Genomic DNA, 71069 nt, shown 5'->3' on the forward strand with positions numbered 1-71069 from the left:
TGCCAAATTTCTTTGTTTTTTGACAGTCTATTGCTAATTTTCTCAATCTTTTTTTTTATTATTCTAGTTGTTATTAATTAGAGTGTTAAATTAACATTTTGTGGCTAAACATTATTTCTTGAATTGGAATGTTAGGCTTGAGTGATTGATGAAATGTTAGAACACCAAATTGGAAAATACCGGAATGGCTATCAAGGTGTGTAACAGTGTCACTATCCTTAAGGTTTTATTCACCCCCACTGATAGTGTGTAAAAGGGTTACAAGCAATAAACCTCGAAGATACAATGATCCCTAGTAATTAATTGCGTTCTGCACTAACGAAGTCAATTCACCAAGCATTCACTAATGAATAGGAAGATTATCTAGTCTTCTGTATAATTTTTTATACTAAAATGACACTAAATAAAATCTGCAGAATTTTGAAAAGAAAGTAGGAATGTTCATTTTATTGTTTCTATGTCTTTTCTATAGATGAGAGTCCTATTTATAGGCAACCGAGGCAGTTTTCCGATAGACACAATTGTGTCTATTTCAGACAAAAACAATTTCTATCTCTTTATAACAGTTAAACCAACAGATACAATTGTGTCTTGTTTTAGACAGAATCTGTTTTTATCTATTTCTAGCAATTATTATCTGTTAAAAATATATATTAAAAAATATTTCTTTTAATTTTTTTGCACATACACGTGCCAAGTGCCAAGTGCCATTATAAATAATTAAATTTTAAATTTAATTAATTTCAAGCCCACCTAGGCCTAAAAAGCCCATCCATAGTCCATTGCCTATTAAAGTCCAATTGTGATTGACTTATACTCCTTCTTATTTAAATGACTCTTTTTCTTTTTCTTTTTGCAATGTGGGACTTTGTCCCATATTCATTATTGTTGAAAATATCCAATAATCTCCCACTATTTCAAAATAATCCTTTTTTTTTATAATCTTGAAAATCGATTGTATAAATGAATGTGTCTTCCTATTGAACCTTTACATAGTGGAAACAAGTTAAAGTTAACTGAAATTGCATAATAGACTATGCTTTAAACAAGCTATTCCACACATTTAACACAATGACTTTAATACTAGTGAATACACAGTATCTAACGATGCTTTTATGGCCATGTGTCAACATCCTCTTTTCATGAATGCTGTTAAAGCCAAGCTCTTGAGCTCCTAGAAGCGGCCACACTTAAAACTCACATAGATAGACCCCATCAAGAATGCCTATATAACTAAAGCATTCTAACAAACTTTATGTTATGGGTTTATTAACAGCATATAAATTATCCTTTCCTTACCATTATGAGTACCTAACACTTTTACTTGGGATGGAATATAATATATATTATATTATAGTGCTAGCAGCCACATACAGATAATATACTTTGTCTCATTAAACTCAAGGCTTGACGTTATACCAAGTGTTGAGTCAAGTTTCCACTATGGGTGACTTTCAATTTATGAGTTTCAGCCTCATCCCCTTTGAGGTTTTATTTACAAGATCTCTAGCAGGACTATTTATTAAAGGATCCACCAAGTTTTCACTAGACCTCACAAAAGTTATATTGATCACTCCATCAAAAATTAACTATCAAACATAGCTATGTCTTAATCCAATATGTCTAGACTTTCCATTATACACTTGGCTATATGCTCTTGATAAAGTTGCTTCACTATCACAATGGATAAAAATTGGTAAAATTGATTTTGGCCATAAAGGTATATTATAGAGTAAATGTCTTAGCCATTCGACTTTTTTGGTGGCAACAGCCAATGCAATAAATTCAGCTACCATGGTAGAATCCGTTATACATGTTTGTTTATTGGACCCCCACCAAGTATGAAGATCCATCCACTTATGGAAGCATGATCTTCTAAACTTGTAATCCAACTAGGATCTGAATAACCTTTCAATATTGATGGATATCCATTATAGCAAAAACCATAGATGATTATTTTCTTTAAATACCTTAGTACTCGATTTATGGCTTGCCAATGCAAAGTACCTGGATTAATTGTATACCTACATAACTTTCCAATAGCAAACACTATATCGGGCCTTGTGCATGTAAATGCATACATTAAGCAACCAATCACTCTTGTATGTTTTAATTGATCAATAACCCTGCCAGCATAATGTATTAATTTAATTTGAGGGTCCACAAGTGTAAATGCTAGTATACAATCACTAAGTTCAAATATTTTAAGTACCTTTTCAATGTAATACGATTGTAACAAAGTTACGCTATTTTTATCTCGAAATATTTTAATTCTTAAGATGACATATGCTGCACCCATATCTTTCATTGCAAAGTTATTTGACAAAAACTTCTTTGTTTCCTTTACTTGTTCTATATCTTTGCCAAAATTTAACATGTCATCCATATATAAGCAAATTATAACACCTTTGCCATTTTAGAATTTGCTATATATGCATTTATTGGATTCATTTATGTTATAGCCATTGGCTAAAACAACTTCATCAAATTTTTTATGCTATTGGTTTTTGTGCTTGTTTAAGCCTATACAATGACTTAACAAGCTTACAAACCTTATGCTCTTGTCTCGGAACAATAAACCCTTCAAATTGTGTCATATAGACTTCTTCTTCTAATTCACCATTTAAGAATGTTGTCTTGACATCCATTTGATGAATTACCAACTTATAAATTGATGCAAGGGAACTTAGAAGTCTAATTGTATTAATTCTAGCTACTAGAGCATAAGTATCAAAGTAGTCAATCTCTTGTTTTTGTGTAAAACCTTTGGCAACTAATCTTGCTTTGAATTTGTCTATGGTTCCATTCACCTTCATTTTCCTTTTGAAAATCCATTTACAACCTATTGGTTTGAAACCTAGTGGAAGGTTAATCAAATTGAAGTATTATTTTCCATTATTGAGTTCATCTCATCATCGATTGCCTTTTTCCAAAATGCATAATCTTGAGACTTCATTGCCTCATCATATGTAATAGGGTCTAATTCCAAATTAAAACAATAAGGAATTTTATTATCAATATTTTCTCATGTTCTTTCTACAAAGAACATATAAAAGTCTGTATCAAAATCTTTTACCTTTCTAACCCTTTTGCTTTTCCTTATTTTTGGACTAGATTTATCATTATTTTCATTTTGTTCCAATGGAATGTTATTTGATTAAATTGACCGTAGCGGTTGTAGTTTTCTTGACACAAATGTGAATATATTTTCATCAAATATTGCATCTCTTGATTCAATAATAATGTTGACTGGAATTGAATCATTTAGTTCAATTACCATCAACCTAAATGCTTTACTATGTTGTGCATATCCTATGAATATGCATTCTATTCCTATTTCACCTAATTTCTTTCTTTTGGGTTTCGAAACTTTAACTACAGCTCTACAAACCCAAAGCTTTAAATAGCTAAGGTTTGGCATTTTTTTCTTTCAGTGCTCATATGGGGTTATCTTAGTTTCCCTTTTAGGAACTCTATTTAATATGTGACAAGTTGTTAATAAAGCTTCCCTCCAAAAACCTTTTCCAATACCTAAGTATAATAACATAGCATTTACCATTTTGGTCAAGACCTTATTTTTCCTTTTTGCCACACCATTATGTTGTGGTGTATAAGGTGTTGAAATATACTAGATTATTCTAATGGAGGCAAAATAACTTGGACTATAATAATCTCCACCTCTATCCAATCTTAAACACTTGATAAAATATGCAAATTGTAATTCTACTTCTGTTTTATAAACCTTAAATTTATCAAGCACTTCATATTTAGAATGCAACAAATATACATAGCAATATCTAGAGAAATCATCAATGAATGTGACAAAATATTTCTTTCCAACTAATGTAGGTGTACTATGCATATCACACACATCACTATGTATTAGTTCAAGTAATTTAGTAGTTCTTTTAACTTTAGGAAAATGATTTCTAGTTATTTTTGTTAACATGCATGTATTGCATTTATTAATGTTTTGATTAAATTCTGGAATTAAATTCATTTTATACATATCATCTAATCTTTATAATTTAAATGTCCTAATCTATAATACCATAAATAAAAAGATTCAATCATATAAATAGAAACAACAGTATTATTCTTATTATTATTAACAATATTTAGTTTGAACATTCCTTAACATATATAACCTTTCCCAACAAATAGTTTACCCTTGGACAAAATGAATTTATCTGCCTCAAGTACAAGCTTGAAACCAAACTTATTCAATAGACTTCCAGACACTAAATTTGTTCTAACTTTTGGAACATAGTAAATATCTTTCAAAGGTAGAATTTTTCCAAAAGTGAACTCAAGTTCAACAATCATTTTGCCTTTAATGGTTGTTATAGAAAAATTTCGCCATGTACAGAAAATTTCCATGGTCACTTGGAGTGAAATTCTTGAATAAATTCTTGTCATTACACACATGTTTTGTTGCTCCTGAATTAATCCACCAATCATCATTTTCTTCAACCATATTGATTTCAAAAATCATAGCTACAAAATTTTCAGAACATTTGAAGTAATTTTCTTCTTTAATAGTCGTCATTCCTTTTTAGAAAGTCCTAGTTTTTCGCAAAGAAAGCATATGCGTTTGTTCTTTCTTTTGAATTTCGGACCATTAGCAATCTACTTGACATTCGTTTTGGCAAGTTTAGTGATCTGTCCTTCCTCCATAACATGTACTTTGGCTTCACCAAAAACAACAACTTGTTCTTGTTTCTTGTATTCCTTTGTGATTCAAAGGTGATTTCCCAAAGCCTCAAGAATTATTTCTTCCTTTTTGTGTTTTAGATTTCTTTTAAAGTCTTTCCATGATGGAGGAAGTTTGTTTATGATGGAGAATACAACTATAGTTTCATCCATTTTCATCTTATATTATTTAAACTAATTAAGCATTCTTTCAATTTTTCATAGTTGTTCTACAACAGAACACTCATCGACCATTTGATAATTATTAAAGCTACTAACAAGAAATTTCTTACTTGTTGCATATTTTGTCATGTACCTGGCTTCTAGTTTGTCCTATAATTTTTTTGCAATAGTCTCGTTCTGGTATGTTTCAAATAAGCCATCAGCTAAACCATTCAAGATGTGACCTTTTCACATATAATCGACATGGTCCCATTTCTGCCTTTTTTATTGCAACAACAGACTCATTTTCGCCTTCTTCTGATTTAGGTGTAGTTAAAACATAGACAACCTTCAAGGTTGATAAGAAAAAATGCATCTTTTTTTTTCCATTTTAGAAAGTTGTCACCATCAAACCGGTCCAATTTCACAAAGTTAGAAGTCAATTCTCTTAGTGTTCCACTTGCAGTAGCCATTGTTGAAATGAGATAAAACCTTAAGATTGTTAGAACATCAAACTAGGAAATACCGGAATGGCTTCAAGGCATGTAACAAGGCTAGTGTCCTTAAGGTTTTATTCACCCTCACTAATGGTGTGCAAAAGTGTTACAGGCGATAAACCTCGAAGATAAAATGAAGCCCAATGATTGACTACATTTTACACTGACAAAGTCAATTCACTGAGCATTCACTGATGAATAGGAAGATTATCTAGTCTTTTGTATAATTTTCTATACTAAAAAGAAGAAAATCTAAAGAATTTTGGAAAGAAATGAGGAATGTTCGTTTTGTTGTTTCTGTGTCTTTTTTGTTTTAGAGAAGGGTCCTATTTAAAGGCAACCGAGGCAGTTTTCCAACAGACACAATCTTGTCTATTTAAGACAAACGGTTTCTATCTGTTTTTAACTATTAAACCAATAGACACAATCGTGTCTTGTTTCAGAAAAAATTTGTTTTTGTCTATTTCCAACAATTATTATCTGTTAAAAATATATATTAAAAATTATTTTTGATTTTTCTACAAGTGCCAAGAGCCATCATAAATAATTAAATATTAAATTTAATTAATTTCAAGCCCACCCAGGCCCTTAAAACCCATCCATGGTCTATTGTCTATTAAAGTCCTATCATAATGGACTTATACTCCCCCCCATTTAAATGACTCATTTTCCTTTTCTTTTTCTAATGTGGGAAATATCCGGCATGAAACGGGTTTACTTTTTTTTTTCTTTTTCTTTAAACATGGTCAATTTATAGGAAATGAAAATTAAATTTAATTAAAGGATTTAAGGTTTCCTTGACATTTTCAAATTTTTGTTTTTGAAAGATTCGTTTGTGTGTGTATGTGTGTATATATATATTTGAAAAAAAAGAATTCAAGCCCTACTTTTTTCGAAAGAGATATCATATACTAACTAATTAATCAAATACTCAGATGCATTCGTTTTTATATTTTATCATTTTTGAAAATTATGAAATTAGATAAGACTATGATAAATTTAATCATTGAATGTGAGCTAAGCTTGGGGGTTATCTTTTTTTTAAGGATTTTGTTTTGGGCATCCTATTGATTATTATAAACTCCCCTTTCTATCGTTTCTTCTTTAAATTTCTATCTCTATCCATGCAAAATTGTTAATGTACTTGCTAGCATTATATTGAACTTTGATGTATATATTTTGTTTAATAAATGATTTTTTAATTGGTGGATTTTATTGTTTCTATTTGATAACAGTATAATTTGACCTGAACCTTAAAGGATATTAGTTGAAACAATTTTCAAGATATTTAGTAGTTTGCTCTTATGAGAGGACTTTAACCAAAGATTTGCTTCCAATCTTTCATCCCTTTGAATTCCTTGATCTGTAACTTGAAAAAACAGTCCTGTATGCATAAGAATCTCACTTACCAGCATACTACAGAGAAGATAAAGAAAGCAAAATACCAAAAGAAAAAAGCAAAGCCTTATCAATTCTGCTCCTTATGAAAATTTTAAATCAGGAACATTTTCACTATTAGACAGCTTATGATATATGTGCTGAGTTTCACTATTAGACAGCTTACCTCAGCAACATTGTAGGCTAACCAAATACACTAACATATTTTCATTTTAGTTGGCAATCACAACAGATAACCCAACTTCTCGGAGCACATAGCAGATATATATATCAATCCTATGCTTAATATTTCAAAACTACTAATTTTGCTGTCTATTTTATGGAAAGGCAAGCAAGCATGAGAATGTTTACCATATCTGTGCAAACAATTCTCCGCATCTGATATAGCAATACCTTCTCTACTCTGTCATTATTGTTCATCGAGATAGATGGGCTCATGTATTACTGCTTTTACAACATTGATCATTTCATGTGAGCTAAAACCATCATCCTTCATGTAAAATAGATGCAAGACTTTGCTCATTTTCCAAAACAATTCCTTGCAAGCGCTTGGAACAATGCTGCCATTTTCCTGCAACACTAATCTAAGCAGTTCCCTCCTCCTGTCATGAACTAAACGCTTCATTTCTTTATTTACATCTTCAGTAACAGCACTGGTACCATGAATAATGTGCAAAGACACAGCATTCAGTTTTCCTTCCATAGATTCCCTCTGCAACATATCAGACAAGTAAATAATTCAAACTGCCGTTCCAGATGAGACTAGCAGTTATTGGTCTTGTTTTTCCTAAAAGAAGCTGTACCTTAAAGGAGTGAATATCATTGAGAAGACGCCCACAAGTGCTTACAAGCTTAAATAGAAGATTGTATTCAGGGCTTTTAACAACACCCTCCGAAAGGCTAGGCCCAACCAAATACAGGGCCGGGAGGATGATTGGTCCCAAGGCGAATGATACATAGCCATTTGTCATGTATTCATCCATGGTTGGCACCGACTTGTTCTTCAACCACTGGGCTTCCTGCAACATAGACCTAAGCAAATCCAGCCACTGCAATATAAACATCGTTCATATCAACTTTGATTGTATACAAATTTTCTTAGATACTAATAATGTCCTAGAATTTCAGATGTATTTAATATAATTTACTATTCAGGACGAGGTGTTCTGAAGAATGTGATGACAATCAGAAACGATTCTATTATTCACTGCTAATATGACGAGTAAAATAAAGATAAAATCTTACAATCTCAGTAACATGAGTCTTCACATTGCGTCCTTGCCATGCAATTGCTTTCTCCCCAATCTCAGATATTGTGCTGCAAAGTGCTAAAAATAGGATTTCAACTTGCTCAGAACAACACTGGATGCTGACATCTACATCATGCCTGTGTTTCATTTTCTTATAAGCCAAACCTAATCAAATAAATTTAAAAAAAAAAAAAAGAGGGAGAAGAGCATACTTCTCAACCAATTGGATTAAGTTTAACAGTTCATCTTCAGAACCTCCAACATCAAAGAAGTCATCCACCACAGTAGTAAGCACACCATTTTTTGCCCATGATATGCGAGCGTCAGATAGTTCAGGAGAGAATATGGTTGCAGCTGCCGAAAAGTAACAGTAAGCCAGTTTCTGCCTGGCAAACTTCAGCTTGTCCAATCTATTTTCTTGAACCCACCTGTTTCATATGAGGGATATCATGCAATAATTTCAGAAGCACTTGTTAAGGTTGCCTACCATAGTTAAGGATGAGGTAACTCCCATGACTAGGGACGATGATGGATGTATACGAGACCAATATCACATCAACACTAGAAACATGGACCACAGACAAGGTACATCTTTATGACTCAAAAGAATGAAAAATAAGAATATTGTTCCCAGCTGAGTTTACCAGCTTCTGTTTAATGATGCTTGACTATGATCTTATGCTCCAAGGGAATTCTTTTAGTGCATCATGGTTTATTTCCTTGCAAGAACATTTACCTCTCAAGTTGTTTGAGTTCTTCACGATGTATTGATTGACAGGCATTAAAGTCCTCCACTGCTAGTCTTAGGAGATCTTTGTTGCCAATACTCGAAGAACTAGCATATGAAGCATACAGAATAAGATGCTAACCAGGCATACATTAGTATATATTTAAAGAAAAACAATTAATAAAAGAAATCACTACCAAAGGAGTACCAATATGAAGTCTTAAGCATCCTTATATTATCTACAGCATAATTCTCTATGTTTCTCCTGTGTACTAAACGCTCCAAACTTGCATAGTGGGGAAATTCAAGAGCATCATTCACCTGAAAATTATAAAAGGCAGTCATTATCCAGAAAGTATTATTGAATTAAAAATGGAAAACAAATGGCTTGACAGTTTCCTTCGAAAGTATCAATTTACAGAAAAAAAAAAAAAAAAAAAAAACCTTTTGTATGATATATTTTCTAAGTTTATCTGCAGACATAGAACTGTTGGATAATTCCTGTTTCAAGAAATGACTTGTCCATGAGTTTTGTTTCTCCAGAACTTGTTCATCTGGATGTATCATCATCTGTGAAGCCCTAAATAACTCTAAGGCAGCACCCAAATCCTTTAAATATCCTCCAAGCGAATTGAAGAAATGTTCTTCAGCAAATCCAGTTAATGGTTCTACACAACAAGGTTACCCAGAAAATCATTTAACAACAAAATCCTATTTTCTAATCATCCAATTACCAAAAGAATCAACATACCTGAGCTAATATCATAACCATTGACTCGTAGTATCCGAAATGCAAGTGCACAAGTGGCTGGATCCAAGAATATCTCCTCCTCTCCCTGCAGCCAGCATCTGTTTGTTGACTAACATTATATTTTATTGACACATGATCAATGAACTTAACGAGAAGTTTTTGAGACATTCTTATGTAGAGATTGAGCATAAAATTATGTCAACATATTAAAATGAAACAGCCTTCCAAATGCATTACATGCAGTATCTATGTTTGTAATAAAACATTACCGGTATGTTTCATCCAATACACTTGTAATTTCTTTCCTGAAATGCTCACCAATTCCCAGACTTTCAATAGTCTCCACCATAGAAAGACAAGGACACAGATGGAAAGGATAAAGTGTGGGAACTGAGATGAGTAATGATAAGTTAGTAATTTTAGGATTAAATAATGTAATAAAATACATTGGAAGTTGTTAAGTAACATCAGCTTAGTAACCTGCATTCCCAAACTTCTCTAAGAGTGCATTGAGATAATAAAGACAACCAGCATTCTGAGTGTGAGCAAGAGCAGCTGCTGTTGTGGATGGTGAATTGAACAATGATCCATTCTTTTGCTGATACTTCATGACCATTCCCCAGTCTTGATGTTTGCCAATTCCTTCTGAAACATATGCTAAGTACGCTTGCATGCGCTTTGAGCTTTCTTTATGGCAACTAAATCAAGAAAATTGGAAGAGAGTTTCTTATGATAGGAAGCTTGGAAGCCGTGTCTAACAAAACCTTTTTAGTTTCTTTTCACAGTGCTTTCAAAATGAATTAGTGCATGCCATTCTTAGGATTGCAAATACTCCTAATTTCTAGAAAGCATTAAGACTAATTAAGCAATAATATGCCAACCAAAACAGGTTTGGCAAAGACAAAGGTTGGCTAAACTTGAAAGCCTAACACTCTAGTTAGCTTGGCTAATGCTCTGCCAATTATATGCTAGTTGCTGATGAGACAGAGTACAATTGTTACCAAATTTATCTATCACAATCACAAATGTCAGAAACGAAGCCCTTGTGAAAGGTAATAAAAACAAAATTATACCTTCTGAGCTCTAAATCTCTTTTATGAAACATAGCATCTACATCTGTTGATCTCAAAAGGAGGTTCAAATTCAAATCCTTAGCATATTCAATCATACCAGAAAATATGATATCAAATCCAACAGGTGTATGTTGGTTCTCATCAGAAATTGAACCAAAATGTGACTCGATAAACTGGAGGCCTGTAGAAGAAAAAAACATTTAATCCCATGCACACTGTTGGAGAAAAATGACAGATAGAACTGATGAAAAAAAAAAAAAAAAGAACCGAAGAAAATACCCTTGGTCATTTGTTCTATGCCAACACCCCATCGTCTCAGTGCAAGGACACATGCCAGTGTGGAGGAAAGGCTGTCTTTAGTTAAGAAGGGATAACGATGAGGAGGGCCCCAAGAACCATCAGAAAGTTGATTCTCCAATAACCATTGTAAGCACCCAGGAAAACAGGGATTTCCAGGGGAATTTGGAGATGGGACCATTGCAACCCAAGCAGTGTCATAAGAAGAAACAGAAAGCTCAATGTGATCAAACATCTTCTTAATCCTTTCTTTAGTACCCTCAAAGTTCTGCATAAGTAAAAGAATTATTTTTCTCAACAACAATGTCAACTCTAGTATACATTTACAATATGTAGGGATTAGGAAATAGAGAATAGCAAAAGTCTAAGTGATTGGTAAGAGGCAAGATTCTTATACCAAACCATTAGTGTGGGTGTCTGTTGTTAACTTTGCTCCACAGTCCATGGAAACTGCTCAGGTGGGGGCAAAAAAGCACACAGAGAGGTCAAAAAGGTAATCCAGAATAATCAAGATGAGTAAGATAAGAAAATAACTTAAAAAAAATTAAGGGATGAAAATATACAATGGTAGAAGTTGAGACCAGAAACAATGTGTCTGAATGCAAAAAATGGCAATTGATTTTTGCTGTCAAAGAGAGAATTTTGGATTTCATATTTCAGGTGAATCAGGCAAACATGGCAAGCATCCTTGCAAAATGAAGTCATTTTGGAATTTTCATGAGAAACACACAATTCCAAAATCCCACCAACTCCTTTTAATCAAACTTAATTAAAGACTAAATGGCGTCCTTGAAACAGGTCACAAATAAGAGTAATTTTTAACATATTAAGCTTAGTTCTTAAATCTAAATGTGACAATTGGAGCAATGTTTAACATATTATGAATAGCTTTTATATAAACAAGATTTTCTGAGATAAAGTGAGTGCAATGTGAAACTGCAAAATGCCACTAGAGTTAATCCTTGGTTAGACATCTACTTCTCCTTTATCATTCATCAAATTAATCCTGATTCCTGATTTAAACAATTTTCTGCTTTGCACGCAGAAAGGGTTATTACTTTTTGATAATGCAACAAAATTTAGAACCCTTTGCATTAGAAATTTTCATTTGTTTAACTCTAGTCTAAATCATAAAGACAACATACCAAGCATTTGCTCTAAGTTATTACATTTATCAAAAATTCTAAGCAGATAGAGAAACATGCACACATCAAATTACCCAGTGGCAGAAAGCATCCAAGGATAGGCTAACAGGAAAAGTAGAGATAGAGAGAACCTGAAATAGAAGACGTGGAGCACCTAAGGCTAAGAGTATGGGGGTGAAACAGAGACATGGTGATTTTGATACCAGCAATTGCAGAGAGATAGCCACAGCTGCACATATGAAGCATCAACAACACTGTTAAATTAAAAAATAAAAAGGGTAGAGGTTGCTTTGAAACTTGAAAGGTTCTAATACTTTACTCTTAAAGAGACCAACAGCGTGACTGTCAGCCAACAAGCTTTTGTCTGTGAACAATAACCCTTCAACAATCCCTGCTGCTATCATGTCATTTGAGATAACTTTTTGGTATTAAACGGATGAACTCTTAATTATATAATAATACGGAAACACCTTTTTAAATGGTAATAATTAAAAGTTTCCTTATAATAAATGCAGTTACCCAATTAGTGTTATAAATTTGTGGTTTATGTTGTCCTTTACACACGTCCTAATTGATTTGTTTACCGTTACTTGACTTCTTTTTCTTATGATAAATTAATAATTTTTTAAGACACTAAGTTTTACTCAAGAAATAAAACTTAGAGCTTTTCTAATTTTTTTAAGTATTAGTATTAAAAAATAACATTAATAAAAATATTAATGAAAGAGAAACAAAAGTAGACACAGAGAACATAGGATCCACTCGCAAATAATTTTAGTCAAAGTGAAAACGATAAGGCACAACAAGACAAGTGGCACTTGGTGGAATATCTTTTAAAAGCAATGCTTGCAGCAGGCCTTGGGATTCAACTAAATACTAATACGAATAGATGTCTATAGACATTAATAAAAATTATAATTAAATAATTATTTTCATTCTATTCAATATGTTACTTTTATCAAATTCAAAAATGTAAAAACAATAACTATAAATTTTTTTTAATAAATATCACTTTAAAATTAAAATTAAATATTAATTGTACATGTTACGTATTAATATATTTTGAAAAGAATCACCTACCAATTTCCAAATGTGCAATTCCCGAGAAATAAACCCTACGTCCACGTGGGCAAAGCCACTTTAAGAAGAGTGGTGTCACATGACATCACTCATCTAATAAAACTTTTTTACTTCTTATTTGTTATGAATAAATGAATGTATCCATTGAATCTCCTAGCCTATCAAGTTTCATTCATAATCAATGTATATATTTATGATGGTTCATCAATATCTACATCTATGTAACCCTATAAATAGGGCTTTATACTTGATGAAAAGACAAAAATCAATAATAATAATAAGAAATAGTGAGAAATGAACCAGAAGTTCTTATCTCATGAGAAATAAACCAAAAGTTTTTTCTTAATTTTTTTCTCAATTATTTTCTTAGTATATCTTTCTTTATATGTTATATCACGTTATCAGCATGATTCTCTAAAGGTAATGGGAAGGTATTTTTTTCAATTAGAATTTTAGTTTTTTTTTTTGTATGGTCTAATCAGCCTGAAGCTGATTACAGATTTAGAATATATCTTTGTCTCCCTAAAGTGGTGATAGACTGTCCCCCGAAGCAGTGATAGACCTCTAAGAACCCCAATATAAAGGTCTACATTTTTCTGTATGTAGTATTATGGCAAATATTAAAAAGCCCAAGTTCCACATCTTGGAAGTGAGTGGAAACAATTATCTGTCCTGGTGCCTTGATGTTGATATGCATCTTCAAGGGTAAGGTTTCTTCATGGACAGTGTGGCTATGTAGGTCTTTTCACTGCTGCACACACCATCACAAAGTTGTATGACGCTCAATGTCTTGGTCACAAGTTGTGGCTCGTGCTCACTAACACCACACATTGACCTCGAGGGTCAAGTATCACAATGTAGTTTGAAAATGAGGCAACCGTGGCATTAATGTGGTCAAGGATATCCAAACTAATAGCAAAGTCATAGTCATCAACAGGAATAACCTCAATGGATTTCTTACCTACCCACTCACCTAGTCGCACATCCATGTTGATGGCAATTCCTAGGGTGGGGACTTCCTTGCTATCCACGACCTTCATGTGCGAGGCCTTTGCCTTAGTGTCGAGCCTCAGCATCTTTGTTGTCTCAACAGAAGCAAACAAATCACTTGCCCCAATATCAACTAATGCAGTCAATTTCTTACCTTCTACCGTGATGTCTGCAAACATCAAGCCTTTTGTGTGATTCAGCTTGTGCAACTTTAGTGTTGCTAGTATCTATTGGAGTAGGATCTTAGTGAATTAATGTGATTGTGTAAAGTATGGATTTTAAAAATTTATTTTATAAAAGAAGCAAGCAATCCAATTACACAAGCAGAAACACTCATTATTATTATTGCAAGTAGTATAATCACATCCAAAGAAATAAAATAAGAATCTATTAAGTAAGAAAAACCATATCTTTATATTGAGATTCTTATTTTCGGATACCACCACACCAATGAATGATTTCTCGACCAAACAAGTTTATCATTTATTCTTCAAGAATAGTTTCAACTTGAACCTTAAGTGGACAATGTGTGGAATGCAAGACTACAAGATGGCAACCGATTTTGTTCTCTTTTCTTTGGAAAAACTTGAAGGAGAAGAGAAGAGACGGTTGAAACTTTTTTCAAGAAAAAGTACGTTCTCCTCTTTTCTTCCAATCTCTTCTCTTTTTCTTAAAACTTTTGCTTCAAATGTTTAATCAAAATGAAACACCTTTTTATCAATCTTGACCATCCATACAGAGTTATGGAAGCATCAAACATGCTCCATAATTATCAAAATAAAAATTAAAAAATAAATATTTTAATTATTTAATTATCATTTAGAGTTCTTGATAAAATAAAACTCCTTGTTGAATAATAACTCTTATTTTATTATTATTCATCTTTATTTAAAAAGAATTAATAATAAATAAAAAAGTAATAGTCAATCATGAAGTTTTCTTTTATCAACATGAATGTCTAGATTCATTTTGTAAGAATTCTCTTAAAATTATCTTAATTTAACCCAACTCCCAAGCAGCCTGCCTGTGCCTAGCCCAGACACTCAAGTCCGCTACTGTAGCACCTGTATTGCTTGAACAGCCCAAAATTACCCAAAATGTACAGTTTTTCCGCCAAAAGCTATCTTATCAGCTAATTTGGCTTTGAAGAGAATTTTTGGAGGGAAAACACACTATAAATACCTCTTGTAAATTTTATACAGCAGACAATTAATGAAATACACTCTATTTCACTCTCAAACTCCCTAGTTCTCTTTTCCACTCTTCTCATTTCAATCTTTTACTTGTGTATTTACTGGCCAAGGCCATTTTCTGCTTGTTTGTGTGCGCGTGCATTGTCCAGAGTGCTTGTGAGGGTGCTGTGAGCTTGCCAATCGAAAGCCTTGTGCTAGGCGTGTGTGCTGATTGTGCTGGATGAGTGTGCGAGGGTGCACTAGGGGTTGAGGCCTTGCGTGTGGGTTGGTAAGTTGCATTGCATCTTTGCATTATTGTGTGCTCTTGGTCCTAGTGGCCTTAAAAAATCAACTGCTAAGCATCCATAAACTGACTTGGATTCAAAGGTCGAGCTAAGAGTGAGCTCAAGGCCGTACGGTTGGGTAGTCTAGAGAACCCTCACGTGACAATGGGATGTTGATATTTGCTATTTGTATAGGATAGATGATAGCAATTCCGTTTGAAACGGAATTAAGACTGAATACCTTATGTAAGCCAATCAAACTCTATAAATCATTGCGCTTTACATTCATTCGGCCGTCCAAACAGAACATGAAACAGGGTGGACGGAATCACCCGCTAAGCTGAAAAGTAACATCCAAACCAAGCCCTCCAGGCTCCAGGATTGTTAAACATGCGGCAGCTTCAAGCCCGCCTTATCAAGTCACTCTCTTTTTCTCGCCTGCCACCGCCAGCACCCTCCTCCTCCACCTCTATCCTTCAGCGTGTTGCTTCTTCTCAACCCAAAGGTCGTTAGGTCACGCTTCTCAAATGGGTTTCTTCAGATACACAAGTCTGCGCATTGCTTTTCTATGCAAAGTTATATTTCAATTTTGCTGTAACCGCTTTCTCTGGAAATTTGGCTTCTTGTTTTAATTAAAGATGCAATCTTTTTTTAAATATTTCATAAGCTTTTTTAAATTTGGGAGAAAGAGAGGAGTAACGGCTGATTTCTACGTGTTCAAAACCGTATTGGGATGTTTAGATGTAATGTGGAAAATGACTTGCCTCGTTCATGCATCTTTGCTTTATTTTCTTAGAAATCCATCATATTGATTAGGGCCCATTGTGGGGAATGGCCATGGTTATCAACACGTCAGTTCCAACAAGACATTTCTTTCAACAAGATAGAATGGTCAGTGAGGATTGTTCAGTCAGTTCTGATTGCTTGTAAGTGATATTAAAAGCCAGAGAAACAGTAAAGCAGGTTATAAGCTCATCAAACATTCTTTTCTTTACCACTATTATAATGTTATCGCTTTCCTTCTTGATTCTTTCTAGGGTAAAATGGTGGTTAGATTAAATTGTGTCAATTTGTCATCAATAACATTTTCATCCTAAATCCATCATTTTAGGACGATGTAAGGAACTGGAAACCAAAATGGAGCAATTTAATGACAATGAAACATTTCAGGGCATGCCTCTCTAACCTTTCTCTCTTCACCATATGCCCTTAGAATTTACTCAAAGGAATGTGTTAGCTTATACGAATATTAGAAGATCATTTATGTAGTTTAAAGAGGTTAGAAGGGTTGTGGTTAGTCTATTTTCATTTTCTTGGTAATTGGGCTTTGTCCCTCCTTATATTTAAGCTTATGTAATATCAGAAAAGTTTCACGAAAGTGTTTCTGACATTCTTTAATGATGTCCAATCTGCATTAGATTCCTGTGTCATGTGCTGGATTGCTGTCTCATTGTTATGCTCTGCCTTACTTGAGAAAACTGACACATAAAGAACTCATGCTTAGGGTTAGTCGATTGATTTTAAATTACTTAATCTTATTGTAATTATTTTGGCTTTGATAGGGGTTGCAAAGGTTGTTCTGAAGAAGGGGAAGACACAACTGTTTAAAAATGGAAGCCCAATGGTTTACAGCAGAGCAGTTGATAGAATAATTGGTAGACCGCCACCTAAGACTGGAGATATTGTGCTGGTAGCTGATGGGACAGAAACACCTATTGGATGGGGCCTGTATAATTCAGTTTCTATGTTCTGCGTTCGGCTCATGCAGCTAGAAGAGGAAGCAACAAGGTAGTTATTCAAAGAAGGGCAGGGTCTTGCAGTTGGTTTAACTTACTCCACAAGGCAATTAACCTCCTTAAATTATGCCACACAGAGATCCTTCTTGTGCACTGGACATGGAGAAGCTGCTTGAAACTAGAATCAATGCAGCTATAGAGTTACGTCGAGGATTAGGTCTTCCTTCAGCCACTACGAATGCATACCGTCTTGTCAATAGTGAAGGAGACAGGTAACTGTAATCATGAATTATACTCGTTGATTCAAGATTTAGAAGGGAATGGCATTTGATCAAATGATGTTCATCACAAACAAACAGATATATGCACAAATAAGTTTTCTCTTAGTTGGATTTACAAGCTGGTTAGTTGGATAGATAGCATAGTGGGATTTTAGGGTGTTTAGGGTGGTTTCCTTTCTGAAAGTGTACAGGGAATTCGACAAGGAGAGAATTTTGTAATGGTATACCCCTGGTTGTTGGGGCATAACCTTGCAAAATTGTTGTAAGTGGTGAACTCAGGTTCTCCCTTTCTTCAATTCAAATGAAATTTCAAGAAAAAGATAGCATAGTGGGATTGGGAAACAGGTTATGGGGCTTATAAGTAAATCGATGTATTTTTTTAGACAGCTAGATTATTGATTTCTGTTTTATTAGAAAGCTATTAAAAGGGGAAATGAGATATCCCACTGGTATCAAAACTATGATGCTGCACCAATAAGAAACAAGAAACAAGAAACAGAAAAAAGAAAAAAGAAAGAAGAAAGAAGAAGAAAATTATAAAACGCATTAAATGGTCCACAGTTTGTTTCTCTGTATGTCTGAGGGCCAGCCACTATTTCTCATAATCCATTTCTGATTCCAACCAAACTGTTTCTGGATGCTTATTTTCTTATTTGCAAATTGGATGTTACTGCTTCACTGTAGATTGTCAGGATTAATTGTCGATGTCTTTGGAGATTTAGCAGTAGTAGCGTCATCTGCTGCTTGGGTTGAGAAGTACAAATCACAAGTAGAAGCATGCATCAGTAGCATTGATGAAATTAATCATATACACTGGAGACCCTCTATTGAAATTTTAAAAGAAGAAGGAATGGATGCATCAGATCTGAAAGAGTTGCATCCATCCACTTGTCCCCAAAGAACAAAGGTAGGAAGCCCTTGAAATATTGCACACTGAACATGTTGAAAGGGTTCTGATGCACATTCTTTATCCATATCAATTGAAATCTATAAAGTCTGAGCTTGAAGTTTGAGGATTATCCCTCCAGGATCGTATCTCATTTATTAAATGAAGAGAAATATTAGATTTCATTCTTTCCCAATTGATGAAATGCCATTTTGCTTGATAAGTGACTGTGATCACCCTTTTACTTGGGGTCTTTGAAATGCTTTTTACAGAATCTGCTTTATGTTTGTGACTTTTTTCTTTTATGCCATTGTTTAACATGCATCTTATGAGGTGTCATGCTACTTCTATATGGCAGGTTCTGGAAAATGGGATTTCTTATTCAATCTCATTGGAGGGTCAGAAGACAGGATTTTATGCTGATCAGCGTGAAAATCGTAAATTCTTATCAACAATTTCACATGGTCGGAAAGTTCTAGATATTTGCTGCTACAGTGGTGGTTTTGCTCTAAACGCAGCAAAAGGAGGTGCCATGAGTATTACTGGTATTTAACTGCTAAAATTTTTATTTATACTTTGCAAAATGCCTACTTGTATTGCTAATAATTTTGGCTAATATAGAGTTGTCATACATGCCTTGTGCAAATGCATATTTGTAATAACCCAAAAATTAAAGGGGCAATTACTGGCTTGTACATAATGAAACATGCATAGATTTTGAAATTAATTTGTCAAGGATTTTCTAGAAAACAGACTAATAATAGCCAAAGGTCACTTTATGTGAAAATTTGTAAAGCAGAACTATCAGAACCTTGTATTAGTGGATTCATTACAGGTGGGAATGTGATTTCTTATCCAAATTTGGTCATTTCCCTTACCTACTTCAAATTGTGTATTTTATGTTTCTTGTAATATCAGTATTTGATCATAGACCTAGCTTTTGCCTCTTTTCTTTGCCAAATAGCTGAATTTCTGAACATGTTAAAGAATGTGGCAATAAACTAGGAGTCGTGGAAGAAGATTCTTATAGCTGGTTGGGAATTAAAGTTTAGTTAAGTTGAATTGAGTTGCCTCATTCCTTATTGAGATCAAAATTTGTGGTTGAACTTTTTTATGAGGAAAGCTGGTAACTTCTTCAACTTTTGAAATTTCAGAATGAGCCAGCAGATCCCTCTTGACCTAAAGTTGTATTCAATATTAAGTATCTCCTCATAAAGCTCATTTAAGCAAGAAAACTTAAAATCTTTTTCTGAATGATTGTAGATATTTTCAGGGACTATTTATGTGATCCTGCCTTATATTCTATCAGGTGTTGACACATCATTGCCCGCATTAGAGATAGCCAGAGAAAATATTGCTCTTAACTATCTGGACCCTGAAAAGATTTCATTTTTGAGAGAAGATGCAAATGAATTTATGAAGGGTGCTCTTTCTAGAAATGAATCCTGGGATATAGTTATTATTGATCCTCCAAAATTAGCCCCAAGCAGAAAGGTATTAAACAATGTATTTAACATTTAGCACAATCTAAACTTCTCATGGGTAACTTTGGAAACTGACTTGTTCCAAGGTGAAGAAATTTTACGTGCTCTGCATCTGTATGCACATTCATGCAGACAGTCTAATTCATATGATTTGATATCATGTTAATTATCTCCTATATAGTTGTGCTACTTCTTGTTCTGGTATCGTGCAAAACTCCTTGAGTTTAGCAGCAGTTTAAAGCAGCTTAGGTGATTTGAAATGAATAAATCTTTTTTAGTTAATTTCAAGATAAACTTTGTTGTCTTTCCATGAATAAATCAATAATAATGTCCTATAGCTTCACTTCACATTCACACGAATGAACATGTTACACTTCTCATGCACCCAGATCCCGGCAATTCTCATGTATGAAAAGTATGCTGTGAGTTTACTAATGCCTTTGCCCTTGTTGCAACATACCCACTTTTATATTTATGTCTCTTAAAATCTAATAATACCCAGGTTCTCCAAAGTGCATCAGGCATGTACAGAAACTTAAACTCACTAGCAATGCAAATAACAAGAAGAGGTGGCCTTCTCATGACTTGTTCCTGTTCAGGAGCTATGACCCAAAGTGGGATGTTCTTGCGTACTCTTCAGGCAAGTATTTTCTGTAACTTGTACTGTCCCTACCAGTATAAACCATCCTAACAATGCCTCCAATAGATTATATAGAGAAATTGTTATTGAGAAAATTGGTTTGAGTTGTTACTAGTAGCATCGTTATCATGGTGCATATCGTTATCATTACACAAGAAAGTTGCATACAAATTAGTCCAATTAAGTGGCCAGTTCAAAGGAAAACCCATCATTCCAACCCAGCAGCTAAAGGCGTCGTCTTCTCTATCTCGCTAGGTAATTGTTACAAGAATAGTTAGTTGCTATGAAATTTAGCTAATATGAAAGGAATTAAGAGGAAGGGCATGAATCCTGTAGTTTTGTTCTATGAAGCATTTAAGCAAGAACTAGTTTTCATACACTTCCTTTTGTTTCAGTTGATCACCAACATAGAACCATGATCAATCAAAAAAAAGTGTTCAAATGTATAAGTTTGCTTTTGAAAACAGAGCTCTTAAATTCCAAGTTTTACTTGACCTATTTTTCTTTGAAATCAGGGTGCTGCATCGATGGCAGGGAGAAAAATCACAGTCCTAAGACAGAGTGGAGCAGCTTGTGATCATCCTATTGATCCATCCTACCCAGAGGGTGCATACCTTTCAAATATCCTGCTTCGCATACTGTGACATTACAATTTTCATAGAAATATAAAGCATTGGAGGAATCTGTTTTCTTAGCTGATGAAAATTCTTGTACTTGTATTGAGCTGTTGCTGAAATTATACATAGAATTTACTGATGCCAAGCTGTTTCACAATTCAAATTACATGGTACTATAATATTTGCCAATCCCAAATTATATATTAGCCATTTATAATATTAACACAAAATTACATCAACCATTCTGATGAGGTTTCCAGTCTTGCTTAGTGCCCTCCAGGATTTCTGTTCCATGACAAATAAGATGGGTCTCCAAGTCGCCTGAAATGGTAAGTGGTACAACACATCAGTTGCAACAAACCAATATAATAATTCATAAAAAGGTACAACCCTATGTCCAGTAAATTATATACATATAGAGATAAGTAGAGGTTTCTTCTGCAGATAACAATAGATCTAACCCCTTCACCCCACCCCACCCCCCACCCAACCCTCATCCAAGAAAAAAGGTAGCAGGCATACCATCTATAAAACTAGAATCATTAGATTGATGTAACCTACTTTCTGCAGTCACAAAGGCCAAGACACTGGTAACCAGACAGAAATCCAAGAAAAAACTGAACACTTGAGATATTCACCCCTTCACGCAACAAGGAGCCAAATTAGCCCATGCCTAAATGATTCACAACTAAATGTGGGTAGAAGTCATGGGGTTAAAAGGTAATTTTCCTTAACACCAGCTGATTTATCCTCATCTAACCTCTATGTGTAGTCTAAGACAGCAGAATGTGAAATTTTGATTTGCCTAATTAGATTTCCCCCATCACAAGTTGGTAAACATAACAGCAACCTTGCCATAGTATGTGAAAGCTTAGTTTAGATACCCTGTTTGAGGCTGTGTAGCATGAACACAATGAAAGTAATGAGAGTTTACCTTGGCTTGACCAGATACACAACAGTGAAAGACAAAGCCAAAAAGAAGCACAGCCCACCAACAGTGAGATAAGCAATGCCAAGAAAGTCGTTTTTTCCACCAAGCCAGCTAGTAGTCGAAAGAACAAGTTTCTTCTTGCCATTAAAACTATATGTGTTGTAATTGTTCTCCAACGTAACCTGTATGAGTTCATTCGGTTGGAGATCCCGTTCTATCTTCCCATACAACTTCCTAAAAGTTGGCAGAGCAGCAGTTCGCATCCAAACAATAAGATCTTCCTGCTCACTCAACTGTCATATAAATAATATGTTAGCCAGTAGTTTAATATTTAAAGGGAATTTCAAAGAGTAAACAAAGGCTCCTTCAATGAAAAAGTACAGGCTCCTAGAGATTTTAATGTTTGCAACAGAAGCCTTTTAAAGAGGGTTTCATTAACGAATGAATACATTTATTTTGAAACAATATTAATAATGCCAGAATTATTTGCTTTCCTAGTGCACACAAATGCCCAGGTGATGGAGATCATTGTATATATTTTTAGGAACACTTGCTTGAAACACAAATTCAGGAAAGAGTATCTTGGTTATTTGTGCATATATTGTAGGCCTTCATTTAATTTATTTTCACGGGCTTAATTTATAGTCTATGAAGCACATATAAATAGGTTTTTGACAAACTTTTGAGGTATCTTTTAATAATTGAGATATTGAGAATTGTGGCATACAAATATGAAAAACTGAGTCCCAACCACACCATGCCCCACCTGTCTGCTATGCATCCAGAATTCTTAAAACTAATTTGCCAATTTTGACGTTTCACAACCAAACTCAGAATAGGCATTTTGGGTGAAAGCATGACATGCAGAATATCAGAGGTGAGGGGAGAGAGGAAGACAACATGCCAAATAGAGGACCGTAAAGGAGAGAAAGAGATGCAGGAAGAGAAACAGAGAAGAGAAGGTTGACTGCCTGGGTCCCCAAACCCCCCACCCTTCCTTGGGCTCCAGCTTTGAAAGGGGCTAGATTTGGCTCATTGCGGGCGGGCCAAGAGAGAATAACATAAAAGAAAAAGGGAAAAAGAATGACACAAAAAAGATAAAAAAAAGAGACAGTAAACAAATGTTAAAAGGAATAAGGAAATATAAAAAGGAAAAAAGATAAAATTAAATGTTTAGTTAACATAAGGTAGTATAACAATATTATAGAATAACAAATTATAATGATCATTAATAATTAATTATATAAAGAAGATCAATGCTGAAATCAATTTGAAAATTTTGTATATGTTTTATTCTCATATCATAAATGCAATATACATATTACTAAATTATATGTTTAGTTTTTTAAGAAATATATTTTTTAAATTACTTGAATTGCTATTTTTTAATAATGTTAATATAAATTACATAAAATTTATAATAAAATATAAATTTTATGATTCACCAATAATTGTTTTTAAAATCGTGTCTTTATCGATTGATTTATTTCCATTCACAATGCCACCTCCAAGCAAAGTTATGTACATAGAGATAAATGAATATTTGAAACCCACATGAAAGACTGATTTAAAAATTAATGATAATGTTTCTTAAGGAAAAAATTTTGTACCCATAACAACATGCAAGGTTTCTTACTGGTCACTAGTGAGACTTGAGATCCGGGATTTTGACAATTGAAAGTTCATAGTATTTCCTGAGTGCTTGTTTTGAGACTAGGTTCTACATCACTAGTTGCCTGAGAAACTATATTGTGCAGGAAAAAAAAAAAAGAAAAACAGAAGGTAAAACTGAATAACAGATGAGAAGTGGTGAAAGCTTACAGGGACAGATGAATTAAGATGTTTGCCACCTATAAAACTTCCGTTCTGAAAATTCTTAGGAAACACATTTTTCCCAAACTTACTGTCCCTATCACTCTTCCATGAGATGCCCTTCTTGTTCACTGCCAATTGCTGGTTGTTGAGGGAGAAATTGAAGGTATCGTTAAATAAACTCCAAGCTATAAGACCACAGGGAACAATCGGCTTCCCATCAGCAGTATTATCTTCAGGCTTACAAGAATCAACATCATCCTGACTGTTATTATTTTTCAGCTGTGAATCACTTCGGCTCTTCACATACCTGAGATATGAAAAGCCATCACCAATCTTGATGCCACAAAAAACAAAATCATAAATATGTGCATTTCCATTCATATTGTCATTTCAACCATGAACCCTCCATCCATTGACAAAAATTAATCGAGAAGCATACAAAGGACATATATAGCTATGACTTGCTTAATCATTTTAGGAAATTGTAATACCATATTATAAAGCATCAATCTTTATGTTCCGTATATTCATCGTTAATGTTGGCAGATCTAAACTCCTTAATAGCAGGCAAAAAAGGGGACAAATATGATGACGCCAAAAGCAAAAGAAAAATGATCAAGAGTTTGCAACAGATCAATCCAAATATAATAAATACAGGGTTAAAGACTGAGGATTGTCATCAAACCAAACCAATGGAGAAGAGGAATAAAGCAAACATCTAAATTTAAAAACCTTGATTAAACAGCTTGAGAATATTTTCTAATAATGACTATTCTTGTGCTCCAAAGGCAATATCTTGAATACAATGGGATCTACCATTGCAGCATAATATTCTTAAAAGAATTGAGTCTAAACCAACAAGGTTTTCCCTACAGTAGCTCCTAGATCCCATTGTTACTTCAAGGATCTAAAAAATGTGAAAATAAAGGTTGAGAAAATCTAAAAAACGTTCATCTGTCAAAAATATTATTATACATTTCACCAGACAAACTACTGCTCCATATGAAGTCAATATATTTAACAGTGTCCACTAATGAAAAAGGATATCCTTTATATTATATAAAGATTGACTAGCCTGCAGTAGAGTATATGATTAAGGAGTGCAGAAGTTATGGTAAAGGTACACAAAATATACCTCCGATGATTCTGGTAAAAGTTGTCAAGCTGGTAGTACACATAGATAGGCTGCTTCATGAGCTTCTTAACCTTTTAACATAAACAAGAGAAAAGTTAGAAGATATATTCATTTTTCATCCAATTTCAGGAGTTAATTATGATCAGAGATCTCTTAATGTATTAGGATACTGAAGGCTGTGGTTGGAGGAATGGGCCCTACTGGGATATAATTTCTTTGATATGTGCCTGCTTGTGTAAATTATATAAGCACAGCAGTCAACTTGATCCCTAAAGCCATGGTTGGGGGACTAGGCCCTACATTCTTTAATCTGTGCTTGCTTGTCTATTGCGATGCCTGAGTGCAAGGTGCAAAAAAGTACTGGCCAGGTGAAGAAGTGCACTATTTTCTAAACATTATGCCTAAACAATATACTTAATTCTTCTCTTGTAAAAGAAACATGAATTATCCTTTCTTGTCAATTAAAGATACGATAATAAAATTTTTGAAAAAAAAAAAAGAGAAAAAGACGTTTAACTAAGGCATGCCTTTCTGCCTCTTGCATTTCAAGGCTTGTGCCTTGTTGCACAAGGTATGCCCCCCAGCTTGAGGTGCAAGATGTCAGCTAGATTGCATTGTGCCTCAGCATACAGACTACACTGCCTAAGCTTATACATAGGAGGGTTCAATATCAAATAAATGTAAATTTGGCAGAAGAAAAGAAAATAGCAATTCGAGAATTTTGGTTAAACCATAGGAAATAATCATAAATTAAAAGTTTTGACAACTGGAACTTAAATAGCAGAGAGTTCAGGTCCATGGTCAAATAATAAAGGGAAAAAACGAGAACAGTCTAGCAACCTCCTCATCTTTGGACCTCCCTAATTTTCGCCATCATTACACTAAAAACAACAACCAGAAATATGCACAAGAACTTACTCTCAATGTTCTGTTGCATATTTTGTCAACATCACTTTGTATGTATGTGACCTTATCATTTCTGAAACTTTCTGGTACACAAACATTTTCATAACGATCAATAATTTCAACGACCTGATAAAAAAGGAAAATAATGATTAGCCAATTTAGGAGGAAGACAAAATGAAAAATGCAAGATTTTTTCTTTCAGTGATGGAGGGCTTGATCATACATCTCGAGAGGCAAAGAGGGAAACCACTCCAATAGGAATGAAGACAATGCTAACAAGCATAAAGGCTGATATGACCTGCAAAACAAGAAAGACAAATATAACAAAAACAGTTTTCCTGAGATGCCAATGGAATTGCAAGAGGAGACATTGTCTATGCAATAGAAACTAGTAACTATTAAAAACCTACCCATCGTGGCGTTAGAATTGGCTTGCAAGCTGGAAGCTCCTGTTGGGTAAACTTAGAATCTGAGAAAAAAAAAAAAAAAAAGGGTTACCATTGTTGCTCCTTATTAGTACATCCAGAAGCAGTGAAAACAAAAGATTTGCACATAATTGTTCATCTCTGATAGCATAGCATTTAAAATTAGACGCAGAAAAAGTAATATTTGGGTGAGCAGCTAGTTTAGACTAATTATCCCCGTATATCCAATAAGCACTAATTGTAATCGTATAGATTAGATGCAACCTTGGTCACAAATAATAACAAAAAGTCCTCTGCATAACCCAGAAGATGAAACAAGGACAACAATCATGCAGCAAAAAAGGAGTCAAAATACAAGAATAGAACAGAACAATTAAAAAGTAGACGCCAAATCGCATAACAAGTCCAGAGAGGAGGGCAGACTGCATAGACCGTAACAAAATAGCGTGAATCGCTCTCAAAACAACAAATAAACTTGAAAAAGAAGGAGATTACACTTGGGACGCTTGGAGTTCCTTCTAGGAGCAGCAGAATCAGCAGATCCAGCACGCCCAGCGCTGGACGACGGCGTATTGGAATTCATCGGAGCAGGTACGTCTTTATCTTTTGCAGAGAAAACAAGTTAATAGTGTGAAAGAGAGGGGTGAAGAAGACTATGTAATAAAAGATGGCAGTTAAAGAAAATTCAAGTAGAAGACAAATTCAAAGGAAGAGCATATACTACTGTTTGTTTGGTATTTTGACTTTCCAACGGGAAGGGAAGGGAAGGGAAGAGAAAGGCAACCGAAGTTTCTTTTTCTCCCAACGCAAACGGGGTGGGGAGGGCGGCACCAAATTTGTGCGTGTCGTGTCTTAACTCTAGAAGAAGTAGGCCAGAAACTGATTTTCTTTTTTATTTTTTATTTTTTAAGACAGCTTAGTGGCACGATGGTCAAGGCGGCACGCGCTTATTGCAACATAGACCCGGTATTTCCAAGTTTGATGTCCGTGAACAGTACATACACATTCTACACACGCATCTACTTGTATTTTTAATATGCTTACCACTATTATTATTATTATTATTATTATTACAAAAATTTGATCTGACAAATTTTGCTAATTGCGATCCATCATTCATATAGACCATCAATGATGCGGCTTGTCAAAGGCTAAATTTCATAACAAGTCTCCCTTAATCACTCCACGTGAAAAAACTTGATCACTTCTTTTAACTTAAATTTCATTGCTGATGTGTTTATGTGACACTATCTGAGAGCCCCATCGAGACTCCCTTTTATATAAAGTTATAAATATGATTATCACTATTATTATTATTATGCATGTTACTTATAATTAATTTTTTTGTTAAAACATGATTCATAGTTTTGATGCATAAATATAAATTTTGGGTAAATGATGTTATGAAGGCTTACATCTTAACTGTACCATCTTTCCCTACATCTAAGTTGTGTTTGGTACATTATCACTGCAATATTTTTAAAAAATTGGAGTGTTGAAAAAATTATTATTGTGAAGGTAATTGCTAAAAAGATAACATTACAACAATTGATATATATATTGATCAAATTTTTAAAATGATTATATTATAATATTTGGTTTAGAAGCACTTGACTATGAATGTGGTTTAAATTTATAGAATTACCCTTGTATATGAAAATATAAACTTTAATGCACTTTCTTTTTAATGTAAATTTTTAAGTTTTAAACTTTATCCCTTAAAAATAAGAGGTTAAATTATGCAATTAGTTTTTATACTCCGTCAAAGTGGTTAATTTAGTCACTGTATAATAATTTGTAAAAATTGAGTTTTTATATTTTCTAAAATTGACAATGTCAATCCAATTGTTAACGATGTTAAAACTTTTCTATTATTTATGCGAATGTGCCATTTGACTGTACTGACGTGATATTTCTAACTGATGTGGTACTAAATCTGATGAAGTGGCAATGATGAAGCAACATTTCACAAGACATGGAGTGACCAAGTTGTTGACATGAATTTTATAAGAGCTAACATGGACTTGTCCAATGTGAGGTTACCATGTAGAATTTATTGCTGCAAATGAAAAATGAAAGGCCTGAACTACCCAAACATGCCCTAAACATAAGATTACCTAAACAATTTCCCTTTTGATGAATCATCCCTAATCACTACAATATAGTTTCCATTTTGATTTTTAATTTCCATTTTCCCTTTTGATTTTTCAATATGAATAGGGTTTAGGGTGATTTCATCGATCTATTTTCCATTTCATTAATTTGAGAGATAATTGAGAGTGAATCTAGAAAAGGGAAAGAATCGAAGAGAGAGAATCAAGAATAATCAAACAAAGAACCCAAAAGAAGTTGGATTTTTTTGTTCATCTCATCAAGATAGTCCAAAAACTTCTTTGTGTTTTTGTATTTGAGGTTTTCCTATTTGTGGTCCTATTAGGTAAAACAACTAGATCTAACTAGAATCCTACAACAAAAAGTTATCTACGTCACGATTTATTAAGTCACTCAAGGTTCTTCTGGTGTATTAAATGGCAACCTAGCTCACAAAGAAATTATGAATTTCTCATTTAATAGGAAGGGATATTAATTTGAAGAAAATAGTGGGATAAACTAACTATAAGATTTCAGACCTTATCTTAAATTGGTTTTAAATGCATAAATCACTTCCACATGTTCAATTTTTAAATTATCTAGTTGCTAAACATAATGAGTAGCAACTTATCTCTTTGTAGCATACTCGATACTACAACCTCACTGGGACAAACTTTTTTGATTGGTGTAGAAACTTGAGAATTGTTCTCAAGGTAAAAAAAATTGTATGTTTTGAACAACTTTGTGCAACCGGTTCTTGTTAAGGACTATGGTAATGAAGCATGAAAGGATTATCAAATTCATAAAATGATGATAATTAGGTCACATGCATGATGAGATTGAAGAACAACATGGAAATATGGATGCTCATAGTATGATTTGGCACCTTAAAGAATTGTTCGATAAAAAACATCATGCACAAATGAACAATGAAGTTTCCTTGACAAACTTAAGAGAAGTGAAACCTATTGAAGTTCTTACTTGAAGCATTTTGATAATTAAGCTATGTAAACACCCGTTTTGTTTGGGGTGTCTATTGGAATAAAGAAACATAAATTGAAAATTTTTTTAAAAAATAGAAGAAGCAGAAAATATGATGATGAACAAAAATCAGAAAAAAATTTAAAAAAAGTGGATGGAAAGATAGAGGATAAGGATTAGTGCAAAATTGATATTAATCCCAGTTGAAATCAAACTCTAAAAAACAAGTTTACAAAAACCCAAATTCACAAGATAAATTTTAAAATGTCAAAATACCCCATGGCTCCTTGTACTACAAGTTTTTCGATCAATTTAGTTCCTTCACTCCAAAACCGATTAATTTAATCTCTACATATGGCTTTTCCCAATAATTCTCAATGTGGACCATCTTCTATGAATTCGTTCAAATAATAAACACCTACGTATTAGTTTAAGTATTCCAATTTTTTCAATTTATGAGATCAATTGCATAATTCACAAAGTGAGGAACATAATCATATGTTAGTCTCTTAGCTTAATCAATATCCAATGTCGATAAAGCCTTGACTAGGAACAATTTTAGGAATGATATTTTGATGTAATAAAGATTTCATAATTATAACACTTTATAATTTTGTTTGAAAAGCATATCTTATTCTATAGATTTTATTTTATTAGTTAATAACAAATATAAACATAAAGATAAAGAAATGCTTTTTATTAAAATCAAATGCTTAGAGTAACACAATATATCTCTACAACCAATTGGTTTACAATTAGTTATACATTAGTCTCTGCTTTTGATTTTACCCTTCTTCTCTGTGATAAGGGCTTGATTACTTTTAGATTCCATAACCTTCTGCATTACTTTTTCATTATATATATATATATCGTCCTTTACCATCCTCAATATCAACTTGCCATTAAGAACCTAATTACTAACAATCACAACTAATATTTTATGACCATTTAGCCAAAAACTCAAAAGAAAAAAATTAATGCCTACAATTCATTATCTAGGTCAATTTACATAGTCATTAGTTGATTCACTATGTTTTAAAAGTCACTCAAGTACTCAATAACAAATTATCCCTTTTTTTTTTTTTTACTTTAAATCAATAGGGTTTTTAATAACGAAGGCTTTATTTTGGATAAGCCTTATCTCATACAAAACTGCCAGCTTTACTTAAATGCTATGGGCATTTGTCTTCTTTGCTATATGGTGAAAAAGGCTATCAACTCATTTTCTAGTGGTGCCAAGATGCCTTTCTACTTATAACATTTTTAGTCATTATTTGACATGTCCTTCAGCTTAGTAGAATCATCCAATGGAATCAAATAAATCCTTGCAGAATACATAATCTTTCATCATTAGCTTACAAATTGAATAATTTGAAATTTTTTGGTTACCAATCGAAACCGACTGAATATAATCAGTTTCAGTTATCTCGGGTTCCTACTCGAGGGTCGATCAGCTTAGGTTGCTCCCCATACGACGTCGATTAGAATGTTTTAGTTTATGGTGCCACATGACACCACTCACTTCTTAAAATGTTTTAGTTTGTATATTACTTATCTAAGGTTTAGGGTAGTTCATATACTAATGAATCCATTATTTTTTTATAACAATTTTATAAGAAGTGAGGTCAAAGATTCCAAGTAAAAATGATTTATCAAAGAGAATTTATGTATTAATATTTAAATATTACAAGGGAAGACAAAAAAAAATTTCTTCTATAATTTGACATTTTATTAAAAAAGTTAAAACCTAAACTACTCTTCTCGTCTAAAAATTCAAGTCTTACCCCTTTTCAGTCCTTTGTTTGTGTTTTTTATTCTCTCAATACAACTCATCTAGACTTTAATGGTAAGTAATTTTCAATTCAAATTAAATTTTTAAATACTTCATGTCTAAATATTTTTTGATTAATTTGATAATTTGGATTCATAATTATAATCTAGCTAATAGAAATGTCAAATAATATCTTAAAATTATGAATCTTTCTTTCTTTCTTTTATTTATTTTGTATATATATATATATTATTTGATTATTTGATTTTTGTATTTAACTTATGTGGTTTATGGATACTTATATTTAGTTTTGATCGATGAATAAAAAATTATCATATTGTTAGTTACTGAACCTAATAATATGTTATGTACGATTATATTTTATTTAATTTTAATATTTTAATTTATGCTAATGAGTAGTAATTTTTAACAAGTTTTATAATTTTAAATAAATAAACCATAAAAAAGATATTTTAAAAGAAAAGAAATTGTCTCACAAAACTCAGACTTTAGACAATAATAACAAAATTTTACTAATGATGATATTCAATAATAATTTTTTTAAAAAAATCATATTAAATTTAATTTAAATATTCTCTGAATAGATCATTGAGAAAAAAGATTCTTGAGTAACATCTAATGACATCACTCAAAAAAATTTATGGGATTATGGACAAGCCATTACTATAAACTCATGCTATGCCATCATGCCATAGCATGATGTGATCAATAAAAGGTAAGGCATTAATTTTGCCAACCAATAGTCAATCAGCTCCACCCACAAAAAGCAAAAAACTTCATTCCACCTGATCTGCCTTTGATCAAGCGGAGACGAGCAGAATTGTGAAGAAAAACCGTTTGATTGAATGGCAAAGAAAGCAGTGTTGATAGGATGCAACTATCCAGGCACCAAGGCAGAGCTGAAAGGTTGCATAAACGATGTCAGAAGAATGTACAAATGCCTGACAGAGCGCTACGGATTCTCAGAAGAAGACATAAACGTATTGATAGACACCGATGAGTCCTTCACTCAGCCAACAGGGAAAAACATCAGAAGGGCTTTGACTGATCTTGTGAGGTCGGCTGAGCCTGGGGACTTTCTCTTTGTGCACTACAGTGGGCACGGGACTAGGCTTCCTGCTGAGACTGGGGAGGATGATGACACTGGCTATGATGAATGCATTGTCCCTTGCGATATGAATCTCATCACTGGTTTTTCTTTCCCTCTGTCTCCACTTTTGTTGTTCTTGAGATCATTCTTTGGTATATATGCTGATAAATAGTACAGATAAATATGCCTAGATGATAGATCTGTGTGCCTCATCCTCAGATTTTGTTCTGTTCTAGGGTGAGAATTTCATTCCACTCCTGCTACTATACTAGGATCACTGTTCTAATTGATTGGAATGTTACAAGCTCATCTTTCCGAGCTTTATCATAACCCATCTATCAAAACAATTCTTCCACCCATTTCGCTGAATCGGTGGATACACCTCATGGTCTTGGAATCTCCGCCGCCTACTCTTCATCCATTGGATTAGTGCTTAGGGTCTAGAATTCTCTCTTCATTGACGTAATGCTTAAGCTAAAAACATTAAATTCCGACTGCCTGCCTTGTAAGTCGTTACAATTTTTCTATGGTTTCTTTATGGTAGTAGAGATCTGCTCCCTGAGAACACAAGTGTTTCTTTGCAATAAAACTGCCATATTATTCGGTCGTTGTTGAGTTGCTAAAACTCAATGGTGGTGCTTATGAACAGATGACGATTTCAGAGAGTTTGCGGATCAAGTCCCAGAAGGTTGCCGCATAACAATTGTATCCGATTCATGCCATAGTGGAGGGTTGATTGATGAGGCCAAAGAGCAAATCGGCGAAAGCACCAAGCGCCAAGAATCAAGTTCTGGTTTTGGGTTCAAGAGCTTCTTGCACCAAACCGTGCAAGATGCGTTCGAGTCTCGTGGAATTCATGTCCCTTCTGGATTGCGCCACCACTACCAGCGTAGGGATGAGGAAGAGGTTGATGACAGAGGAGTGGGAGAAGACTATGATGAGCGTGGTTATGTGAAGAGCAGATCTCTGCCTCTCTCAACCCTGATTGAAATGCTCAAGCAGAAAACTGGTAAAGATGACATTGACGTTGGGAAGCTGAGGCCAACCCTTTTCGATGTCTTTGGGGAAGATTCAAGCCCCAAAGTGAAGAAGTTCATGAAAATTATTATGAACAAGCTGCAGCAGGGTAATGGTGAAGGTGGTGGTGGGTTCTTGGGAATGGTTGGAAACCTGGCACAAGAGTTTCTTAAACAGAAGCTGGATGATGATGAAGGATATGGACAACCTGCCCTGGAGACCCAAGTGGGTAGCAAGCAAGAGGTTTATGCTGGAGCAACTAAGCGCACTCTTCCTGACAGTGGAATTCTGATCAGCGGCTGCCAGACCAACCAAACTTCTGCTGATGCCAGCCCATCAGGGAATTCCAGCGAAGCTTATGGAGCTCTTAGCAACGCCATTCAGACCATAATTGCCGAGTCAGATGGCACAGTTTCCAATCAGGAGCTTGTTCTAAAGGCTAGGGAGATGCTGAAGAGACAGGGTTTCACTCAGCGTCCCGGTCTTTATTGCAGTGATCATCATGTTGATGCTCCATTTGTTTGCTAATCTCAATAGGTTTCGTTATCTGCTACAAACCTAAATAAATCGAAGGATGCTTGGAAAGGTGTGTTTGATGAGATTGTACTGCCCTTTTTTTTGCTTTTGGGCTTTTGTGGACAATTGAGTTTTGAACAAAAATGATTTTCTATTGCAGTTACAACTTGAATGAACATTTTGTTACATGTTAGCTCAAGTTTTGCTACAATGAATACAGCCTGGGATCTATATATAGTCTGTTGCCCTCCATGAAAATGTTGATATACAAGATTATATGAGAAAAAATGGGGCTAAAGAGGAAAAAATCAATATGAATAAGGCTGCACTATCCCAAAGCAGGGTGCAAAGCAAAGATTCCTTGTTCTTCCACTATGAGGCTTGTATTGCCTTTTCTTGACTATATACCCTTCCACGCTTCAAAAGCTGTCACAAAACTCACTTCAAAAGCAGTCTCAAAACCTCCCAATTAGAGAAGAAGAATGATCGCCAGTTGATCTCAATCTTCAATATCTTGAACCCATGCCAAATCTGCATCCAAGCAGTTCAGCAATCATTGCATGGCATATGTATGTCTTTAAAATAAAGAGGAATCAAGATTTGAAGATTTTTCAACTTAAATTTACTTTCTTCCCAGGGAGAGGAACACAGATTTCACAGCTTTGAACAATGAAGTCAAAAATTAATGCTTTACTCAAATCAAAGGACGAGCACAAGTGTAAGTTTTCTTCTTATTAGGCAGATTCTAAGAAATCAACAAAATTACAAAGAGTAAATAATGTCTCAAGATTTTTGTGCATTTGTGTGCCCGGGGATAGTGCTGGGGGGCTAGGGGCATTATGCCCCCTAGCTTTTTCAAACTCGTTAAACAGTAAAATTTTCTTCATTTTTCTTATTAATCCTCACCAGTGCCACTTAAATTTCTCAAAATTAAGTCCACAGACTAGCACTGCAAGAATTAAGCTTACTTCTTAATAGGATGATTCAAGATAATTAACAAAATCACAAAGATGAACTAATATCTTTAACTTTCTGTGTGTGTGTGTGCATGCATGCACGCATGTCTTTGAGTGCAGAGATGAAGACTGAAGACGGGGCAAGGAGTCATAACCCCCACTGGTTTTTCACAATTGATGCTTATCTTCTAAAGTTTTCCTCATTTTTCTTCTTAGTCCTTACTTCACCTCTCTTAACTTTCTCAAAATTTTATTACCATTTAAGCTCTTCAATCTCTCTACTTATTCCTAGGCTACCTCAGTTTAGCTAATGCATAAATATATTACTTTCAGCAAAACCCCCTTTTTTATACAGTTGCTTGATTTCCACATATACATTCTGCAGAACTCCTTTTTAACATGGAGTATTTGTTTGTTCGTTTTTTTCGATGTGTTTGTATGTGTGTTATCAGTTACACTTTTGGAGTGAGGAAATTGAATCCTTCCCTTTGTGTTGGGGAAACCATGCAGTAACCAACGGAACAAACCCCTGCATGCACCCATATACTATTACTCCTATTAACGCTCAGCTTTTAAGTTTTACTTTTCTAATTGTCAGCATGATCATTTCTTTTTCTTTGCAACATTATTAAAAATTACAAATTTGCATACAACACAATAATTTCTTATGGAAATAAATTTTAAAGTGAATTATTTCTTTTCAAAAAATAAAAAATAGTTCTTAAAAGAGTGTTCATGCCCTCTTAACTTCAAATCTTGGCTCCATCCCGGTCAGTGCGTATGCTTGTGCATGAGTGCATGAATGCATGTGTGTACTTTGTAGAAGAGTTTGCACTGCATGCATATGCTTACAAGTGTATGACAAGGACAAGGGATAGAGAAAAAACCTTGAAGTACAGTTTCAACAGCTGCATTTGGAACAAGAAGACCAACAATTCGCTGGTTATCAGCAGTGGTTTCTAGCCGTACAACACGAAGTCTCCTATGGCTAAGACGGGCCTGTAACGATAACTTGAGGTTTTAGTTGTACAAAAGCAATTACATATAATGATTAAAAAAAATTTGTATAATTAAACATCAAAAACTTCTGAGCCTTTCAGAAGATCTTAAATATTTCATAATATATGAGGCAAATATTTTAAACATAAGAAATCCTCTAGTCAGAAAAATAAACCATGAAGAGAAAACAGTTAGAGAAGGGGCAAGCACACTAAAGCTCAATTCTCAAACAACTCCACAGAAGGCCAGGCAAGACTCAAGAATTTACTCTTCCTAATTTACAGTTATTTTCCTCTAATTACCTTAAATGACTATGCATTGCTCCCCTACATTTACCAATTGATACAATTATGAAGTTTTATGAGCTCAATATTTTAACCATGGGCAGATTTTGCACAGCATATTTTGCAAATAAAACAATGCTGTGCAAAATCTAAAAATATTAATTTATATATGCAAGGCTTGCCCTAACACGCCAGAACAACTACAGGAAGTGATTTCGGAAATATAACAAAGAAAGAAAAGGAATGAATGTATTTTCAGTAACAGCTGAGTTCTCGTATGACTTCCCATGAAGAAACAATATGAGTAGCGCCTCTATTGAAAAGATAAACAAATTAATGTTTGTATCTTTATCAACGTTTAAAATGTTCAGAATCAAAAATCATATTTGGCATAAGAAAGTATATAGAATGAGAAAAGTAATGCAGCAAAAGAGGATAATATGAAAAGACCAGAAAAGGGAAAAAAATGAAGATGCCAGTGCTACTTATCAGATTGTGTTGGCACCATTTTGGTTATGCTTTTCCATGTGCAAATGACTGAGGAACTACCCATGGGCCCTTAAGCATTGTCATTGATTACCAATGACTTGAAGAACGGATTTGAAATTTAAGTACTACACATCGAATGATCATTCATGATGGCTAGATCCTATTTCCTACCACAAGCCTGTTCTCTTTCAAGTAATTGAGCATCGCAGCAGCCTGAAACTAGCATAAAAGCGACACTCAACTGCACAACTAATTACCTTCGCAAACAATAAAACATGAAATGTTATCCCAATAATGCCATGCCGTGAAACACAAATTGGGAAGTATATACACACACATACAGATACGGAACAAGAATCTACTTTACAGCATGACATCACAAAGGACACAGAAAATTGTGTGGTTATAAGTTAACATGGAATTGGAAAGAAAGTGCCTTCATTAACACTTTGATACTAAAAATTATGCAACTGCCAAGGAATCATTACCAAAAAGCTGATGTCATCAAGTTACCTGCTTAGAAAGGGCCTTCTCAATTGTGCCCCAAACAGGAAGAATGAGGCCACCCAAAACATTAACTTCCTGGATTCTTCTGCCAACTGTACAGAAATTGCCAAGCTTACAATTGGGGCCATGCATGCACTGCACATATAACAAGCAGCAATCTATGTGAAAATCATGATATCAGCAAAATGGCTTTAACAGTATAACTACCAGATCAGGTCTTTCAGTAAGTTGGAGTTATGATAGATTTCATCTACAAAGGGAACAACAAAATAGATATTATATTTGACATTCGAAGAGAAAGATTCAAGAATTCAGATATAAAATTAGACCATTTAAACGTAATCACTATACCCTTAAAAAGAGGCCATTTAATTACAATGGCATTCAACAAACTGTCTACCTGTTTAGATGAGACTTCATATTCATCTTCCCATCCACTACGAGCTTTCTCTAGCAATGAAATTTTTCTGTATTTGTTTTTCAGTTCTGCTAGAGGCATTTCCCTGGAGAAAGTTGAAGTCAAAGTTAATAAGTATAAGAAATCTACTAAAAAGGTTGATTTAAGGCCTACAAATGTTTAAACTTTAAAGTAATACCGTACTGACTCCCCAACAGCAGGACGGACTATCTTAAACATTCCTGAAGCAGAGCTGAAACACAATTTAGTGAAAAAACGAATAAAATTAGTAAGTAAAGTGGGAAGTTTGACCCAGATTTGCAACAAAATACAGTTAAAACAAGTGTCTAATGAATAATGATTATACTCTTTTAAACACCTGCACTTGGTATTCTTAAGAATGAAAACAATTCCAAATGATTTGGATTATCTAATGATAATAACACAGTATGTCAATGAAGTGAGTCCTGCAAGAACGAAAAGGAATACCTCTCAAATGCTAGAATGAAATGACGTCTTCCCAACCATTCCCTTCTAGATTCATAGAATCCATCACTAGCTGAACCAAGTCCATCCTTCTTCTTCTCATCAAGCATGGTACTCGCGGACTAACAAAAATAAATCACAGATCTATGACCTTTTCACTTGTCACAAAGCAAACCAATCATGAAATTAAGTGATAAAAAAAAGTGAGAAAGAGAGAGAGAAGGTACCTCCCATGTTATTCCACGATCCAAAGTGAAAGTAAACAGCACTGTCAATGCCCCGGACATTTGATCAACATGAACAGTCTGTTGGAAGGCAGTAGTTAGCACAATCAAATTATGTGAAGCAAATCAAGACATCTGGCAAGAAATTAACCTTTGGGTTTCCTTGTAATTCAATAATATTAGCTTTCATATCAACAATTCCAGAATCAAGATTTCCTTCAATTCGTGCATTCTGAACGAGGACATCTAAGATACTGATAAACAGCTCAAATAACCTGCATTTAGATTTCGTGTATTCAGCATAATCCCAACATAACTGCAACAAGCATATGTGTTTTAAGTCAACAAGCCATGTACCTGTTCTGAATATCAGGTGGCAGTCCCAATAGACGATTTAGAAAACGACCAACATCATGCATGTCTGAATCAACTATTCGGCCAGAGAACTTTCCATTATCCTTCCCATTACCTATAGCAAATAAATGGTAATTGCATGAATAACTATCACATATGACTGAATAACAAAAGTTTTGCTCCTCTCAGTTTCTGAAAGATATATACCAAGAACCGTATCCCTAACAATTCCGACAGACACAAGAGCAGCTTTAGCCTTTGTAATAAAATCTTGAATTGTGTCTGGTTTTTCTGCTGAACATCCAGGAGGCACAACAGGCAGATTATCCTGAAAACCAAACTTAAGTTATTCCCCCCTCATTGCTTTTTCTTTGCAAATGTAATAGTACTGAAAGAAAATTACAAGAACCTGCTCCATAATTCCTCTATACATCACCATCAATGATTTTTTACCATAAGAACTATCATAATTGTAAGCACTCAAAGATGGTCCCGCCCTGCAACGTATCAGTCACATCATAAGAAAGAATCAAGGACACCATAAATATCAATAATATGCTGCATTTTATCTCCTAAAGAGCAAAGGGTGGAGCCAGCAGAACTGTTGACGAAAAATAGGGATTAGGGACCCTCATATTATAAAATTGAGTAGAAAGAACTCAAAAGGAAATTAACATCTTCCTACCGAAATTTGAAACCCTAATTAGTTTCCCGTAAGTTTCTTGATGACATGAAATGAGACTTGTATGCAGAAGTGGGTCAAGTCGGGGTGTCAATTAATTCAAAGATCATTTTTTTGACACAGGTTTATAAGCAATAGCAGGGACTCTGAGGGAGCTCAGACCTCAGACACTGCCCATGCACAAACAAATTACTCACCTGCGATCTCCCTGTGTCAAGGCTCCAAGAGATTCTAACCTCTTGGCAACAATTGATGCAAACCGGCGTTCTCCACCAAGATTGGTAAAAAGTAGCCTGCAAACCAAATGAGGACAACTAATTCTGGTCAAACAATACATCAGAAAATGAATAATCTCCACAGTAGACTTTGCAACCAACTGCATCATGCCTTTTGACTAGTTAAGTTTGACAGCATACATTTGTATTGCTAGGAGATTGAGAAAAGAAATAGTACCATCAAAGAAATAATCCAACAAATCCATTCAACTTCAAATGATTTCCGGTAGATATACAAAAATCCCAACTATAGTATTGTAGTAAATTGTATACACTAAAAGAAACCAACTATAGTCAACAAGGTACTACCAAGCTATATCAAGCTTAGGTATACTAAGACTGTTTTCACAACATCTTTGGGGGCATAGATTTACAAAAAACTGTGATCCACATTCTAAACTGAAATATCTATGCCCCCAACCACCAATGAAGACTTGTTTAACTCCTTAATACATAAATTACAAATCTTCCATAAATATTCATATACATTTAAACCTTCTACGCCAACTTTCATCATCTTCCCAAGAATGACACTCAAATTAATCCATGTTCATTCATATTTACAAATCTACATTCCTATCATGGCTATAAAGCCAATTTGATGTCATCATTTCACTAACCTCAATTTAAGGATGTGATTTCTAGATTGCACAGAAAAGCCATCAAGAAAAATAATGAAAGGGAAAGGTCAATTTGGATTTAGATATTACGAGGGGATGAAAGAAGTAACCTACAATGTGAAAGCCAAAACAAACAAGTTGAAACAATTGTAGGTTACTTTTTACATTCAACAGATGAAAATAACTATATTTCCCTTTTTATTAAAATAAAAAGGGTAAATGCCTAGCCCACCTGTACTCAGGAGCAGAAGCTTGATTGGAACGATGGGTTCTTCCGAACTGTTGAATTGCTCGGTCAGCACTCCAAGGAAGTTCCAATGTTAAATGAACCCTTCTTTTCTGCAGTAAGATGTCGATTAGCACAAAATGACAGGAGACAATAGACCACATTGTACATAACATTTCTTCACAGTTCACTCTAGTCCACAAATCAGCTCCTACAAATCAAGTGTATTTTACATGCCATACCTGATTTAGTGCTCTTCTATCTGCCTGCAAAGATACACCAGCAGACCCAGCTTCAGATATGATGGCAACCAATTTCTTACCATCCATAAAGAGCTGCTTCTCATGCATATTGACCATTTCCATTGTTACTTCCTTTCTAAAACAAGTGGGGAACATGGCAACTTAGATAACCTTCAGTATAAGGTGAACCATGGCTGAGAGGTAAACAAGTACTCAACTCACGTGTTTCGTGCCTGGTAAGTCACACCTTTTCCACTAGAGGCCCTTACAAGCATGCCTCGCCTCCCTGTCATTTCTGCAACTTTATCAGGACCTCCAAGCTGGAAAATCATTGAAGGCATAGTTAACAAGGACAATAGTGTCAGGAGAAAATGTAGAAGTATTAGCTTTATTGATAACAAATTTATCATCAGCGAACAGATAACATGGCACAAAAGCAGACAACCAGAGTAAACAGTAACATGTAAAGCAACAAATGAGATAAATCTTCTATCCTGCCCACTTGTTTACTTTTTTTTCTAGTTTCAACTGCAATTGATTTGCTTGAAGCAAAGCCTACACTAAAAGGATCTTCCCTTCCTCATCAGCTATTATTGGCACAAATGGATTTAGTCAACACCACGATTTGTTTCTAAACACACAGAAGAATAAAGATGGGTGGACCAATTTATAGTTCATTTGACCTTTTCTTTTGCAGCTTTAGTTCATTTTCTCTTAAAGAAACAAGTCAAATGAGCAAAAAAATAAAGAATGCAATGGAATGTAAATAACTTTGCATGGACCCTGTGCCAGCCTGTCAGTAGAAATTATTAATGATACTTAAAATTGCCAAATTACAGGGCACTAATCTGGATTACCTTCAACAAGATTTTTTTCAACAATGATCCAAATTCAACTGAATGAGCACTAATTTCTACCGATTGGAAAGGAGATAATAAAAAATAAAAAAAATAAAAAAAAAGGGGACTAACATCTACAAAGTTAAAAGCTTGCGAACAAGACTCCAAAATTCATTACATGGCAGCGACTGAAAACAAATAAACCTAGAACTTGGTCTACATTAGAACCTTTGACCATATTATCCTCTGCCTTTAGTCAAGTTTCTTCGCAAGGTAACAACATATGCTAATGTACCAAGAGACTATAAATTGCAACACAAAGAGGTTATAACTGATTGTCAATGAAAACAAATGATAATTACAACATTACATCCCTTCAAGATACTGAAATAAAGAGAATTCGTTCACTAAGTTCTTGGGAAGGGAAGGCAGGTATACAATTTCAATAGCTAGCATTACCCAGAACATGATTTGACCTGGCATGGCTACATGAGCCCTCAATAGTTTCTAGATAAATTGATAGGGCACTCCAAGCCCACCAAGCAGATATAAGTTTCTTGGCACCATCTTAATCAGGCAAGTCACCATTCTAAACCTGTTAGAAGATCTTTGAATCATTTCAGGCCATTGCATAACACAAAAGTCCACCCTGCACTTGCCATTCACTCTCAACTCTTCTCCATTGGGGCCCATGCAAACCATACAAATTGCACATGTGTAAGTCTAGGTTACTTGATTTTGAGAAAATGCCTCCAGTATCAGACTAAAAAGCCATGTGAGCAGTTACAAACGCACTGTTAGTCAAAGTCCCTCACCCAATACCATCCTCCAAGAAGTATAACATATCATCAAAGTTTATGAGAATCTAAACATCACACGATAACTTAGTAACACCAGTAAAGGTTGACTCAGGTTAAAACTTGTTCCACTAAAGACTCAAGGACAAAGATCATTTCACTGGTTAAGCAAAACAGGACATTTCTTAGCAAATAGAAAGTATGGGGTAGAAAATGTTCCAATGTATTTTGCTAGCAAACAGAAATCTTGCAGAGTAGGGAGGCTATGGCCTTGGTTTTCACCTTTTATCTCAAAAATAAATTACATGTAAATTAGAATTCTCATAAGCAACAGAGCACCCAAATAAAATACAAATCATTAGAGTACAGTAAGCACTTATGCAGAGTTCTGAGTAGAGAGCAAGAAGTGTGACCAACCTGGTCGATAATGTCATCCAAGGGGTTGTTTGGAAGATCCAAAGAGCGAATTATATCCAAAATTTTTGACTTACGCTGCAATGCTTGTTCATACCTGCACTCAAGTTACAGCAAATTTATTAATTCATCACCACATAAACTACAAACAACACAAACAGCCACCCCACAACTGTGAAAGTAGCACAATTAAGAATTAAAGAAAAGCATATGAGAAGAAAGAAACAACATTCAATATATAGAAACCTCTTTAAAAGTTCTTCTATATAAACACGTCTTGCTTGCATGTATTCATCTGTTTTCTCCTTGCATGAATAACATGACCACTTCTCAGGTACTAAATCTGTAATAGGTGGAACTAAACAAGCAGGATGGACGAGTTTCCCACAACAGGAACACTGAAGCAATTTCTTCCTCTCCTGGATTAATAAAAACATAACAGATATGAAGGGTTGTGGACAGTCAAAGCATAATCAAGTCAAAAATAAATTACCTCTTCACTATTGCATATCTCGCAGATCTGAAACTCATCATCTGATTCAGTAGATTCATGCCCAGAATCAGCTGCATTGATCAACACTTAGCGATCAAACACCTAGATTACCAGCTTTTTCAGAACATTGAAGCACAAAAATCTCAACACAGGTGGTGGGTACAAAATTTGACCAAAGGCACGAATGCAGAAACAACTTCAGAGGTAGTCACCATAAAAGAAAAGAAGCCAGAATAAAAAATCACATTACAATTTTCAAGAAGTGTCATCAAATGGTGATCTTAAGAATATCTGATCATCTGTACCGTGAGAGCAACTAGAAATGATAATTGAAAGTTATTATTTAAAAAGAGAGATATCAGAAAACAAAATATATATCCATTGCCAAATCTTCTCCTCCTCTTTTTCTTTTCTTTTCTCTTTTGGAATGGCAGAGGTGTTAGGTCATGGAGGTGTTTACAATATAAGGTCCCTAAATTGCACATCCATTACCATCCACTTGCTTACAGTTTAGAAAAACTTACTATCAGATTCTTCATCGCTTTCACCATCACTAGCAGGTTTCCATTTTGCAACTTTCCTAACTCTTCCTTTCAGTGAAACACCAGGTGTTGCAGAGTGCCTTTTTCGTTGAAGTTCCTTTACACTTTCATCTCCTAATAGAAGATTAGCAAGTAATCAAATTCAACCAGAAATGAGTGAAAACCAACTCAGTACCACAGACACATCATACCTTGGAGAGGTTCGGGCTTTTCAGGCAATGGATAGTTTTCTTCCACAAATTTCAGCAACAATTCTCGTGGTCCCGAAACAAAATCATCAAGTTCAAGACCCTATTTCAGACCAAGAAATAAACAATAAAAGAGCACTTACCAGAAACAAAGGCAAAAAACATAGAGTAGAAAATTTTTGCAGAATACATACATATTTTGTCACTGCTTCCTCAGTTCGTGCCTCCCCAGTACTCTGAAGGCCAATAACCACACACTTGTCTTCCTTCAGGGCTTGCTTAGCTAGCCTCACAGTAGCAGGCACCTTAGCTGACATACACATGTGTCTAAAGAAACGCTACAATAGCAAATGGGGGAACAAATTGCAAAAATATAATGAATAAATAAATATGACAACTTGTAAATTAAAAAAGAATAAAGAAAATGAGAAAACAATAGGCACAAACAAAAGACCCAGAAATTTGATATACCTGATGACTTGACCAATACATTCTCCACAACTGACTGGGATTAGGCTTCTCATTACTATGAAAAGCACTTGCTGATAGCAATTCCACTCGCAACTCTGCCCAAAGCTCTGCTGCTTTTTTATACATTGCCTAGAAACAAAATTTGATCAGAAACTAAAGAGATCCTCATTCAACTAGGGGGAGGAAGGATTTGAACGCTGTCAGCCCATTCCCACCACCTTTTGTCAGATCTAAAAAAGATTTAAAGATACAAAATCTTGGAGCAAATAAGCAGGAGATTCATATTGAAAACTATCGAAGCTTCACTATAATCAGTTCATCTGTACCTAGGTCAAAAAAAAAAAAAAAGCAAGGAAGCATAACAAAACAGAAACATTCAGAACAAATATGTAATGAGAACTAACAGTTCTGTTCACTCATAAACACAGTTACTCTTCACGGCTAATATAGATGATGTTGCACTTATGTGGATCCTTTTAAACAAAAAAATTATGAATCAGCATGTTCAAAACTACCATAAGCAAGTTTAATCAAGTTCAATAATTTTCTTTCCAGAAAAAGGAAAACAACTTAACAAGATACCAAATTTAAAAATGGAAAATAAAGAAAAAAGGATTGTGGTTAATGCAAATGGAATAAACAAACTAGAAGACAGAAAATCATTGTGGCTAATATAAATCCAATTGGCTAATATACTAAAAAAAGTCCCTGTACTTTTCAAATTCCACAGATAAGCCCCCATTCTTTTATTTGTACCCAATTGAGCCCTTAAAATACTATTTTTGTTTACTCAAGCCTTTATTTTGGCTGAAATGTCACATCAGTGTCTAAATAGTTGTTAACTTAGTCACAGTTGCGAAATATGATATTCGTGTTGAGTTGGACCTTACATTGCAGGTAACACTGGCTTACATAGCATGCCACATCAGGGTCTATGGAGCTCTTATTTGTCCACATATGTGCGATGTAGAAATTGGCGTGACAGAGATAACAGCCACAGATGTTGGTGTGCAAAAATAACAGATTTTGATTGTTTCCATCCAGATAAGGGACTTAATTCCACAAAAAAAAGTACTTTAAGGTCTCAATTGGGTATAATAGATGGATAGGGCTATTTTAGCATTTTAGCCTACAGAATTCAAAGCACTTAAATAATTGTTTACCTATAAAGAAACTACAAAACAACAAAATCTATGAAACCCATGAACATTAGCTACAAATGATTAGCAACTCAAGATGAAGCTGAGAAACCAAGTAAAGAAGTAAAAAAAAAGTAACAAAGAGAAGGTGAAGGAATGAAAGCATGCCCCTGACACTCAATCCTCTTAAGCAAGCTGAGAAACCCAGTGAAGAAGTAAAAAAAAATTAACAAAGAAAAGAGGGTGAAGGAATGAAAGCTCGCCCCTGATACTCAATCCTTTTAAGCAAACTGAGAAACCCAGTGAAGAAGTTAAAAAAAAAAAAATTAACAAAGAGAAGAAAGTGAAGGAATGAAAGTTTGCCCATGACACTCAATCCTCTTAAGCAAGCATCACAGGTGAGTCAGGGACAGCTTTTTCTTTGCTGGGTTTGGAGAGATATCATAGCGAGAGACAGGGATTTGCAAGAAAGAGAAAGTGAATCTGGTATAAAGAAAGGTGACGGCTGGAAAGGTACAAGAAATAATTTTTTCGTACATGTATAATCGCTGTTATGTCCTGACTTAAAAATGGATGGAGCAGACCTTAAAAACACAAACAATATTTAACACATTTTCAACTTGAAGGAGAACAACAGAAAGCTGCTCTTAATGCACACTCTCAGTGAACCTAACGTGCCTGGGGACCATCCTGCAAAAATTCTGTTAACAGACTTGGAAATCTTTTAGCATTAGCCTAATTGGTCTCCTTGCTGGCCCTTGTTTTATCTTTTGGTTTTAATATCTTTATGTCATTTTACGTCATTATTATTTATAAAAGAAATCTTTTCTGTTAAATAAATTGTTAGTTAACTGTTTAAAGAAAACTGATGATGCTATGAGTGCCATGTGGCCACAAATGGATGGGTGTGATGCTCCGACTCATGCATTTGGCCACTTTGGTCATAAGAACTCCAAACTGATTATAAAACATCCACGTAAGTGCAACATAATCAATACTAACGGTTGAAGACTAACAGTGTTAGTGCCTGTCCTTGATTGCACACATCTCAATAGTAGGAAAAACTCAATCTCACCAAATTATAGAATAGGGACTAAAGTGCACAGTATAACTTAGCACAGGGATTGCAAGCAGATGTTGACCTAATATACACAATAGTCATATATAACTGAATTCAATTCAATTTACAATCTCTTGTATAATGTTTTTTCAAAGGAGGTGATTGAATTCAATAAACAATTTCACTTAAAGCAAATTAAAATAAACTTACATACCTCCATTTCAGCTTCCAATGGTGCATCAATAACCTCAAACTCTACTCCCTTATAACTCAGGGTACGACATACATACATTCCCCTAAAATTTGGAAGAAGATTGTGCATGAATCAAATAATATATCCAACAAACCTATCTTACAGAATTATTCTAACATTTTTACCTTGCTTTCATGTCCATCGCAACAAGTTCCAGTGCCCCCACACCTCCTTTCTCTAAAGCAACTGCCAAAACATTCATTTTAGAAGAAGATTCTGCTAAAATTCTAACTACTGGACAGGATTTAACAAGTGGCAAAACCAAAAGAGACTCGATCTCAAGCACACACAAATCCATGAGACAGATCAGCAACTGAGGTTGGAGAATAACTAGAGATTTAGAAGGAATAGGTCGGTGAAGGTTGATTTGTGATTCAGTCGCAGCCTGTTATCAAGCAATGCCAAAAACTTATTTTGGATGTAAATATGCTACTATTTTCATGGCATAGCCTTCTATATAGGTAACATGGAGCAATAACACTTGTGCATTGCAGCAGCAAATTTTTCTTTTTCAATTCTTTTAAAAGATAAATAAATACTAAAAAGAAATAAAAAATAAATAACTAGATTGCAATTAGTCGGTTGATACCTTCAACTATATTAAAAAATGGTGTGTAAAATAAATCTCCGGTTAAAACAATGCATGCATAAGTTAGAAACAATATACTCGGTCATCAATGCAATGATCCACAAAAAAAAAAAAAAAAAAAAGAATGTTGAGGATTAAGGATAAAAACTAAAAATTGAAAATGATAGGGAATTAAAGAGAGATAGAGTGACACTGCTTAATCAGAAATACCCAAAACCCCAATGGAGAAAAAAGAGAGGAGAGAGAGATTGCATACCCAACATCATAAGCCTACAAAAAGGCAACAAAGGTTAAAGAGTGAGGGTTGAGTATGAGGATCAATCAATAAACTATTGTTGCATTATGTTGGTACAACAGTAGTAAAGCAATTAATATTTTTCAACAAAAAGTTTTTCCTTATTTTGTCAAATTGCAATGTTAATTATGGTATTTAATTATGATAAACTATTGTTGCATCATGTTGGTACAACAGTAGTAAAGCAATTAATATTTTTCAACAAAAAGTTTTTCCTTATTTTGTCAAATTGCAATGTTAATTATGGTATTTAATTATTTATTTAAGTGATTTTTCTACCATTTAAAACTCAATGGTAGGAAAAACATTCTTGACAACTATCAAGCCTCCAATTTGATATTATATTAAAAAGAATAAAATAGCAAAAAAAAAAAAAATTATCAATCAAGGATAACATTTATAAACCAAAAAATTAATATTGAGTTTCAATAAAATAAGCACTCAAAAATAATTTCAATATAAATAAAGAACCAATTTTTTTTTTTTTTTTAAAAAGCTTAAATTAAAAAATTTGACAATATATATGTGTTTGTGTGTGCGTGTTTGTGTGCATGCGTGTCCGTATGTGTGTGTTACTACTACCAAATACAGAAACCTGGTTTTCCAATTTCAGCATCTGAACATTCCAACAATTTTCTAGGGACTATAAGAGCAAAACAGTGAAAAAAAGAGCAGAGTTAGAAAAAAATAATAACTTTTTTGACAAGAAAAAATCCTCTAAAAGTTGGAATTTGAAGGCCACCATGCACACAAAGTTCTAAGAGTTCACTAAAAGATGCCATTTTTTTCTAATCAACATAAGTCTATCATTCACTGCTGGACAATCATGTAAATGGTACATAGATCATCATACTTCCTCACACTGATATTTATGCCAAAGCTAAATGCAAGGTCACAACAAGAACCTTAGTCATTTCATATGCCAAGCTTCAGTCAATATTTTGCTTCAAATACCTTGATCTAATTCTCAACAGATTTCCTATACTCAGCAGTCAATTTGCAGGCATTAAACACAAACTGAAATCAATGACAAAAAAAAAAAAAAGAGAACAGAGATAATTGATTTTAATATCACTGATCAGTTTACAAAGTTCAAAGAGACAATAACACAGACATCATCAGGTATTTGCACAGCTCATATAAAGTCGACAATCTCTCTTGCTCAACATACACATAAAAATTGGAATTACAACATTATAAAAGCATACCATCATATTGCCTGACATTGAACAACAAGTGCAGTGGAGTAGATTTTCTATAACATAGACTATATAATATGCCAAGGCTCAATTCATTTTATATTTGACATGCCCTCAATACTTATTATCAACAGATTCGCTTAAAGGGTAAAGCAGTAAAAACAGTTAAGGTTTTTAAAAATTTTGAAATTACACATGAAATATGAAAAGATAGAGAATAAGAGATTAAATACTTCCCAATCAACAGATATCCTAAATGTAATGTGCAAGCTAGATTATAATCTAAAAACAATTATACAATTTTTCCCTAATCATCATAACACTTTCTTCCTCACCATAACCTTAACTTCTCCTTTCTTTCTTTTCGGACACACCATAATTTTTTAATGAACTAAACTAATTTTCTGACAAAATATATGACTGAAGATAAGCTACAGAAAGAAACATGAAAGAGGGAAAAAACTGTCACTATAAGGGATAAAGATTAAACCTAAAAATCTCTGGAAATCAGGAAAACATGTGCCATGTCCCCAAAGCCCCAGCCTGACCATATAACCCATATTGCGTGGTTCAGAGGCACCAGTTGCTGAGCAATAAATAACCCGTGCTTCAGGAAGTCGAGCCTGTAGTTTTAGAATTTGAAAACTAAGAGTTAAGGAATTTCCAGATAAACAATCTCCCATGTTAGATGCTCATGCATATGCATACGATCCTGCATGAGGGTACATCAATACTTCTGCCAAATATGCCATAATTGGGGAGAAGGAAAAAAAAAGGGAAGAGTGAGAATGATGTGATCTTTATAGACCCCAAAGTTAAATGTTTTAGGAGCTGCAGCCTATATCATAGAATCTCAAAAGCTTTATATAATATCAACTTCTCCACATCATCAACCTATTCTAATCATATGCACAATGTCCTCTGCAGATATTCATTCCTCATAAAGAAGCATCCAAAATACAAACCTAATTGCTCTTAGAAATTTAGTGACTGTTAAGCATCCGACATAAAACCAATTGGCAATATGTAAAGCTGCTCAACTTCAAACAACAAATCTTAAACTTAACCAATGTGGGATAACTCCACTTAAATTCAATTTTATGTGCAAACCCAATAGGAACAACTCAAACAAACAGGCCTACCATGTTGCCAATGAATATAGGCAACAAACAACAAATGATATAATCTAAACCTCGGTACCATGTTAACATCTAACCTAAAACCAATTGGTAACAGGTGCAAAGACACAAGACGCAATCCAACTATAAGGTCATAATGAATTCTAAACTGAACCAACATTAGATTACACCACTAAGCACTGACCACCACTTTTCAATTCCATACCCACCTTTGTCTCTGACTTTAGATATAGTCTTTATCTTTGTTTCAAATGGTGAAATTACATTCTGAATATTTTGTTTAGTCCAACTTAATGTAAAACCCCAAAATCTTGTTATATACTTATGCATGAGTCTGAATATTTCCAGAAGCCTATTTATGACTAATATTATGCCAATACACCAAATGAATCCTTTGTGTAAACCTATGATCACCAATTCATTGGTGTTGCCACCAAAGTTTCAGAGTTGTTCTTTCTAACATTCCCTTTCAATGACATGGAGCATAAATCTTCTCTACTAATTGTCTCATAGGAATTTCAATACCCAATGCTGGTCTCCAAACTTTCCTTTGAGCTTTTCCACTAAACTCCCCAAACAAATGAGGGAAAAATGAAAAGAAAGGCTCCTAGAGTTCACAGAAATTTACTACGTGAAAGAAGCACGAAAAAAATCTGATCTTTAACTAACAAAGGGGTAGAAAACATCTTAAAAAAAAAAAACACTTAATACTTAAGTGAAAGGACAAACCTGAATTTCTAGAACTGCTTCCCCTGTGCGCGTTGGCTGACTTCCAGCTTCAGGCACTAAGTTTTTGGCTTTGTGGCACTACAATGAAGCCATTGACCCTTAGCAATAAAAGATAGAAAAATATATTGAAACCACAGAACACTATCTCATCATGTAATCAACAAGAACATTAAAAAAGGGAAACCACTGAAGCAACAAGGAAGATTTGAAAACAGTTCCAAAAGAAATAAAGTGTACCTCATCGAATATGACAAGCCCATCAAACCCTGATCCGCACCACTGCACAAGCTGCTGCAGACGAGAACGACCTTTCTCAGAAGACGCAATGAGACTACTATATGTCAAAAATACAACTCCCTGCCTGATTCCAACAGACTTTGAATCAAGCTTTGAATAAGGCAACTTGTTCAGAGCATGAACTGCATAAAGAAACAAATATTTAATATTCTCTCATAGCATAAAGGCAAATTAAAGCAGCATAACCACAAAGCTAACATTTTCCTTTTTCCTCAACAATAAACTTTTGCAATACAACAAAAGATGTAAGTAGATATTGCTAATCATAATTTTATTTGCACAGTACTGTTGATCTTTTGTGATATAAGCATGCTATGCCCTCTCCAAATGCACTGAGAAGCTCAACAATGCCACCTCAAATCACAAACTTACTAATGCAATTTAACTGAAAAAACTTCAAATGGGTAAGCAGACAGCCTGATAAGGAAAGAACATAAATTGATGCTTGATGAAAGGAGGATAAATTGCTTTACAAAAAAAAAAAAAAAAACTTGGAGACTACAATAATTTCATATACCTATGCTGATATATGTTCAGGGGAAGACTTTGAGCTAAGCCCCCCCACTAAGTCAAGGGTTAAATCTCATAACTTACCATTTACATGTACAGCATGGATTTTCAGCACAAATCAGAGTAATGACTTTTAAAAAAAAACCATTTCATGATTAAAAGAAATTTTAGTTTCAAAAGAGTTCCCATATAATCAGCTTTTGTGCAGCTATGCACATGTTTCTTATCTTCCCACTTGAAACACCCACAACAAAAAAAATAAGTTGACCTCCGTAATTGGTGGTTTTACCGAATATTACTCTCTTACAATTCATTTGCTAAGCTCATGATTACCCCCAATTTTTGTAATATTGCATATCAAATCGATCAAGAAAAAATATTAGAATAAAAATCAAATATAATATTTTATTGACACAGTGTGCATACACGGGGCTGCCATACAAGTCTAATGAAATAGCTACAAATGCGACAACAAAAAACCAACTACAACAACAAGAAAACGAAAACCGAAAAAAAATTCCAAGTAACAAACTAATGATTCATTTATACATTGACTGGAAGAAGGGAACTAACTGAAGTGCTAAAAACTCTTTTTTCTTCTCTTCTTTTTCTTCACTTTTCTTTCAATTCCAGAACAGTCAAGAACAGTCAAACCAACAAAGAGGCAAGGTGATAAATGAGGACTTGAAAATATAGGGGTGATTTATAACTGAAATACTCCCACAAAAATATAGTACCAAAATATATTTTGTCAAAGCTGCAGGCAACTTAACCAAGGAAGCCAAAAAACGGATAACTAATTTAAGAAAGCATTTACATCTGTTCAACACATTCATGAAATCCCTTCATTCCATATTTCGATCATAAATTGTAGTAAATGATTCAAATCAAATTTCAAATATTTACCTTCAATGCATGCCGCACCGACATCATCCAAGTCTCTTCTTGCATCAAACTTTAAGTCCGAACCAACAGAAATCCACCTGTGTAAGATCATCACAGTCAAGACAAGAAAGAGATATGTTATAAAACAGGAAACAAATTACAACATATCCTGGCCGGCAGCAAAAAGTATCATGGAAGCAGCTCTGCGTGCATACATATATTGCAACCTAAAACTTACAATGCTTTCCTCCTCCCATGGTGCCAATTCTCCCATATTAGCCCTGCAATTGTTCGACCTTTACCCACACCAGCCCCATCTCCAATAAAGAATCCAGCCCGAGCACTACTTGGGAGGTGCTGGTGGTGTCTCTGTCAAGGATATCAACACTAGTTTACAACTGAAGAAACAGACTTAAAATTGTTAACCATATTTCTGTCATAAAAGAAACCTGACAAGCATAGACCAATGTCTCAATCTGCAAGCATGACAAGGCCTTTGAACTTTCCATATCATCTTTGATTCTTAGATCATAAATGGGCTCAGGGGGCTGCACTGCAGATAAGGAAGATGTCTCCACAATAGGATCTGGATGAGGAGGCCCAATAGATAGTTTTGGCGGGCGCTGCCACATAAAAATCATTTGGGTTAGTGGTTCCCAAGCTTCAAATGAAAAGTTGAGGCAAAAAAATTTAAGAAGATGTAAAGAAGGAAAAAGAAAACTTGTGAAAATGTAGTCTTCTAAAATAAAACTCACATAGTCTGTAAAAGTTTCTCCCACTGGCCCACCTTCATCTTCTTCTCGCTCCACTTCAATGGCTACCTGACAGGTTTTACAATCATATGGAAAATAGAAGCATAGAAATAAGAAGAACAGAAAAATATTCTCATAAGTACAACATACAATGAAAGCAGAATCACTAGCAGTGGAAACCTCTACTGTTTGCTTTTAGGCTGAAAAAACAGGGTGGGGAAAGGAAGTTGGACACATTCACAAGCTAAAGGAGAAGTTTTGGGCATGGGTCATAGTAAAAAGCGCATATGAGGTACATTATGATTGGGAACAATTAATAGTTGGAATCTTGGAATTTCTAAAGACATATTAATCCACTTAGATATCCAATTCTTTCAACATTGTTTTCTTCATACAGGTCTAATTTTTGCCTAAAATATTAGACATTTCATAGATATTTCTTATGTTTCACGAAGGAACTTTCTTCCTGAGCTACACTCTCTGTACAATATGATTTTGTCTTACTGTAACTAAATTCCCCCAATATGCTTAAAGGAGGGCAATGATGTTGCACTTGCAGTTTAATGGAAGTCAACAAATAAAAAATAGCAAAAACAGCATCCCATCTTATCTTCAGTGAGTGCAAGGTACCCCTACTTATCCATGATAAACCTAGAATTTCAATAACATTAAAATCCTAACAAGTATTTGGTTGACATGACACAGCTCAGGTTTAAGAATTTGTATTAATGTAAAGATAAAAACATAACAGAACTATGCATGACAACTTGCTCAAGACCCACCAACTGTTGATGAGAAGAGAATTTCTGGTCTTGATAAATCAGGCAATGCAACTTGTTACCATCCTAAAAAGATAGCAAATACTGTATCCCTAATGGAAAACATTTATGAAATTGTCCAAATAAATAGCTTTCTTTTTTTTTGAAAAGTGTCCAAATTAATAATTCATCCAATGAAATGGCTCATTCAAGGGGTGTGTTTTCTGTGAACTTGAATCATTACAACCTGATCACGTTTTCACATTACTAATCATACTTAACATTACTTGTAGTAGCAACATAATAACTATAATTTAGGCTCATAAACTTACAATAGCCTGCATATTCCTCTATAACACAGTAAAAGTTAGAATCCAACAACACAAAAATAAACAAAATTAGGGTCACAGATATATAGAAAAAAAATAGCAGTGGCAAAATCAATTCAAACAACTAAATTGAACCGAAAAAACACTGATAACACAGTCATAGTTCACTAAGGCGTCATTTGGTTGTTGCTTTTCCTGCTTGATTTTGCTTACAAAAAAATTGCTAAAAAGTACAAGCAAATAGTAGAAAGCAATATCATAATTAATTACAAAGGAAAAAAATTGAATAACTTGTAATATACTAATTCTGAGATAATTTTTCTTGATAGAAGTAAGATCATACAGTTTGCAATACAAAATTACAATTTTACTTTTAATTATTCAAAAATATAATTCATTTTTGTATTGAAAAGCACTTGTTGCTTTTTATTGGCATAAGCGAAAATCAAATAGCAAAATTAACAACCAAACACTACCAATAAGCATCCAACAATGAACAATGAAATTAAAAAAAATAAAAGGAAAAAAACCTCGTTGACTTCTTCAGGAGGCGGAGGTGGACGGGGCTGCGGAGGCGGAAATAGTTGTTTCATCTTGTTCAAATCGACAGCCAAATCGACCCCACACTGAGGGCAAGAAAACCTGGCCAGCCCGTGTGGTACGTTGAGGATAGCCTTGCAATTGGCGCAGGGGAGTTGGATCTTGGTCGGATCGATTCCATGCGCCGGCACCGACTGGTTAGGCGGAGGATTATTAGTGCGAGCCCTTGTCATGAGCTCCGGCGGCAGCATTTGGGGGAGCTGGCAAGTGGGACAAACGAATTCTGTGACGCCAGGGCCCACGGTGAGGATCATTCGGCATCCGGCGCAGCGGACTTGGACACCAGGAGCGGCGGGTGCGGCGGCAGGGCCAGGGGGTTGTTGTTGGGTGAGAGGTGGCGGAGGGATTGAAGGCTGGGCCATGATGTGTGTTGAAAAATCTTGATAAATGGTTCTGAGTTGTTGGAGTGTGGGAGAGTTTGGGTTTTAAGTTTTTACCTTTGAGAAAGAATTGATTTAGAGAAATTTGTTGTTAGGGCGCCAACAGCCGAAGAGCCCAACCACTGTGCCTCACTCCAAAAACTCAATGGGGAATTGAATTTGGGGAATTTTGCTCTCTTGAATCCGATTTTAAATTTTATTTCAAAGCCTCGTCTGTTTTTTTTTTTTTTCGTCTGTCTTCTTGTGGGCGCATATCTCGCGCCTCACTCTTTAGGCTCACACCGTGCATTCCTAGGGGTTTCCATCTTGCTCCCAAGTGTTTCAAAAGCTTAGTGGACAAGAGAGTTATGGCATTCTTCCTCGTTCAATCAAGTGACACTCTCGTTGCCTTGCTCACATGGAAGTGATCCACTTTCTCCTTAAATTTCCAAAAGGCCTCGACGAGTTCCCAACTAGCCTCATTATCAAGTAGTCCTCTCTATTGGACCAAGCATTGATGTTACGACTTACAGTGTTTCTACCTTAGCACCGGCTCGACCAAAATCTTCTCCACTATCTTATTGTATGAAACCTTGGTCCCCATTGGAGGTCTTTGGTGTTCACCCCTTATTGGGTCCTTGGGGTCTTTATAGTAAGACTTCAACATACTCACATGGAAGACTAGACGAGTCCTTAGCTTGGGCAACTGGTTTAGCTTGTAGGTAGCCTTATCCATTCTCTGAAACAATTTAAAGGCCCCTCATAACATACGCACCAATCCCTTCTCCAAGCCTTGATGTCTCAAAATCAAGTGTAGCTTGACCATCATTAAACCCTCTTCCTCAAACTGCACTTCTTTTCTATTCTAATCTAATCACTTCTTAGTCCTATTACCTACCTTTTAAAGGCATGCACAATCCAAATCATGTTGTTTACGTCACCCTTTGGCACATTTGTAAGCTTCAAGGTAGGCCTTGTATAACTTGTCATAATTAAGTCAAGATTGATATCTAGTAATGTATCATGACCACTTAAATATTAAAAAGAGTCATAATGATTTGACTCAACTTTTTAGTCCCATATAATTATTATCCTATCATCTAATATCTCAACAAAACATAGAGCATGGTGTAATGACTAATCTAATTTTATCTTTGTCATTCTAGCACTTGATTCTAATAATCAAATTCATCATTAAAGAGGACAAACCCTTTTGTTGACATCTTCACATGCTTAGGCCTAGGGTTTATATGAGTTATTACTAATCAAGGTGCAATAGGATATTCTCCTTAGTTTGATCACTTAAGCTGATAGATTCTCTATTGATCATTGACTTACCTTCATGTGTTTCATTCTATATCCAATATTTATCCATCTTTAAGCATCTTTGATTAAGGCCCACTTTAGATAGTATCAAAAAGTAACGTTCCACACACAAGGAAATATAATAATCTAAAGTTTAAGGATCACTTGCATAACTATCATATGAGAGTTTATTTCGTAGAAAAATTGAGTGATATACTAAATGGGATTCTCATGAAGGTCATATTTAATGAAATTGTTCTTGTAACAAACAACCACATGTTAGTTCAAGTATCCTTAAACACTTGCCCACTTTACAAGTTAGGAGGAATATAACCACATGTCGATCTCTATGCTTTAGCAATATCCATTTTTCTTGATAAAACATTGACTATGAACAATTTAGGAATAACTAGGAGTAGAGCTAGCCAATTTTTGTTGGGGGTCAAAAACAGAGAAATAAGAGCAAAAACTTTTTGAGAGGGCCATTAAGACAAAAAAATATATGCCTTTTAAAAATATATATAATATATACAAGATTTTAAAAATTTTGGGTTAAATACACAAGGCTTTGTCCTTGGGAATAATGTTTTGATGTAATAAGGATATAATAATTATATAACCATTTATAATTCCTTATACAAAGCATATGACATTCCATGGATTTTATTTCATCTAATCGACATTTATAGTTCTTATAAAAATAAAATATGCCTTTCATTAAATGTAAATGCTTAACAAACATAATGTATCTGTGTACAGTTGTTGTCGATTTTATCATGCAAGTGTACATATCATAACAAGTAAGATAATAGTAAGTACAGTGCCAAATCTCATAAAGAATTGTCCCAACGTTTGCTAAATACTAAAATTAACACAACCTAATCTTATTCAAACAACCAAATTAAAGTGATTAATGTTGAAAGCAAAACTAAAACTAAATAATAGCTAAATTGAATCTAGAAGCTAATGGACAAAACTTTACTAGAGAAATTCAATTAATAAAAAATCTAAAATTTTAATATCCCTCAACACTTCATCTTAATCTTTTTTCTCTTTCTAAACTTGTTGTAATGGATTAAGTTCCTAACCTAAAGTCCTAATTTGTTTATAAGTCTCTATCGAGGTTCTTATAAGAATATCTCTCCCAATTTGTTTACTATATGTCTATATAAATTCATCTGAAGAAAGATTCATTAAGTTTATGCTCTAATCTTAGCTACATGTGACGCATAGATATATGTCTATCATATATGAAAGTCAAATCACCTAATTAACTAAGTAAATTTGAACATATGTTATTCCATTCATATCCTAATCTAACCTCCCTTCATTAAGTTGTATTTAGATATCCAAATCAATCTAATTGGTGATCAAGCTATTAGAAGTATTAAACATAAAATTGGAATAAACAACTCATATTTTGCAGATAAAGTATTCAAATTACATGTTAAGTTTAATCATAATCCTAGAAAAAGTAAATTAGTTCATAATATCTACTAAAAACATAATCAAAATAAAATCAACCATCAATCCAAGTAAAAGAAAGTTAGAAAAGAATAAAAGTAGATAGAGAAACTAAGAATTAAAGCTTTTGAATCTCAATCTTCTTCGATTTTCCCTTACTTTCTTGCTTTTGTTGATGGCTTCTTTTTCTCTAGAAAAGCTGCTTTGAATGCCTCATTTGAAACCTTTAAAAAATGCCCTTTAAATACCTCTCAAAAGCCTTAATTTCTCAAAAATTGTAAAAGTAGTATTTTTAAATCATGACACGACACCGCGACCTTCCTTTTTGGGCACCGCAACACCCTACTCTTAGCTACAATATGGTGCATTCTTCTTTTGGGCACCATGGCCTTTCCTTCGTTGGCACCATGCTACTATTTTCTTTAGTCCTTGTATGGCAATTTGGGCATCAAGGGCTTTTTGGCCTCCTTCTCTCCAAGGTTGCAACTTTCGTTTTCTTATGCTACCTTGTGTAAAAACTACAACAGTCCAACTTCTTCCAATGCGATTTTCACCTAGATTTGATCCAAACTAGGCTGTAACACCTCGTAGTTTGGTATGGTGGCTAATAGAGTTATGGGATACCAACTGAGGTTAATTAAAGCGTCTAAGAGTGTTGAAGGGTGAAAGGAATATTTTGAAATAAAATATTTCATATGCAACAAAATAATAATAAAATAATAATATCTTATTGAGGTCAAAGTTGTGGAGTTAAAAGGTGTTATAAAGCTAAACCAGGGCACAGTGAGATGCTTTGGAGCTTTAAATGGCCAGAGGAAAATTTTTGAATAAAATAATATTAAAATAATATAGATGTTAAATTGGTTACATTACATGAAGAATGTGTGATTTGTACAATTTGTCTAAGTGGGGGAATGGAAGTAAGAAAAATTTCGAAGAAAGGAAGCTTTAGTGGGGCCTTGTACTTTCATTAAATTAAGAGAGAAAGAATAAGTATGTATTTAAATATTATAGTGACACTTTGGTGGAGTATGAATTTGATATTTTATTTGTACAAGTGTAAAAGAAGAAAAATAGAAGAAAATTGAATTTGAAGAAAAAAATTGGAGGACCTATGTCCAATTTCTCCATTTTAAGCTAAGTGTATATTTGATAAATATATTTTTATTTTGGAAAGCAAGATGAAATTCAAGATGAAATGCAAGTAAAATGAAATACAAGTGAGATTGTATAGCATGATGGAATTTGCATGTGAAGTTACTATTACATGCAAATGATTGCATGTAACATGGATAAAGCTTAGTAGGAGACATGTGGGATACCCACCATATGAAAGATGACAAAGAGAACAAGAACAAAGAATATTTAATTGAAAGAAACCATGCTTGAAATTTGAATGGGTACACATGGTGGTAGAGAAAGGATTAACAAGAAAAGAAATAAAGTAAGGATTGCATGAAATCCTTTTAGTTTTGAAAAAGGCCAAATAGGATTCAAGAGTGGAAAAATGCATGATGTCTTATTGGTTCATGGGATGGCAAAGGTTGCTGGCAAAGAAATTTTGCATGAAACAAACTAAAAGAGAATACCATTAGGACCAATGCATGGGCAAGGCAGTCTAATCGAAGGATAAAGAAATGGATAATGTAACACCCCATACCCTCGTATAATAGTCAACGTAACCATCCCGGTAAGACAAAAGACTGATTGATGCGAATTTATGTGCTAAAGAGCGATAAAAGGTGAAAGGAATGTTCAATAGTCAAATATTTCGCATGCGCAGAAATAATAATTAAATAATAATATCTTTGTAGAGGATGAATTAGCAAGCTAAAAGATGATTTGGAAGTGAATTAGGACATAATAAGACCTTTCGGGATCAGAGGAGACAAGTGAAAAATTTTGGAATAAAATAATATTTTATTTAATAAAATAATATTAAAATATTAAAATTTTATCAGATATCAGAATTAGTCATGAAGAAGGAGTATATGGTCAATTCAAGTGGGGGAGAAGAAGTATGAATTTTGGAGACATATGATGTAAGCGAGAGTCGCATGTTTTTATTAAATCGAGCTAGCACGAGTAAGTAAATATTTAAATATTATGGTGATACTGTGTTGAAGTGCAACTTTGATATTTTGATTGTATACGTGTAAAGGAAGAAAGGAAATTGGAATTAAAACGTGTTAGAAGGACCAAATTGTAAAAGATGAAAGTTTGGAAGGTTATATGGTAAATAAAAGAAAGTTTGAGGATTTATGTGTAAATTTTAATATTTGAAGTTAAATGGGAATTTACCAACTAAGGAAGGTTGGATTATGTAGAATATGAGATAAATATGTGATTTGAATGGGTCAAAGAATAATTAAATAAAATATAACTTGTACATAGAGCATGAATAAAGAAATAAAAAGAAAAAAATATATAAAACAAATGAAAAGATGGGCAGCCACCCATGTGTGAATCAAAGGGATCCAAATCTATTTTTAAATCATGTGAAGGATGGTAGGGGTTGGCCAAGTAAAGAAGCAAAAGATAAATAAAAAAGGGGGACATTGACAAGTAAGCTTGTCATTGTGGGCCCCCACAATGCAGCAACATCAAGTAAAAATTTTATTTGTCTCTTTTCTTCTTGCCATTAGCCATTTATGAGACGAAGAAAAAAGGAGCTTGCTGTCGGTTTGTGAGAGAGAAAGTAAAAGGGAGCTTGCTGCCGTTTTGTGAGAGAGAATGTAAAACCCAACCCTATAAATACATATCATGACATACATGCATTGAGTAGCATGTTATTACGCTAGAAAAGCACCTAAGAATAAACGAAACCTGATATTGTACCTAACGGTACACTTAAATTTATTTAACCTCGAACTAGTTCAAATAGGAATTGTAGGATGAAATTTAATATTTTATAGTCCATGAATGACAAAAAATGATTGTTCGGAGTTCGAGGGTTCATTTGGGGTAAAATTAGAAATTTTGATATTTAAGGGCAAAATCGTCATTTTGCCACCTAAGATAATAATTTGATCATGGAGTGAAATTTTTGACCAAGATTAACTATTTGGAGTATAATTTAATGATAGGAAGTGAAAAAGTTTAATTCTGGTATTTTTGGAGTGTAGGGGCAAAATCGTAATTTTGCCACCCATGGACAAAATTTGAGATTTTGAGAGAATTTTGATCAAATTTGACAAATTGAAGAATGGTATGAGTATAAGGGATGAAAAATATGTCTATGGGCAATTTTTCAATTTTTGGGGCAAAAATGTAATTTTTGACTTTTACGGGGGCAAAAGTGTAAATTGCAAAAATTACTCCACCGAGACTTTGGATGAGTCTGAGAATTTTATCTAAGCTATGAATATATGAGACAAGTGCATGGTGAAAATTTGGAAACAAATGGATGAAATTTTAAAGATGGGCCAATGGGAAAGTGACACATGGCATTTTTTAATGAAATAATATTATTTTAATGAAAAGTCAGCCATTTAAACCCAAATTTTGAGTGCTGGCCGGCCATAAGGAAGAAAAACAGAGGAAATAGAGAGGAAAGGAAGAAGAAAAGAAAAACCAAAGAGAAACAAGAAAATTCAAAGAGAAATTTGCGGTTTTCGACCGTTTACGCGTCTAACGGTAAGATTTTTCGATTTTAGCTTGATTTCTACCTTTCCTATGCCTTTATTTCCATTTAGCATGCTTGAGGAGAGAGATCAAAAAGTGATATCAAGGGCTGGACGAAATTCTAGGAGAGAGAAATTGAAATTTTTAAGTTTTGATTTTTAGTTAAATTGATAGTTTTAGTTAGTTAAATGTGTTTAGAAATTAAATTGGGCAAGAAATCAGTAAATTTTCACAATACCCACTCTTGGCTGGATGCTCAATGCTGTACAATGATGATGAATTGATTTTATTCTAAGGAAAATGAAGAGAAATGATGAAAAACGATTAAACGTGATAGAAAAACAAAGTAGAAAATTTACCGAGTTAATGTCCCATTTTTGGCCGAATTTTTCAAGGAAGGGAGTGAGCTGATTTTGTTGTTTTTAGAAGGTTATTGGCTGATATTTAATGGTTAGAAATGTTGGAGAGAGAATGGGATGATTTAGAGCTAAAATGGAGCGCGTTAGCAATTTATCGGGCAAAGTGCCAAAAATAGGTTAATACCGCATTTAAGTCGTTTTAGGCTATTGCATTTCATACCATGCATTAGTATAGGATTTAAGTTAATTATATAGTGATTTAGCATCAATGTGATGAATTGTGTAAATTTTTGTAATGTGTCTAGGAGGAGAGCCTTCCGGAAAAGGCAAAGAAGTCGTACCCGACGAGTAGTGATCGGGGCGCTTAGAAAGCTTTTATTTTGTACAAACGGTGAGTAAACTTATTATTATTGTAAATTATCTAGAGTTTATTTTAAATGCCCTTTATGTATTTTATGAAATGAGAACGAGATTAAAACGGGATTTTTGATGTTTTAGGAATAAATGTGACAAATAAAAATATATTGTATTGATTATGAAATTGAGTAATTGGAGGCTACAAATTGACTTGAAAAATATATATTTTCCTAGGAATGGCTTATGCGAAATGAGTATATGTGGCTATATTTTGTGAATGCATTGGGAAATTTATGTAAGTTGTTTTACTATGCAGGCTGGATAAATAAATAAAAGCCACGTTATACTGTCGAAATTTTATTAAAATTGGTGGGTTAGTCACTGCAGTGACGGGTTTCCGTGGACTGCCTATTAGAGGGGCACGGTAAACCCAGTTATATAGTTACTCCGGTTGTAGAGGCGAGGAGGGTAACTCCTGGGGTAGTATTAGAGTTCACTTCACGTCGAACCCCCACGTGAATGTGTAACTCGGCCAACGCCAAGGAACGGCTGGTTTTAAAAATAAAAATGTGTTTCACGTGTGAATATTTTAACACCCTTGGCGGACTCGGTTAGATGCCTCGGCCAAGGTATCCCCGAGGATTAGTTTTGGCTTGAGCCTTGTTTTTATAAAAGACATAAGCCTTAACAATTGTTTTGGTAAATTACAAATATTTTATGGTTTAAGAAATAAATTGAAAACATTATGAAATGGGTTGAAATTTATTGTTTAACTTGCCTCCATTTTACTCGCCTTTAGATATTTATGATAATGTCTGTTTACTCATTGGGATTGCAAAATCTCACCCAACTCCTTTCCACCCATTTCAGGTTCAGTATAGACTGTAGATAGCTGATCTCATCGAGGACTACTATTGGATCTGCATTTTCCAAACCGTAGGTTCACAGTCCTCTTTACTTTTGTTTATTCGGGGGCCCTCTGGTTATTGTAAATTAAATTAAATATTTTGGCTTACTGTATTTCAGTATGTATAAATTTATTTAGCTTTTACGCTATAAAAATTATTCACGTATAACTTTATAAATATTGTTTTATAAGAAAATAGAATATTTCCCTTAATATTTCTTTTATTTTCTTATTTTATTCAAATAATCGTAATTTCGTTTTAAATGAAGATTTTAGACTTTTAAACTCATTTTGAATATGAATTATGTATTTTGTACTTGTATATTACGTTTTAGCCAGTTTTGAAATTTTTGAGAAAAAAATGACCAAAATACCCCTATGTGGCGAAAATTTTATTTTGATTGTTTTTGATCTAAAATAGTATATATTCTCTAAAGACTCGATATCTAACAATGATTGCTCACAAGAAAGGAAAGAAACTGATATGTAAGCCTTGCGGGGTTCCGGTTGGCATTCCGGATAATGAGTGTCAATCGGGACGTCGCGGCGATTGTCATGGGCCTGAGGGAGGTTCCGGGTCGTGACAATTCTATTGGTATCAGAGCTTTTGGTTTTAAAGATCAAAGTTTTTAGTTTTAAAGTTGTTTTAAAAATTTACAATATCAGTGTGGCCCCGGATTAAGTTAAGTTAGGTTAGGTTGAATAGAATGCATGCATCTGCATATAGAGCCTAAGGTTACCTAAACTTGCTTGTATTTTTTATAGATTACAATGCCTCCTAGACGCGAACGTCCACCTCTCACTAGATCGGTTGGGAGGGAAAAAGGTCGTTCCCAACGTCATCAGCCAAATACAGTAGAGGAGGAATCAGCTGCATCTACCCTTCGGGCAGCACCTGCTGCTGAGCAGGCCGATAGTCCTCCACATCCTCCATCTCCTCAGCCACCTACGGGTATTCCCGCCATGCCTACTGAAGCAGCACAAGCATTGACAGCTTTCTTTGCAGCAATGGCTGGTCAAGCTCAGACTGGTCAAGTTCCACCTGTAGTGCCTCCAACTACTCCTTTAGTTCCACCACCAGTACAAGATGTATCCATTTCCAAGAAGCTGAAGGAGGCTAGGCAATTGGGTTGTGTATCTTTCACGGGTGAGTTTTGGTTACAGGAAGTGGTATTCTTGGGACACGTAGTATCGAGAACTGGAATATATGTTGATCCTAAGAAAGTAGAGGCAATTTTACAATGGGAGCAACCTAAGACAGTGACGGAGATTCGTAGTTTCCTCGGATTAGCCGGTTATTATCGGAGGTTTGTTCAGGGGTTTTCCTTAATAGCAGCTCCTTTGACCCGTCTAACTCGTAAGGGAGTTAAGTTTGTGTGGGATGATGTTTGTGAGAATCGATTTCAGGAGCTAAAGAACCGGTTAACCTCCGCTCCCGTTTTAACACTTCCTGTTAATGGTAAGGGATTTGAAGTATATAGTGATGCCTCAAAGTTGGGGTTAGGGTGCGTATTGATGCAGGATGAAAAAGTTGTGGCTTATGCTTCTAGACAGCTAAAGAGGCATGAAGCAAATTACCCTACCCATGATTTAGAGTTAGCAGCAGTGGTGTTTGCTTTAAAAATCTGGAGGCATTACTTGTATGGTGAGCATTGTCGGATATTTACGGATCATAAGAGTTTAAAATATTTGCTCACCCAAAAGGAGCTTAATTTGAGGCAAAGGCGATGGTTGGAGTTGATAAAAGATTATGACTTGGTGATAGACTATCATCCGGGGAAGGCGAACGTTGTAGCTGATGCCTTAAGTCGTAAGTCTTCATCGTCTTTAGCAGCACTTCAGAGTTGTTATTTTTCAGCATTAATAGAGATGAAATCTCTTGGGGTCCAGTTGAAAAATGGTGAGGATGGATCCTTATTGGCAAACTTCATTGTGTGACCTTCGTTACTTAATCAGATCAAGGACATTCAGAGGTCTGATGATGAGTTAAGAAAAGAAATTCAAAAACTGACCGATGGGGGAGTTAGTGAGTTCAGATTTGGAGAGGATAACGTCTTGATGTTTAAAGATCGAGTTTGTGTTCCTGAGGGAAACCAGTTGAGACAAGCGATCATGGAAGAAGCCCATTCATCTACTTATGCATTGCATCCCGGAAGCACCAAGATGTATAGGACTATCAGGGAGAATTAATGGTGGCCGGGTATGAAGCGAGACGTAGCAGAATTCGTAGCAAAGTGTCTCGTATGTCAGCAAGTTAAGGCGGAGCATCAGAGGCCAGCAGGTACACTTCAGTCTTTACCTGTTCCCGAGTGGAAATGGGAGCATGTAACTATGGATTTTGTTTTGGGATTATCGCGGACACAGAGGGGAAAGGATGCGATCTGGGTGATCGTAGATCGGTTGACTAAGTCCGCTCATTTTTTAGCTGTCCATAGTACATACTCTATTGAGAAGCTGGCTCAGCTCTATATAGATGAGATTGTGAGGCTACATGGAGTTCCCGTTTCTATAGTGTCAGATCGAGATCCTCGATTCACTTCTCGATTCTGGCCAAAATTTCAAGAAGCTCTCGGAACCAAATTGAAATTTAGCACTGCTTTTCACCCACAGACGGATGGTCAGTCAGAAAGGACTATCCAGACCTTGGAAGATATGTTACGGGCTTGTGTCATTGACTTTATTGGGAGTTGGGACAGACATTTGCCATTGGTGGAATTTGCTTACAACAACAGCTTTCAGTCTAGCATTGGTATGGCACCATACGAAGCTTTATATGGAAGGAAATGTCGTACTCCACTTTGTTGGGATGAAGTGGGTGAAAGAAAGTTAGTGAGTGTGGAATTGATCGAGCTAACTAATGACAAGATCAAGGTTATACGAGAGAGGCTAAAGGTAGCCCAGGATAGGCAGAAGAGCTATGCAGATAAACGGAGAAAAGACTTGGAGTTTGAGATCGATGATAAAGTTTTTCTTAAGGTTTCTCCTTGGAAAGGTGTGATTCGATTTGCGAAGAGAGGAAAACTCAACCCGAGATATATTGGACCATTCCGAATAATTGAAAGGATTGGACCAGTGGCTTATCGGTTAGAATTACCTCCGGAGTTAGATCGGATCCACAACGTTTTCCATGTCTCCATGCTTAAGAAATATGTACCAGATCCCTCTCACGTCCTCGAAGCACCTCCGATCGAGTTGCATGACGATTTGAAGTTCGAGGTACAACCTGTGAGTATCTTGGATCGAAAGGATCGAGTACTGAGAAACAAGAGTATTTCAATGGTCAAAGTATTGTGGAAAAATGCTCGAATGGAGGAAATGACATGGGAAGTAGAGCATCAGATGAGGAACCAATACCCGCATCTATTTGTTGAATCTGGTAAGTGAAATTTTGAGGTCAAAATTTTATTTTAAGGGGGGTAGAATTGTAAAACCCAACCCTATAAATACATATCATGACATACATGCATTGAGTAGCATGTTATTACGCTAGAAAAGCACCTAAGAATAAACGAAACCTGATATTGTACCTAACGGTACACTTAAATTTATTTAACCTCGAACTAGTTCAAATAGGAATTGTAGGATGAAATTTAATATTTTATAGTCCATGAATGACTAAAAATGATTGTTCGGAGTTCGAGGGTTCATTTGGGGTAAAATTAGAAATTTTGATATTTAAGGGCAAAATCGTCATTTTGCCACCTAAGATAATAATTTGATCATGGAGTGAAATTTTTGACCAAGATTAACTATTTGGAGTATAATTTAATGATAGGAAGTGAAAAAGTTTAATTCTGGTATTTTTGGAGTGTAGGGGCAAAATCGTAATTTTGCCACCCATGGACAAAATTTGAGATTTTGAGAGAATTTTGATCAAATTTGACAAATTGGAGAATGGTATGAGTATAAGGGATGAAAAATATGTCTATGGGCAATTTTTCAATTTTTGGGGCAAAAATGTAATTTTTGACTTTTACGGGGGCAAAAGTGTAAATTGCAAAAATTACTCCACCGAGACTTTGGATGAGTCTGAGAATTTTATCTAAGCTATGAATATATGAGACAAGTGCATGGTGAAAATTTGGAAACAAATGGATGAAATTTTAAAGATGGGCCAATGGGAAAGTGACACATGGCATTTTTTTAATGAAATAATATTATTTTAATGAAAAGTCAGCCATTTAAACCCAAATTTTGAGTGCTGGCCGGCCATAAGGAATAAAAACAGAGGAAATAGAGAGGAAAGGAAGAAGAAAAGAAAAACCAAAGAGAAACAAGAAAATTCAAAGAGAAATTCGCGGTTTTCGACCGTTTACGCGTCTAACGGTAAGATTTTTCGATTTTAGCTTGATTTCTACCTTTCCTATGCCTTTATTTCCATTTAGCATGCTTGAGGAGAGAGATCAAAAAGTGATATCAAGGGCTGGACGAAATTCTAGGAGAGAGAAATTGAAATTTTTAGGTTTTGATTTTTAGTTAAATTGATAGTTTTAGTTAGTTAAATGTGTTTAGAAATTAAATTGGGCAAGAAATCAGTAAATTTTCACAATACCCACTCTTGGCTGGATGCTCAATGCTGTACAATGATGATGAATTGATTTTATTCTAAGGAAAATGAAGAGAAATGATGAAAAACGATTAAACGTGATAGAAAAATAAAGTAGAAAATTTACCGAGTTAATGTCCCATTTTTGGCCGAATTTTCCAAGGAAGGGAGTGAGCTGATTTTGTTGTTTTTAGAAGGTTATTGGCTGATATTTAATGGTTAGAAATGTTGGAGAGAGAATGGGATGATTTAGAGCTAAAATGGAGCGCGTTAGCAATTTATCGGGCAAAGTGCCAAAAATAGGTTAATACCGCATTTAAGTCGTTTTAGGCTATTGCATTTCATACCATGCATTAGTATAGGATTTAAGTTAATTATATAGTGATTTAGCATCAATGTGATGAATTGTGTAAATTTTTGTAATGTGTCTAGGAGGAGAGCCTTCCGGAAAAGGCAAAGAAGTCGTACCCGACGAGTAGTGATCGGGGCGCTTAGAAAGCTTTTATTTTGTACAAACGGTGAGTAAACTTATTATTATTGTAAATTATCTAGAGTTTATTTTAAATTCCCTTTATGTATTTTATGAAATGAGAACGAGATTAAAACAGGATTTTTGATGTTTTAGGAATAAATGTGACAAATAAAAATATATTGTATTGATTATGAAATTGAGTAATTGGAGGCTACAAATTGACTTGAAAAATATATATTTTCCTAGGAATGGCTTATGCGAAATGAGTATATGTGGCTATATTTTGTGAATGCATTGGGAAATTTATGTAAGTTGTTTTACTATGCAGGCTGGATAAATAAATAAAAGCCACGTTATACTGTCGAAATTTTATTAAAATTGGTGGGTTAGTCACTGCAGTGACGGGTTTCCGTGGACTGCCTATTAGAGGGGCACGGTAAACCCAGTTATATAGTTACTCCGGTTGTAGAGGCGAGGAGGGTAACTCCTGGGGTAGTATTAGAGTTCACTTCACGTCGAACCCCCACGTGAATGTGTAACTCGGCCAACGCCAAGGAACGGCTGGTTTTAAAAATAAAAATGTATTTCACGTGTGAATATTTTAACACCCTTGGCGGACTCGGTTAGATGCCTCGGCCAAGGTATCCCCGAGGATTAGTTTTGGCTTGAGCCTTGTTTTTATAAAAGACATAAGCCTTAACAATTGTTTTGGTAAATTACAAATATTTTATGGTTTAAGAAATAAATTGAAAACATTATGAAATGGGTTGAAATTTATTGTTTAACTTGCCTCCATTTTACTCGCCTTTAGATATTTATGATAATGTCTGTTTACTCATTGGGATTGCAAAATCTCACCCAACTCCTTTCCACCCATTTCAGGTTCAGTATAGACTGTAGATAGCTAATCTCATCGAGGACTACTATTGGATCTGCATTTTCCAAACCGTAGGTTCACAGTCCTCTTTACTTTTGTTTATTCGGGGGCCCTCTGGTTATTGTAAATTAAATTAAATATTTTGGCTTACTGTATTTCAGTATGTATAAATTTATTTAGCTTTTACGCTATAAAAATTATTCACGTATAACTTTATAAATATTGTTTTATAAGAAAATAGAATATTTCCCTTAATATTTCTTTTATTTTCTTATTTTATTCAAATAATCGTAATTTCGTTTTAAATGAAGATTTTAGACTTTTAAACTCATTTTGAATATGAATTATGTATTTTGTACTTGTATATTACGTTTTAGCCAGTTTTGAAATTTTTGAGAAAAAAATGACCAAAATACCCCTATGTGGCGAAAATTTTATTTTGATTGTTTTTGATCTAAAATAGTATATATTCTCTAAAGACTCGATATCTAACAATGATTGCTCACAAGAAAGGAAAGAAACTGATATGTAAGCCTTGCGGGGTTCCGGTTGACATTCCGGATAATGAGTGTCAATCGGGACGTCGCGGCGATTGTCATGGGCCTGAGGGAGGTTCCGGGTCGTGACAGAGGAAGTAAAAGGGAGCTTGCTGCCGTTTTGTGAGAGAGAAAGGAGAAAGCTTGCTGTCAATTTGTGAGAGAAAAAGAAGGGAGCTTGTTGCCAGTTTGTGAGGGAGAAAGGAGAAAGTTGGCTGGAATAGGGAGGGAGGAAGAAATAGAGAAAGAAAAAAAAGAAAAAGCTGGGTTTTGTGGTGATCGGCAAGAAAGAGAGAAAGAGTTGGGTTTTGTGGTGAACGGCGAAAAAGAGAGAAAGAGCTGGGCATTGTGGTGATCGGCAAAAAGGGAGATCCAGTGGGTAGCCGGTTAACAAGGAAAGAGAAGAGAAATTTTAGGGTTAGAGAAAAGGGAGAGGAAGTCGACTATAGAGAGAGAAAATGGGTGGAGAAATGATGAAAAAATAAAAAATAAATAAATAAAGAGAAAAGACAAAAGATAAATATGGAAAGGTGAATGATTTTAACAATACACCATGTGAGAGAAAAACAAGGAAGAAAAGAAACATGCAAAGGGAGGATTCGGCTTTGTGGGATTCTGGAGCACTCGATTCAAGAGAAATAAGCAAAAATAGAGAGAATCAGCTAAGGAAAGAAAGGAGAGAAAGGTGGAAGGCTTGGGTAGTAGGTGATTCAAGAGTAATTGAAGAAATATCAAGTGGGTCTCAAGATTCAAGAAACATAAGGTAGGGGTTTTTGTGTTTTAAGCTCATGGTTGGTTAAATCTAAGCAAAAATGGTGTGAATCATTTTGTGGCAGCTATAGTGACCATTGGTATGAGGAAATTATGAATTTTGTTCGGCGAAATCCAAGCTAAAATCAAGTGGTAAGCTTAATGCTACAATTTGAAGCTTATGATTGGTGTAGTATTGTGAGAATGATTGTATGCATATGTAGTGTTATTGTGATGTCATGGGTATGGTTGGAAGGCAATTATATTAATTGGAAGTTTGGTGTGTAGATATGTGTTGTTAGGAAAGGTTTAAAAGGTTATGGATGTTGGTGTGCATGAATGAATATTAATGTTATGCTTGGTGGCAACATGTAAATGAGGATGGTGGTACATGTAGACTTAGAAAATGTTTGATGGAAGAAAATTTATAGTTGTTGCCATATGCTAGGTAATTATTGTGGAAATGATGGATAAACTTGATAAATATCCTTAGACAAGATTTATATATGTGCTAGAGTCATAAATAAGTTATCGGTATCCATAATCTAAAGAATTACGCAAGTAAAGGATAAAGGCCACTTTGGTAAAGAATGTGTCAAGATATAAGTTAGTTGAATAAGGATTCATGAGTGA

General features: G+C 34.6%; 5 protein-coding genes across 13 annotated transcripts; 2 read left to right on the top strand and 3 right to left on the bottom strand.

The window, feature by feature from the left end:
* Positions 1-6779: 6779 nt before the first annotated feature.
* On the bottom strand, positions 6780-12471 carry GA2 (Terpenoid cyclases/Protein prenyltransferases superfamily protein). 4 transcript variants are annotated; one of them, XM_007022679.3, is made up of 15 exons: positions 12312-12471; positions 12124-12221; positions 11245-11297; positions 10830-11115; positions 10551-10731; positions 9958-10175; positions 9747-9867; positions 9478-9575; positions 9171-9394; positions 8935-9047; positions 8736-8834; positions 8212-8427; positions 7995-8136; positions 7553-7798; positions 6780-7461 (listed from the first exon to the last, which is right to left on the bottom strand). In XM_007022679.3, the coding sequence occupies exons 2-15, from the start codon at positions 12179-12181 to the stop codon at positions 7159-7161; spliced, it is 2358 nt and encodes a 785-aa protein (XP_007022741.3). In that variant the 5' UTR covers positions 12182-12221; positions 12312-12471; the 3' UTR covers positions 6780-7158. The 4 variants fall into 4 exon arrangements, with proteins under 4 accessions (XP_007022741.3, XP_088664426.1, XP_017980020.2 ...); XM_088808300.1 differs by having other exon boundaries at positions 12307-12397; XM_018124531.2 differs by lacking the exons at positions 12124-12221; positions 12312-12471 and adding an exon at positions 11411-11989.
* A 3283-nt stretch (positions 12472-15754) lies between these two features.
* Positions 15755-21325, top strand: LOC18594966 (S-adenosyl-L-methionine-dependent methyltransferases superfamily protein). Of its 5 annotated transcripts, none has more exons than XM_018124535.2 (8): positions 15760-16023; positions 17081-17306; positions 17392-17526; positions 18220-18442; positions 18780-18966; positions 19731-19915; positions 20408-20545; positions 21061-21325. In XM_018124535.2, the coding sequence occupies exons 1-8, from the start codon at positions 15909-15911 to the stop codon at positions 21187-21189; spliced, it is 1338 nt and encodes a 445-aa protein (XP_017980024.2). In that variant the 5' UTR covers positions 15760-15908; the 3' UTR covers positions 21190-21325. The 5 variants fall into 5 exon arrangements, with proteins under 5 accessions (XP_017980027.2, XP_017980024.2, XP_017980025.2 ...); XM_018124536.2 differs by having other exon boundaries at positions 15768-16067; XM_088808303.1 differs by having other exon boundaries at positions 15770-16444.
* On the bottom strand, positions 21232-27239 carry LOC18594967 (ALA-interacting subunit 3-like). The gene is made up of 9 exons (XM_007022682.3): positions 27096-27239; positions 26870-26977; positions 26360-26418; positions 26173-26247; positions 25962-26075; positions 25044-25114; positions 23915-24215; positions 22097-22386; positions 21232-21483 (listed from the first exon to the last, which is right to left on the bottom strand). Exons 2-9 carry the CDS (start codon positions 26955-26957, stop codon positions 21429-21431), a joined length of 1053 nt encoding a protein of 350 aa, XP_007022744.2. The 5' UTR covers positions 26958-26977; positions 27096-27239; the 3' UTR covers positions 21232-21428.
* A 4714-nt stretch (positions 27240-31953) lies between these two features.
* Positions 31954-34054, top strand: MC4 (metacaspase 4). Its single transcript, XM_007022689.3, has 2 exons — positions 31954-32429; positions 32978-34054. Exons 1-2 carry the CDS (start codon positions 32084-32086, stop codon positions 33871-33873), a joined length of 1242 nt encoding a protein of 413 aa, XP_007022751.2. The 5' UTR covers positions 31954-32083; the 3' UTR covers positions 33874-34054.
* A 168-nt stretch (positions 34055-34222) lies between these two features.
* EMB1135 (RING/FYVE/PHD zinc finger superfamily protein) lies at positions 34223-55707 on the bottom strand. 2 transcript variants are annotated; one of them, XM_007022687.3, is made up of 32 exons: positions 54811-55707; positions 53197-53262; positions 52891-53064; positions 52680-52810; positions 52463-52539; positions 50987-51168; positions 50750-50827; positions 49372-49504; positions 46924-46984; positions 46760-46841; positions 44347-44475; positions 44070-44213; positions 43879-43978; positions 43670-43801; positions 43146-43216; positions 42899-43071; positions 42656-42749; positions 40825-40922; positions 40603-40738; positions 40367-40473; positions 39437-39532; positions 38967-39054; positions 38765-38885; positions 38561-38672; positions 38355-38478; positions 38207-38284; positions 37983-38101; positions 37693-37746; positions 37497-37599; positions 37103-37231; positions 35705-35816; positions 34223-34392 (listed from the first exon to the last, which is right to left on the bottom strand). In XM_007022687.3, the coding sequence occupies exons 1-32, from the start codon at positions 55240-55242 to the stop codon at positions 34361-34363; spliced, it is 3768 nt and encodes a 1255-aa protein (XP_007022749.3). In that variant the 5' UTR covers positions 55243-55707; the 3' UTR covers positions 34223-34360. The 2 variants fall into 2 exon arrangements, with proteins under 2 accessions (XP_007022749.3, XP_088664028.1); XM_088807902.1 differs by having other exon boundaries at positions 53197-53258; positions 54811-54942.
* Between the last annotated feature and the right edge of the window lie 15362 nt (positions 55708-71069).

The sequence above is a fragment of the Theobroma cacao genome, chromosome 7 (genome assembly GCF_053813885.1).
Source record: "Theobroma cacao isolate CCN51 chromosome 7, ASM5381388v1, whole genome shotgun sequence".
NCBI lineage: Eukaryota > Viridiplantae > Streptophyta > Magnoliopsida > Malvales > Malvaceae > Theobroma > Theobroma cacao.

What these genes read in the sequence shown, in the direction of transcription:
- LOC18594967 (XM_007022682.3), bottom strand. Translation starts at nt 26,957, where the DNA reads ATGAATTCCAATACGCCGTCGTCCAGCGCTGGGCGTGCTGGATCTGCT. An exon ending in GAACTCCAAGCGTCCCAAGT is followed by an intron (nt 26,419 to 26,869) that starts GTAATCTCCTTC and finishes TTTTTTTCTCAG; the next exon opens with ATTCTAAGTTTACCCAACAG. An exon ending in GTGTATCTGGTCAAGCCAAG is followed by an intron (nt 21,484 to 22,096) that starts GTAAACTCTCAT and finishes TTACCATTTCAG; the next exon opens with GCGACTTGGAGACCCATCTT.
- GA2 (XM_018124531.2), bottom strand. Translation starts at nt 11,552, where the DNA reads ATGACTTCATTTTGCAAGGATGCTTGCCATGTTTGCCTGATTCACCTG. An exon ending in TGGTTATGATATTAGCTCAG is followed by an intron (nt 9,395 to 9,477) that starts GTATGTTGATTC and finishes CTTGTTGTGTAG; the next exon opens with AACCATTAACTGGATTTGCT. An exon ending in TTAATCCAATTGGTTGAGAA is followed by an intron (nt 8,137 to 8,211) that starts GTATGCTCTTCT and finishes AATGAAACACAG; the next exon opens with GCATGATGTAGATGTCAGCA.
- MC4 (XM_007022689.3), top strand. Translation starts at nt 32,084, where the DNA reads ATGGCAAAGAAAGCAGTGTTGATAGGATGCAACTATCCAGGCACCAAG. An exon ending in CGATATGAATCTCATCACTG is followed by an intron (nt 32,430 to 32,977) that starts GTTTTTCTTTCC and finishes GCTTATGAACAG; the next exon opens with ATGACGATTTCAGAGAGTTT.
- LOC18594966 (XM_018124535.2), top strand. Translation starts at nt 15,909, where the DNA reads ATGCGGCAGCTTCAAGCCCGCCTTATCAAGTCACTCTCTTTTTCTCGC. An exon ending in TGCTTCTTCTCAACCCAAAG is followed by an intron (nt 16,024 to 17,080) that starts GTCGTTAGGTCA and finishes TGGCTTTGATAG; the next exon opens with GGGTTGCAAAGGTTGTTCTG. An exon ending in AATTAGCCCCAAGCAGAAAG is followed by an intron (nt 19,916 to 20,407) that starts GTATTAAACAAT and finishes AATAATACCCAG; the next exon opens with GTTCTCCAAAGTGCATCAGG.
- EMB1135 (XM_007022687.3), bottom strand. Translation starts at nt 55,242, where the DNA reads ATGGCCCAGCCTTCAATCCCTCCGCCACCTCTCACCCAACAACAACCC. An exon ending in GAGAAACTTTTACAGACTAT is followed by an intron (nt 53,065 to 53,196) that starts GTGAGTTTTATT and finishes TTTATGTGGCAG; the next exon opens with CGCCCGCCAAAACTATCTAT. An exon ending in AAGCGATGAAGAATCTGATA is followed by an intron (nt 43,217 to 43,669) that starts GTAAGTTTTTCT and finishes TGATCAATGCAG; the next exon opens with CTGATTCTGGGCATGAATCT.